Below are 72,089 nucleotides of genomic sequence, written 5' to 3'. Positions count from 1 at the left end.
ACCTGTTAGAGATAACCACTGAGGTGCTTTTGGGAGTCCTTTCCTAAAGCATTAAAAAGGTGTAACAAGTAGCCTGAGGGATTAACTATTTGTGTCAAAACAATCTGCTGTAAATCAAATAGCAATCAAACCAATTCATTTGTTCATCTGTTTTGGCTTTCAGCAGGTTTTCAGTTTGTTCTAGGCTACATGAACATTTCTTGTGGAGCTGACTGCAGAACCAGCACTGAGAGAAGCCCAATTCAAAGGCTTTCCTCCTGATGTGCACAGTGGATTTAGAAAGCTGGGAGCCCGGGGGTTTTATCCTGCTGGGAGGGAAAGCTTGGTGAGATTTATAGTGGGAGGGAATCTGAGACCAAGAGAGTTCAGCTAAAGGATCAAGCAAAGAGAACTCAGCAACCAAGTCCTTGTTCAGTAACACAACTGAATTGTGAACGATGGTGAGAAGACACTGCTTCAGCTCTTAGCTAAGAAGCTTCATCTCCAGAAACACAAGCCCTCTCTGGCCACAAAATCATTGGTAAGCTTTATCTTCGACCTGGTGAGGTGCAGCCCCTACTGACTGTAGCCTCTTTGCTATTGCAGAAGTCGTACAGAGATATTGACTGATAATTTATTTTTGTAGTCTCTCTTCTTTGGGCAACAGGATTAGGAATATAATGAATGAAAAACTGGAGAAAGGGGGCACTGAAGATGGCAGAGACTTTTGTATTCCAGCTTCTTACTCATTTTTTCATGACTTGCCCTTCTAAATTTGGCGATGGCTCCATTGCCAAGTGGAAACTGGTGTATGTGTGGGGGGCACTAGCAGAGACAATAAAGGGTAACCTTTGCAAGGAATTGTGCACCCTGTAGATGATAGCGAGATGTGGATTTTCAGCATACTGAAAATCATTTCCTAGGATGTCCCAAACAAACATGCACTCCCTTAAAGCTCAAGTTTGTGTTCCGGGAGAGGTCTAAAGTGCAGAACTGAAGCTGCAGATATTGATCTGATCTGATTATATTGCTCCTATGTCGTTTGGATGTTGTTATAAAACTGCTCAGTCATTATAGCTGTTTATCTGTAGTTATTACAGTGTATAAAAACACTAAAGATAAATGCGTTCCAATGATTTTTAATGTTTCTTCAATGTAAAAGATTCAAATTGTGAATAAAAGTCCACATCTATGACATCTTTTATATATTGGCTTAACTTTAAGAATCTACTTAAGTCTGAGTGATTTTTCTTGTTGATTTAATTTCTGCACTCCTGCCAGACTGTATTATATAATAGATCAGAATGATGCCTGAAATCATCTGCATAAAGCAGTGTTCCTCAGCTATGCCCAGTGCTGTGGGGGCTTGATTGTAAACCTCCTGGAGCTTCTAAGATTTACTTAGGCAACAAACAAGCTCTAAATCCTGCATTAGGTAGGTAAAGACTGGTAGGTATGATTTTAAAGTAGAAATAGATAAATTACCCTGTCAATTCAAATAAAATAGAATACTAGTGAATGTTGGCTGATATTTAATATAGATCCAACCCATCCCCTACCCCCAAAGCTGCAATTCTACCAGCTGTAGGCCATGAATAGAGCAATTAGTTAAAAAATAAAAACTGCTAAAAACTGGTGTCATCAGGTCATCAGGGATAGGATTTTATGAAATTCAGGTTTGAAGGAGGGAGTTTTATATATATATATATATATATGAAATTTTGACGACAGCATGGGTACCCTAAGGGTGGAAAATGCAATATGATGTTTTTCCCATGAACAAATATTAAGTGAAGTGTTTGGGAATCAATTGCACAACAACAGCAAACCCAGACTCTTGAGGTTGGTATTAGAAAACTGTTTGTTGTATAAGTCCTTGCCTTCCCCCCAGAAGAATCTGGAATGCTATTTTGGAAAGCTGTTGCTTTCAGTAAAAGGTACTTAGCCCACCCTGGATGGTTTCTAATGATCTCTCATAATGGTTATGCTTGTGCTGTTTTTGTTAATGATCCATCCATATCCCCATTCAAAAAGCTATAATAACCTAGCTACAATATACCATAGTAAGTTGAAACTGCTGCAAATGTCAACTTAAAACGCATCTCCAGTATGTAGAAGGAAACTTCTGCAAGAGTTATGAATGCGTACACAAGCTGAAGGGCAAACTTTTTTTTTCTTCTTTTTTTTTCTTTTTTTTTTTTTTTTTTTTTTTTTTTTTTTTCTGCATCTCAGGTCACTGGACTTTGACATGAATTACTCCCTTGAGTGAATATCAATACAGTTGACACTAACTTCCATGTGGCTGGTGCTGCACCAGACATAATTTATTGGACTTGTGCTATCATCTTCAATGCAAGGCAAACTCCTGGCATAAGGAATGGCTAATCCCTTCCTTTCCCAATTTGGGGGAGAGTACATGTTTGGCTCAAATATGTAGATTACAATTGATTTTGGAAAGAGTTATTTATGGTCTTGGTATTCTGAGGCTTCACAGTCTGTAGTGAGCTGTCAGACGATGCGAGAGGCTAGGCTTAGTTCAGGCAAACCTGAAATTGATAAACTCTAACCTCAAGAAGGATTATTTTACAGATTTATGTCGTTCCCTTGGCAGCCTTGATCGCTCAGATTGACTGACTGCCTGATCCACAACTGCAGTTTAAACACATCCAGCAGCAGACATAGAGGTTAACAGTCTCAGTGTGTTTTATCTGTTTTGAGGCGTGCTGGTGAGACAATTCAATCCCCCAAACCCCAGGTGTTGTATATACCATGTATTTTTAAAACTTTTTGCTTTGTTACTTTTTAAAGTGCTTTGAAGTTTAATCAATTCAGGAGGCACAACCAATTTCAGGCTGTCCTTCCTGTTCTCAAAGTCATGGCCATGTTCTTGTAAAAGGCACGGGTAAGACTAGTAGTGAGGGAAGTTCTCATCCACAAGTTCAATATAACAGTATAGATGTTCAATTCTCCCTGCACAGTTGAGACCAGTCTTTTATAGTTTACAAGTCTTTCAGCAGCACCTCCTCACAGGTGTAGCATCTTATGCCTATTACAGTAAGCAGCATCTTCTGGTCCAGCTGACCTTCACCTTCCAAACAAGGACTAACCCTGCTCTTGGGAGAGACCTTTGAAACTGAAGCACTTGGTCTCAGAGCTTGAACCCTCTGTGTTCATCATAGGTCTGTGGCAGTAGACGCACTGAGCCCCTGAGCTTTCTGCAAAGTGTTCAAAACCCAGCCTTCCCTGGTTTAGACAAAACCATAAAATGAAGTATTTTTCTTGCTCAAGTGCACTTATTATTCTGAAATGTTTTCGACTGCAAGTCACAGGCCTCCAAGTCATCAAAGATCACCTGCATGTCTGCATGTCAGTCTGCACGACTTCTCCGCAGACTCCAGGAGTCCCCTTCATTCTGTGGTCAGCTTCTTTTTCCTCAGCTGTTCCTACAGGAAAAAGAGCTTTTCCTTTCTCTAAATTCCTCTTTTGCTCTGGGAATTCATCTCAAGTGCCAATGGTTCTGTGCTTCTTAACAACTCTATCTATTGCAGGTGAGATGAGGGAGAGTTTACTCCCATAGAAGAGAAGTTAGAGAAAAGGGAATGAAACATGAGCTGCATGAAGTTTTTCTCCCAGGCAGGATTCATTTACCTACTAGCATTCCTTACAGGCAGACAGCTTCATGAGCTGTGTGTAAATTCCTGAGTCACACAGCAGTACATGCTAATCACAATGCGGGGATCCTGCAGTTTGGACTAGATTGTTCTGATATCTATTGCTGTAATTCGTCTTCTATATTTAATGTCAACACTTCAATTAAAAGTGAATTAGCATGTCTTTTACACAAGGTTGCTCATTTGAATAAGGGTTTGGCCTTTCTTTAAAGTATCCAGCAGTGGTTTTCCAAACCAGGGTATCTTGCAGTCTATTTCAAGTGAAACAAGAGACAGCTCTAAGGTTTTTGCCTTGTGTTGTGAAAAACTGGTGGAAGAGAAAATCTAGCAGAAGAGAGAGCTCCTGGTGTGCATTCTGCTGTAGTTCACCACAGTCTAATTTCCAGGGACAGAATTCACCTTCAGTTATTAGGACTGTTGGTTTGGTTTCTTCAGCTCAAAAATAACTGCTCTGGTGTTCTTAAAATTCAGGTTTTTAAATGATTAATGATAATATAGGTGTGGTAATTTTTATGTTCTTCCCTTATTCTCATTTTTTTTCCCTGTTTCTCTGGGACTGGATCAGCACAATGATCACCTTCCTTTGATTGTGGGTTGTTCCAGGTAAAGCAGTTGCTTTTTCTGAGGGGAGAGTGGAAGTGTTGAGAAGCCAAGGTTCAATTCCCATAGAGAAACAAAGTAATATATACTTTTTAAATTAAGCTATTTCTGTTCTCTCTTGAAATGACTGTTTAAAAGATGCCTGGAGAACATTTTGATTAGACGTTATTTTCCTTCAGTGTTTGGGGAAAAGAAACAAAAGTGAAAACATTTGAGATTCTACAATTCTGAAATACAACCAAGAACAGCAAAAATAGCACACAATCTTCTGGTCCAGAGAAGTCCAGAGATCATTTTTGTCTGGCTTTTCTCTGTTTGTGATGATCACTTTACTTATTTTTAGGTGTCTGGATACTCGTGAGTGGCTGTTTGAAAAAATAATGCATGAACAAATGAAGGCAAGGGAAATAAAATGCTTTGATTGATGTTGGGATGTCCTTTGTGTCTCAACTTCAGAATTTGTTAAATATTTGACACCATATCCTCTAAGACTTGCAGTATCTTAACTGTCATTCATGCCAGATCATTGTTCATTTCTTGTTTGAGTGTTTGTTTTTACAAAACTGAACCATGGCAGCTCTAAAATCTAAGTACAATTTAGAATGAAATTTAATGCTATGAAGAGTGGTGAAAAGTTGAAGGAGTGACTTATTTTTGATGCTGAATTTTGGTAGAAATTTTATTTAAAATAGGTAGAAAATTTTATTTAAAAGTATTTGGGCCTTTCCTGCTTCATTCATGCATCTTTCCTGTTTGTTCTTTACCTTTTTAATGGGCATTGTACTTATGATTTGCTTTATTATTACTATTATTTTTTAAAAACTAGAATTTTAGTTTTCCTGTTTCAAGCCAATGATATGAAAATGTACCTCTCCTGTGAACTAGCTAGTTCTGTTGGGTAAAACTTGGTAAGTGCTGACACTCTGGACAATGTTTCTGGTAAATGAAACATTATCAGAATGACAGGAAAGTAAGGAGGATGTGTATTTCTGGAGCTGCTGGATATGAAACAGCTGAGAATGATTTGGGTCAGCAGTAATTGAAAAATCACACCTAGTTTAGCAACATGGAAGGTAGGTGTCTAATCTTAGTGCAAGGTCCCATTATGGAAAGTGAGACGTAGAGAGAAAACACTGCCACAAAGGGTGCCTACACTTATTGCAGCTGGAAATGAATCATCAGCTTTCTTACATTGATTAGAGGAAGACTTGATAACTTACTAAGATTAGATAACTGCAGTTAAAGATGACAAATCCCAGCTTCTGTTTTTTGATACATATTTGACTCAGCCATCCCAGAATTTGTGAAAGGTGATAATACCTTACACTGCTCCCCCTTGGTGCCCAATGATGCAGTATTTAAAGCCAGAAGAGATCATTTGATCTTAAGTTTGCCATGGGCCATTAAATTTCAGTAGCGAATGCTATGCTGGACCCAACATGCTGGGCTCAGCTGAAATACAGCTTTTGTTTTGAGCTGGAGCGTATGTTTCAGGAAGACACATCACAACTTGCTAAAAGGATTAGAAGGAATGGAGACTGCTGAGCATTTGGAATAGACTTGAGCATTTACAATGAATTTACTCTTTTTGTTTTCCTTTCATATAAGTTTGTCTGGCTTTAGTTTCCTGTCATAGGTCCTATCACTGCTTGAAAAAGATGCATTCAACATATATTTCACACCCATAAGAATTCCTTGTATTTTTTTTTCTTTTTTGTTTTATAAATTTGAATAAACTCCATTTGCAATATGATTGTGAACACGTTGTGTGCCTGGCCTTTTCACATTAGTCATTGACACTCACTTATGTCAATTTATATTTCCAGTTTACTGCTGGAAATGCTGACTATAAATGCTTCTATTTAATGATTTTCCTGTTGACAACAGGTTTTTTTTGGGTCTCTTATAATAAGGCAGATTTTTTTACATATTGTGTCAACTAAGTCTTGATTTAGTTGCCTAAACACAGGGATCTAATACCCTTTCATGTATCTTTCTTGACACCCAACTGTGGCTCCAAGAAGGTGTGGGACATCCTTGGTCTTGCATCCTATCTTCCAGCCCTATGTGAATATCCTAAATGCTCTAAAATGTCTCGTACATGCTTAGAAGCCTATGTTTAGACATCTGGATTGATCCCTTGCTGCCATATAGCACTAGCTTTTTAATCCTTATATCTTACAGCCCTTAGGTAATCACATTTGCCAGCTCTGAGATGTTACTGTCTGCAGTCCTGTGAGGCAGGAAATGATTATGTGCAAAGAAAAGGAGATTAGCTTAAATCACCTCATTCTGGCCTGCTGTTAGGAAGTTATCTGCAGTCCTTAGAAACAAATGATTTTCTTTTAGTAACCAAGATCTCTGATGTAAAACAGGAAAATTCTCTATTACCGGAGCTGCAATCTTTGCTTGTATGAGGGCAACGTGCTGATGGAGCAACACTTGCTGCTCTCCAGCTGAATTCAGTGGGCAGTAACAGCACCCCACCAGAGCTGTCCTGGCTTCTCTCTCGCTGCCACATGGCCTAGTGGAAAAATGAAAATGAAAACAATTATGCAAATGTGGGCAGGAAGGACTTTTGGCCACCTGTGAAGCTGATGAGCACCTCTGGGAGAAGGGTGTCCTTCCCTGTGGCTGCTTCGGGACATCTGCTCTGTATACCTGCATGGGCTGCATCATAGTTTAGGAAGATAAGAGAGAGAAAAGGATCCAATTCCTGAACAGTTGGGGTTTGCCTCTTCAGAGGAGTTATGGCAGGGTACATCACTTCCTTGCAGCATTCCTGACACACAGCCTCAGGCACTCAGAACTGGGAAGGTTCAGTGTCTTCTCCGTTTGTATGCCCTGATATCCCTCATGAAGACCAGCCATGATCTATAGTTAAAACCCATTCCTTTTAAGAACATTATAACACAGAGTAAGCTTATTGTTTTAGCAGTGTGTCCCACATTAACTTGAGAAAGACATAAGTGACATGTACGTGGTCAACACACAGTTGGCTGCCTGCTTTGTGCTATCTGATGTGAAGGTCTCAGTCAAGAGGATTTTTATTTCTTTTTACTCTGGTTGTTTTGGTGCTTCTGGCCACTGAAGATGGCATAAAATTTCATTGGAGTGGATTGAAATTTCTCAGAAATGAGAGTGAGTGTGCAGCACATCTGAAGCAGAAAAGGGAATAGCCTGCTGAAATAATTGTCAGTGCCCAACTGGTATTCCAGAGTGCATTCTAATGATCACTCACAGAGAAATTGGTTTTATTATTCCTTTGGGGCCCATGGTTTACTCTGAGCATTTAATAAAAAGACTGCCAGAGAGGAAATCCTATTTTTACATTATGTGGTAGACCTAAAAAGGTTTCATATATTAACAGTTTGCTTCAGTCACCACACCAAAATAATAACAAGAAAACCTGCTATATGTATAAGATTGGTTTAAACATTTATGTCTAAATCTAAGAGCATGCGAAGTGATATTAATAAGCCCTGAATAAACTCCCTTGCCTTCAGGTCCTGGCCATATCTCAGCTTTACAAAATTCCCTGAGGAATATTTGAGGTGGACATTTACTAAGAGGTCATGCAATATTTCATGTTTGGCAATTCAGCTTTACACAAGTTCTATCAGATGGACCTACATGTGGAACGTGCCAGGGAAGAAATACATGTTGCATAAAGTACACAGGTGGAAGACAATTTTTTATTGGACTCCAGTCACATAGAATTTACAGATGTATGAAAGGGCTAAGCACAGAAAGCACATGCTGTATGAAGAATTTAAGTCTGATAAGTATGGTTGTCTTTTTGATACCTGTGCATGATATACTGTGGATAACACATATGGAAGGGAAAATTCCTATTGATTAATATTGGCTAAATTTCTCCAATTTTCAGATGCTTTAATGCATGACCTATTCATTGATACATGGTCACAAAAGTAGGAATGTATGGAGCTCTGTCTGACTGTTCATATATTGTAGCCTTAGCAACAGGTACCTTAGCATGTGTTGTAGCATTAGAAGTTATGGATCTGTTCAGTTTTCAGTTTTTTTTTGTTTGTTTCTGTTTTGTGTTGTTATAGCACATTCTACTTGGGCCTACTGACAGGAAAAAAAAAAAAAAAAAGTCCTTTTTGAAGATAAATGAGTATTCTGTGTAACATCTGGAATTCTAGAATTATTTCTGTTCTTCTAATACACACTAATCAGATACTAAAGTCTAGTAGACATGATTTTCCTGTTCTTAACTTTTTTAATATGTGCAAAATCAGAGCTTGGATGCTGATATTTTAATAAATGTCATATTCCAGAGATCTCACTTCTTCTGCGAATAAGATGAGAATCTTGGTCTTAGCTTTTTGTTTTGTTTTGTTTTAGTAATGCCCTTAGCATTGAGTATTTAGGGTCAAGATCACTTGAAATCAATGGAGAAATTGTGATCCATTTCAATGGTTTTTGAAACAGAGCCATGAAGACTAGCTGAAACAACTGCTAACATTTCAGGAAAACCACAGGCTATATAGCTGAACTTTGGCAGCACATAATTAATTACTGAAATGCAATATCATATTGCACAATACATGGCTCTTTACTTAAAAGCCATTTAAAAAAAAAAAAAGTTTCTATACACCATTGCAAGATACATTTTAAAAGTCACTGACATGAAGGAAAAGAATGTCTTTCATTATGTTCAGAATTGACTTTTTAAAAATTCTCATCAGAGGATAATGAAAACAGCTTGTGTTAAATTATTATAACTCTAAAACATTCCCTGGCATATTTATCTTTCAATATGCACACTGCTGTCTTGGGGAAATATTATACAGTGCAGAGAAAACCAAGAATAGTTGTGTAGCAATGCTCCTGAAGATTGAGATGGAAAATCCTTAACTGCCTCCAGTCACACAGTTCATCTCCAGACCAGTGTATGATACTCTATTTGATATGGTATTTAGAATGACCAAATCATGAAAATTTTCAAGAAAATACCCTCCTAACTGTTTTAATGAAAATTTAAACAGTATCTAAATAATCAATCAGAGGAGCTTACAGAAGCCACAGTGGCTTCAAGTCCTCGAGAAACTGTTATCTAGCAGAGTTAGCAATAGGAATAGTTGAATGCCAACACAAGAACAACAACAAATCTGGTTTATAGTTTTCAGTTGCTCCAAAACAGAAAGCCATAAAATACTTCGTGGAGATTGGCCTCCTGATCTGCTAAATCTTGGCTTAGTGACTCAGGCAGCAATCTGTTGAGGCTTATATAGTATATAACAATCAATCTCCAAAAGTTTTTTTCTTCCCTTTTACAATCATATATTTTTATTCTCACAGTTGTCTGAATTTCATAAAAAGAACATGACTTTATTGTTCACTGTCAAGAAGCTCATCTGCTGAAGACAGGATAATAAAAACATTTGTAATTTCTGTTGTAATGAGACTGGGAAGGAGGAAAAGTCAGAGGACTGTTGTGATTTTTCTCTTTCTCTAGACATCTACTTCTATCTTTTAGCTTTGTTCTTTAGGATAGACTCATAACAATGGTTTTTATCTAATCTGCAGTCAAGTATTGAATGAATCAGTTGCCCCTTATTGATCAATAGTTTAATCATATAAAATTAGTATTAGTTGTTCTTTCACAGAGTGAAATATTAATAAGTATTAGAGAAGAAAGCAGGAAATAGCTGGAAACTATAGCAGCATAGTGCCGATATGTGAACTTGCATGACTCGGTTCTGTCTCTTGAGATCCAAGCACTAACACTTACATTTTCATCTTCAGACTAGTTTGGTTTGCTTCAAACTGCAGTGACCTAACAGTCCTGAAATATCTCTAACTATGGCTGGGAGAGGAGATAGATATTCACCACACTTTGTGTCACTCACCACTTCTCAGGCATGCTCCAGGACAGAGCCGGTGGTGGGCAACACTGCCTCCTGCCCAGGCACACAGCCTGCTCCGGAGAGGTGGGCAAGATGCAACTGAGGCATAGCTTTGCTGATCACAAAGTTCTTAGGTAGTTCCTGAAAGGAAATTACCAACCTGAGGACACTTCAGAGTGGAAAAATTAAGTGATGATATAGAAAAGAGAATTGCATATACTACTTCGGAAATCAATACCTAAATGTACAGGCTAGCACTGAAGGACTTTTCATGGCAGAGTAGTAAAACTGGTACAGCAAGGACGTCGGAGAAACTGAAAAGAAACTATTAGATCATAGTTTACCGGATTGAAATTTTTGTGATCTGATCATGCATTCTTTTATCTGATTCATCCTTCAACCCATCACATTTCAGTGGAAGCTCCCAGTGGAAGGTTCTTCAACTAGTTGTTTATATATTTGCATTTTCTCACTAGCTCATGTGTATCAAGAGACTCTTTAGAGTCCTTACAGGGAAAAATGCTGAATCATGGAGCCAGCCCAGCCTTTGAAGGTCAGTTCCAGTCATAAATTGATGATTCTCCACAAGTGGTACTTTGCAAGTATAAAACAACTGGCTCATCTTTGTGTCTGTCTGCTTAGAGCACCCCAGTATGTCACTGGAGTCAAATAGAGGATTTGCCTGCAGGACTCCTTTGGACAAGTATTGAAATCTTTTAAAAATAGCCAGTAGGTCTGTTTTAACCAAGCCGTGAGATATCTCCATCTTGCTTTCCCTGGTGAATGGAATATATTAGAAAATCTACACAAAATCCTTATCTCAATTCTCAGTACTTAAACAACCTCTAAACTGAGATATTTTTTCGCTTGGTAAGGAAAACAAAGAAGTGAAAAACTCTTAGATTGTGTGATGAATTGTTGAGTAGGTGTTGGGGGGATGGAAAAAAAGGGATGGTTAAGGATTGAAAAGATTTACTAACTCTGATCTGTGATAATAAAAGCATGCTTTCAGCTTCTGAATGTACAGCAAGCAATGGCCCACTGGAATAACAGATAAGAAAGTGAAAAATGGATCAGATGAAAATAAGACAGATAAAGGGAACCATAATTCATTTAGATCTGAATTGTTGCCTGAAGTGTGCTCTTTGTTGGTAGATTAGCTTTGGGAATAGCAAGACCCTTAAAGGAAAGAAAGGCTTGAATTCTGATGTGTGGAGAATTGGGGAAGAATAATGGCTTTCCTGTATTGAAATGTGTGTTCTTGTGTGCAGGTTCTGGGACACTGGGAGGGGATTGATTAGCAGCACCTTGCTTTTGAGGGGTCTGAGGTAGCACTGCTTGTCTTGGTGATCACAGGACAGGTGGTGGGAATTAATGGAAAGACAGCATTTATAGGATGATGTCCTTACCACCAGGGAGGCCATTTGATGTGGGACATTAGGCTTTTGGTTCCTCTGGCTGAACCTGTAAGCCACAGAAGAGGCTGATTTCACACTCATTTCTAGGAGCTTTCTACAGCATTGGACCACTGGGGCCAAGGCTGGCATGGCAAGTGGATATCTTCCTTAGGGAATTTCTGTCAAAATACAGTGGCTTGACATTGTAAAGTAAGGAGTGAGTTATCTGGAGCTTGTCTATTCACCAGCTGGTTTTCTCCTGTAGTCAAGTGTTGGAAGTGACTGTCTTCATGATCTGTGTAGTTCTACCCTCCATGTCTATGCTGCAGGCTATCCCTTCTCCAGCATAATGCTTCACGTTTACCACTTTTATATCACATGCTATTTTTCTCAGATCACTTCTCCAGTCTGACAAGATCCTTTTGTATTCCAGCCTTACCCTTGAACATGCCTGAAGCCAACTCCGGATGGTTGTTGAATGCATTTTAATAGGCATCCTTTCTCATCTATTATCCAGGTCCACACTAGAAGTACTGGATGGGGCAAGATCCTTCTCCTCGAAATCTTACTATATAAGATGAGCATGTTTGACAGTGAGTATTGCTGGATGTGTCTGAGAAGGATTTTGCACTTTTGTCAATATGTTTTGCTCTAGAGAGAGCATGCTTTTTAGTTTGTTCATACAAGAGCAAGAAGTCCTACTGAAAGTTGGCATGTGTGATAGTTTTTGTTCCTGCCTATCTTTAAGGCTTGTCATACAGTCAGAGAAAGACATTAAATCGGTTTGCTGTGATTGTTAAGTAATTCTTTGACATGGTTTATCTCCTGGTTTAACTTTAGGTCTTCAAGAGCAGTAAACTTTCTGAAGCTATGCTGATGGGTATAATTCTTTTGCTCCTTTTTCCGTCCCCATGCATGGCTGTGGCCATTCTCTAATGTGATGAAACAAGTTTCTTGTTAGCATGTATTTGATAGAACACAGTGAACACAACAGTAATTAAAATCTCCTTGAACTTTGATCTCCTGTTCTTTCTCTCTCACCAGCAATGAATGTTTTAAAAGATGTTTTTTTACCAGTACTTTGCAATATAATTAATGTTTTCCTGACCTGCCTTTCACGTGTACCAGTGTCACCTCTCACCTTCAGTCCTGTGGAGAATTGCTGTCTGCTCTGAGAGTGCAGAAATCTAGAGTGGTTCATTGTGTACTGAATAAATCACAAAGGATTTCTACATGCTGGTCCTTGATGCAGTGCAATCTTTATTCTGTCTGACCTTTTCCCTATTATCTTATACCTTCCTCAACTTGTTTACCAACTTTTCAGCCTCCTCATTAAATTTGAGAAATTGTGCAACTCCCGAGAAAAGGCTATGAATATTGACAAACACTTGAAACAACAGATCTGTTTCAAAGAGAAACTGGAACTGGTTTACAGGCCCTGAGAACAGTGTGGGTTGGCAACATACATCCTATTCTCACTTTAGGCTATCATGTCAAATTCCCAGGTAGTGAAATCTCATCACAAGGTGGCGGCTTGGAAAACATCACACAGGCTTTTTTCTCATCAAAGAGCAGGTGTTTTCTGCTCTTGTTTGCTTCGTGTTCTTTCCCCTGAGAGATAAAAAGAATATGCTGTTAGACTATACATGAAATGTACATCTGGGAATCAGCTTAAAAGGAACCGTGGAAGGAAACAGAAATAATAAAACTTAGGAAAAGAACAGGCAAAAGTAGAGGAAAGTGAGTAAAACAAAAGCAGGAGGTATGTTCAAGAATCTTGCTTTCTACTCAGGTTCCTGTTAACATACTCCCTGGGCAATGATGATGAAATAACCGCAGGAGAAATACCTCTTTCCAAAGCCTCTACCTGCTTCTGTAAGGGCAGGGTGGCCAAGGCTGTGACATGGGGGTGTCAGGACACATTGCAGGTACCACAATGTACCAATGCACACAAAACTATTCAGTAATGAATAGCCAAAATTCACAAAGAACATAAGGTACATACTGGATGGAGAAATATAAACAGGAAAGCAGCACTCAGGGGAGAAAAAAAGGCTTAGGTGCTGGCTGGACTGGAAGCTGAGGATTCTGAATAAGGCACACAAATATTTAGAGCTATTGAGAAAGAAAAAAAAAATCAAATCAAGCCTCAGGAACATAAGCTCTGTAAGATGGATATAGCCTGTGGTGCCATTTCAAGCCACTTGAAATCACACTATTATTAAGAAATGCAATAGTACTACAAATATGTGTATTAATAAATACTTTACTAAATGCGTTTTAGAAAACTCTTTAGGTTTCAAGGAAAAACTTCCCCAGAAAAAGGACAGATAGCCCACAAAAGTACTACTTGACAGGAATGACATGGTGAACAGTTTAAAAGCCTCTGAATAGTTCTTTGAACCAGGAGACCTAGGCAACAAAGACATAGAAAGGCCATAAATATTTTATTCTGGGACACAATGTTCTACTATTGACAGTAATGAATATATGGAAAATAAACTTATTAAAGGTTAGGTGGAAAACTATTCTGACAAGGCGTTCTTTGCAAATGTCATCTGGCTTCATGGAGTTTCCAATTTGGGTATAATGTTTTTATGTCCTTTTGGCAAAAGCATAAAAATACAGATGATTCATGTATCAAGATTTATTAACAAGAAATGCAGATGACATTTTAGACTGAAAAAGTTATTTTGATTATTTGCAATTAAGGGGGAAATTAAGTTAAAAGTGGCCCCACTCTGAAATCAGCATCCAAATGAAAAGATTGGAATCTAGATTTAAGTTTTGTGCCTTTGCTTGGAAATAAGATCCCTTCTGATGAAAATATGAAAAAATCACAGACCTTGCCAAAATTAAGCTATGAAACAGTCAATTCATAGCAGTTGATGAGAATTATTACATTTTGTTGCTTGACTTTTCTCTCCCTCTTTTCATCTCTTGAATCGATTATCCCTTTGTTCCATTGGTTGCCAGTGGAAACAAGCACATTTTAAAACAGCCTCTGCTTACCCTTTGCAGTCTATCTGGCAAAGGCCAATAGGGCTGATATATATTCAAAAGCAAGATATACCCAGCTGTTAGAATTTTTCTGGTGAGCAGCTTCTCCACTGCATTTATTTCAGTCATCATCTTGGAAAACTCTGGTATATTCTAACCAGCTTTTAAATTACCTTGAGGATTTATGTTTTAATTGTCGCTCGGATCAGAAATCCAGGTGATGGGATGGACCCAGGTGTCTCTTTGCAAATGATTTATGGAATTGAACTGAAGCTGAAACAATGAAGGATAATTCACTTTTCATTTTTTTTTTTTTTTAACTTTGAAATCTTGTCATACCAGCCAAATATTGACAGAATAACTCTTCCCAAATTCAGTATATTATTTTTCTACTTTGTTATGAAATCTTCATATAACAGACTATTTGCTAATGAAAATGGGATTCTGCAGGAGACAGGCTTGATTTTGGCCAAGTTTCTAATTAACCCTGTGGTCAGCTATCAGAACAGAAAATGTACAAATTTGAGGATTGGAAGAGGCACACAAGGATGACCAGAAATCCAGTGCTTTGGTTTATCTCAGCAGACAGCTAAGCACCACACAGCTGCTCACTCATTCTCCCCACCCAAGAGGGATGGAGAAGAGAATTAAAAAATAAAGGCTAAACACTTGTGGGCTGAGAAAGAAAGCAGTCCAATAGGACAGAAAAGGAAGGGAAAATAATGACAATGATAATGAAAAAAGAATATACAAAGCAAGTGGTGCACAATGTAATTGCTCACCACCCACTGACTGATCCACAGACAGTCCCTGAGCAGTGGCCCCCAGCCCTGTCCCATATTTATTGTTCAGCACGATGCCTTAAGGTATGGGCTGTCCCTTTGGTCTTTCTGGGCCAGCGCCAGCTGTCCTGGCTGTGTCCCCTCCCAGCTCCTTGGGCACCCCCAGCCTCCTCACTGGCAGTGCAACATGAGGAGTTGGAAAGTGTTTCCCCTTATTTGACTAAGGTGAGAACAGGACAGAATCTACCAAAATGTACGCATAATTTTGGGTCCTAGGCTTTTCCTCTGCCGGGCGGCAGGACTATGGTATCAAGCTATCACTGGGCCAAATTTAATTTAAAGTGGAAGAGGCTTCTCTTGCAGCAGCTGGATATGGAGCAGGCCCTCAGGTCCTGGCCCAGGAGGTACCTGTACAGACAACATTCTCTTAATGTGTCTCTGAATCTATTTATTTAAGGGATTATATACCACAGGGTGGCTCTGCCGGCTGGAGGCAGTGCCTTAGGATTTCCCTTCAAGTCCTGTTTCCTAAATTCAAATTACCAGGGTGTAGTCTGATGGGATATCCTGACAGAACATTTCAGATTTGTGTGGCTTTCATCTCTCGTTCAGAACAGAAATTTTCACAGAGTACAGATACTATGTATTAAAATTAAGGTTTAGGCGAGAGCCCATATTTTTGGCATTGTCTGATGACAAATGCAAACAAGCTCTTTTTATTTATCTAGCAATCTCAGCCCCTGGCTAAGAACACTCGGTTCCTTGCTGTGTCACTGGCAGATGGGCTCGGATGCGAGTCTGGTTTCCATCTCCTTTGTAAAAGAAGAGTATCTGTCACAGATGAGAGGACAGCTGTTCTCTGCCACTCGCATCTACCCCTTCTCAATGAAGGCAGTGTCCTGCAGCGTCCCTACAGCTGCTGTAATCCCACAGGAGAGGTCTGGGCAGTGAGCAGCAGCCCCAGCAGTGTGAACCTATTTAATTTCAGGGCTCACCGTGCTCCTGAAATGAGAAGAGCGGTGTTTATGCAGGTTGTTATATGGCATTTCTCCTTCTCGCTTGGCACAGTGCCCTTTGAAGGCGTGTAGCCACCTGTTTGAGTGTAGTGCTGTGATGGGAGGACTCTGCTCACCGGCAGCCATCTGAGGGCACACGGCGTGCAGGCGCTAAACTGGAGCTGAAAAGGGAGGATCTCGCCCCTGCTCTGCTGACGTCCGTGAGCCTTTGTCAGGCTGCGTCAGGTGGTGGCTGGCCGAGCGCTTTGGTTGTAAACAGGATGGAGGAGGTGCTGCATGGAGGAGCAGAGTCATTATCTGAATGGTGCTTTGGCTCTGTAGGCATGACAACACCAGGGAAATTTGAAGTTAATGGAGGGACATGAACTCAGAGCACTAAAATCAGTGTGCTGACTCCTGTGGTAGCATGATTTACTCAGGTCCAGTAGATCTATCTATATGGATGGACACAGAGTATGCTTTGCGATTGATGGCTGACATTTTAAGAGTGGATGTTGCCAGGTGTAATCACGAGGGCAGTTTTTTACCTCAAAGTTTATGGCCACCAAAATACAAATTCTGGGCTGCAAGAGCTGCTTTCCTCCATCTACTCTTTCTTGATATTAGAAACATCCTTTATGAAATGTCGTTCATAATACTGAAGCAATGATGAGGAAGAATATGGAAAGACAAAAGTTTTCCACCCTTATCCTTTGTTCCCTGCAACTATTTCACAAAACACAGTTGGAAAACACTGTTAAAGAAGGATTTGAGCTTGATCAGGAGAATACACAGGCTACAAGCTGGGCTGCTTCACTGATGAAGAGATCCTAATCCTTCCTGCTGATGCTGTTTCAGCTCTGAACAGTAATCAGTGCCATGCAATGTAAGTCCTTCCAAGTTGGAATACCAAAAGTTGCAGTTAGATGACTCAGGCAGTTAAATCCGCTGTAGATTGAACCCTGTATGATCACAGGCACAAATTGCTGCTTGGAAGGGACAGGCTGGGTGATAGAAAAATATTTTAATGAGAAGAGGGCAGCACTGGGACTTGAGAATTTGTAAAATACTTCGAGGTTTTCAAGCCTTCTTTTAAAACAAAAAAAAAAAAACAACAAAAACCAAGTAAAACAACAACACTGCTGAATTTGAGTATTGTATATGTATTGTGAGTTTTCTTGGGATGTTGTTGGGAGGTGACCTTTAAAGGTCTTTTCCACGAACATTTCTTCGATGCTATGAACAACAGCCTGAAATGCAGGAAAGTTAGACAATTTGTGCCATTAATAGCTTTGGTCCTGAAAGGTTTAGCAGTGCTGGGGTGAGCTGCTGGTGTTGGGAAGAGCAGCAGAGTGGAAGGTGTTGGAATGTACTAGCAAAGGAAACTACCTGTAGTGGGGATGAGAAACAAGAGAGGGCGGGGTGCTTAAGTGTCTTTACCAAAAGGCTGAGGGACGTGTGAGTGTGGTCTCTGAGTAGAAAAGTCACTTCAAGGTTGAAGGATTTCTTGAGAGCAAGGGGAAGACAGAAGTTGCAAATGTGAGCTGAATTTAGGAAACAGATTCTTCGGGAGGGGAAAAAAAAAAAAAAAAAAAAGCTTAAAAACGTGTCTCTATTCTACAGTCTGAAAAAGTTTCACTAAAGAATTGCCCAAATATTTTGTTTTCATATAATTTTTCCCCGAAGAAGAAACTTTGACTTTCTATACTGAAGTAGTATATTTTGATGATTGAAGAAAAGGTGGAGTAGCCCCAAATAGGTAAAGCATTGCCCAGAATGAAATTTTTCCTTGTTTTGGTTTGGTTTGGCTTGCTTGTTTTACTCCAGTCAAACCTCTCTTTTCTTATGTTTATACTAAATTTTTAGAATCATTTCATAATTCTTCCCTCAACCTGAAAAATCCATTATTTATCCAGCAAGCCAGAATAGTCATCCTACCTGACAGCATATTAAGCTGAAATTCTGTTAACATGAGCTGCTTCTTTGCAGCTGGTAATTGGCAAAGCAGAAAAGTGAAGGGCTGTGCCTGTGGGATAGGAGGGGGTGGATTTGAACAAGCACTTGAGAGCACCAGCTTTATGGGCTCAAAGGGCTTTAGTGCTCTGGCACTGTTCTTTACACCTACCAAACGCATTGAAAATTGGTTGAAACTATGTCAGAAGCATCCCCCTGAGTGAGAAGCTAGTTACATTTCAGGCACAAGCTTATTTGTGCTTGACTCATGCCCAGTTTGCTTTGTTTCGAAGGATGGTGCCAAAAACTACACACCTAGAAAATCTTAGTCCTGAGAACATCACGTCAATCTCCCAAAAGCATGACTTGTGCAAGTGGTGTGTTGCGAATAGCTATCTGCATTCCCTGTGGTTGTGTATATAATATGCACAATATGAAGGCAGCGTACAGGGGAATGTGCTGCGCTGTGAGGGACTTCCTAAGAGCAGCACACAAACCAGCTCTGCAGAGATTCGATATGTTTGCAAACGAGGTGCGTGGCACCCTGTGTGTCACACCAAGCACTGCAGAATTCTCTTGTACCAACCGCTTAAGACAAAGAAAAGACACAACCAGCACAACAAGATGGGGACATAAAAAGTGGAGCAGCTTAAAGGGTGGTAGCTGAGCACTTTGAGGCAAAGGGCAGTAATTTTGGTGCCTGTATGCAAAAAACGGACCCCTTTAGAATCTGATGCTGGGATTTAAGAAAGTGTGTGAGAGCCTGATATTAAAAGAGTCCAATCTTGTAATAATAATAAAAAGTTACACATATTATTTAAGGAGATTTTTGCTTGTTATGGGTCAACGTAAGGACTTCAAACAGTTCCATGTTCTCTGACATGGCATACAATAAATAAATCCAACAGATGATAGGAAAAAAAAATATTTATTTATTTATTTATTTATTTATTTATTTTACAACTGTTGCTAAAAGAGAATGAAACAAAAAACTAAACCAAACTGCAAAGAGTTCACATTTATTTCAGGTATTTTGCACAATTATCAGAAAAAATCAACAGAACTATGGGCCAGACACACAGTCTGCTATAATTTGTATGAACTTTTACCTGTGGATGTGGGAGCAGGCTCATGTAGAAGTAGAGTTCTTGCCTTTCCTCACCTTAAAATAAAACTGCTCAGTCCCTCTGCTGTGTGCTAATCTCTGTGCTGAGAAGATGTACAAATGGAGAAGTGGAGGTACGCAGAGAAGAGACAGAGTGTGATGAGGGAAATGTGCCTTAATTCTGTGCATTGATGCCTCGTTAAAATAGCACGAGGAGTGAAGCACGCTTTGAGCTGGTACAATGAACACACCATATTCTTGAATTGCTTCTGCTTAGCTTTTGAATGTGTCAATACTTGTCCCAGTACTGGTCTTTTGTTTAGGAAACTCTCGGCTGCTGTCCCTGTAATTTAATTTCACTTCTGAGCCTTCCTCATCACAGAGCAATAAAAACTCACAGCCATTTATTGTTCCAGACTCAATCTGAAATTGTGCTTGTGACCCAGGGATGTAGTCTGTGGTTCATGAACATCCTTGACGATAACTTTAAATAGAATTCAAAATCCTTAACAAGGTGCCCAATCAAGATCCCAGGCAAAGAACAGGGGATGTACAACACACACGGGTGTGGGGTGTAACTCTTAATGCATAGATCTGTATATACTGCTCTTACTTCCTGAGGAATATATTGTCTCCTGGAGCAAGGGGAGTTTTCTTTGTCTAATTGAATGTCATATACAGCACAGGCAAACTCAATCATTCATTCAAGCATGTAAATCTTATGTAGGCAGCAGAATAGCATTTAGAAAGATAATCAACCTTTAAATCTTAAAATCTTTAGAAAGATTTCAAGCAACAGAGAATCTGTATTCTCAGAAAATGTCCAATTAACTTTGTAGCTAATGTTTTGTGCCTTATTTTTAGCATGAATTTATCCATCTGTGTTTGGCCTCCAGCTCTTGTTGTGCCCTTGGCAGATTAATAATCCTTGCATTATTAGATGTCCTCTTCATGTCTGTATGGATTGGAACTGCTTCACCTTTTAACCTCCTCTCAGATGAATTTATATTGAGCTCCTCTGGGTCTTTCATGAGAACAGTGCAGTCTAGGAAAAACAGCCCGAGTATTTGTTTTTCTAGCACTGCCCTTTCACAAGGGTACTGAGAAATGGAGACAGAGCAAATAGCAAAGTAAACACAAAGCATCCAGCCATGGCACTATAACTGGCAGCAGTGAAGTGGGCACAGCCAAAATCCATGTGCAAACAGATTTTGCTGGTTCTGTCCTTTGAGGGAAATGGGTCTCTGGGAGGGGTAGGCTTCCTAGGGAGCTAGCTACTTGCTTCAATAAATGGGGCATTTTGTATGTGAGCAGAGGGGCCATGCAGAAAGTCATGGCAGGGATGGAAATGTGTCAGGGCTGATCTTTAGTAAGGGCCATGAAAGCAGTCCCTGGTCTGGGCTTCAGCTCTGTTTCTAACCAGCTGGATCATTTGCCATCAAACATTTCTCTTCCTCTGGGTGACATTCCTCTGCTTTTACATCCAGGGCTCTAGTTTGCACTCTAGCCGCTCAAAGCTACAATCACCTTCTTTAGCTGCTGTGTACTAACTACACGTGAATACAGCCTTACTTAAAATGTGAGCGTGAGACAACACTCTCTTTCTTCACTGTAAGGTCAGTTTCCTCCAACCACTACTTGTCACAGGAAGAAGCTGGTGCACAAGGTGCATTTGATGAAGGATAATATGGGATCTCTGACCCCTACACTCTTAGCCAAGGCTGTAGAAATGCAGGCATGTGTGCAGGGATCTCTCTTTTTCTGTCCCTCTGTGATACATGATGTTGTTTCACTCTCTGATTGCATCTCTGTTGCTGCTCTTTTAGTGCTAACCAGTCCCTTGTGACATCTGCAAATTTTATAAAAACAACCAAACAAGTCTCTCCCCTTAGATGGTGTGATAATCTGTTACTTTCTCAGATATGTGCCATCTATCGCTGAGCTTGCCTTCTACAATACATTGGTTTTGTGTATATTGTGTTTTTTAATCCACATGCCATGTGCCAGTAGATTAAATGTTTCACAAAAGCTTAAAGATATTAACACATATTCTTTCATGAGCCAAATTTGTAACTAATGAAAAATATAAAATGTATTTGTGTGTTAATGTTCACAACTACAAATATTTCTTTTAAGACAAATGCATGGGGTTGACTCAAAAAGCCTGTATCAAAGGTTGCTGGTAGGGGGAAGATAAGATGCGTTAGAAACAGAGTAAAAGTGATTTCTTAGAAAATACTCCCAGGACTCGTGATTGCAAATCTAGATTTGCATAACAATCACCTAGTCTAACTACTTTCCAATAATTTGTGTAGATGAAAGCATAATTTTCCTTTCAGTGTTCTCCATTTTCCTTACTTTGTATAGAAGTCAATAGAATTCTATTTTAAAAAAATGCAAATGCTTTTTATTGTAGGTCACTCTCTTTATTTCTACATTTATTTATATGAATTTTACTTAAGAACACTTTAAATACTTAGTCATCCTTTCGTAAAAATGAATATCCTTTTACTACCTAATTATACCTATTATACCTAATTGTTATACAGAGCAAACAAGGTTTAAAAGAAAAAGTGATGACTGTCTAATGGGGAAAGTATCAAAGAAAATCTTCCAGTTTAATCAGTGAATCTTCAGATCCAACTCTTCAAAGGATTCCTATTGATTGTCCAGAGCACTACACTGTTAAGTCAGATTCCCAGCTTGCCAGGCAGGGCTTTTTCCATGGCACACTGCTACGTGGCCCTTGACATCTGCTCTGTGTTGAGTCTCTACAAGCTGTGGATCTGCAGAGCTTAATAGGACATGGCATGAATGAAGGTGGGTGCAGAGTCCTGTTGGTGCTGAGCGCAGCACAATACCAGGGGGAGGAAAGTAATTCTGCATGGCTAGATACTCACAGTGTGATTACAGACAGCATTTGTGTCCTGCACAGCCCTCCTCTAGCTAATACTTTGAATATCTTTCACTGGAAGAAACAGAAAGGTTTGCTGTCTGATGAAAGGGTCTGAAAACCTTGTTAAAGGGTACACTTATTTCTGGGTACAGATAACCTGGAAGAGAGTCAGAGGAAGGAGCAGTAGAAATGATCACGTCACACACAAAAACAAAAAGAGGATTTTCTGTTTCTTAGTTACCTATAGTCAGAACTTTTTGGTTCACTTTTAGGCATGGCAATTCTGTACTGCCTGTATTTTGCTGATTGGTTCCTTTAGGAATATTTTAAGACCATGTTTTATGCCTATACAGCAAACAGGTGTGTGGAGCCAGATTTCAGGGTAATGAATGTTAAAATGGAAATTTTGGAGGATGTGTCCAGCCTGCTGATTCTTGACACAGACCTCATCTTCCTTGCTGCACCCATGTGTGGGGTGGAAAGGTTGTTATGAGATGGTGAGTAAACGGGCTGGAATTTTGTACGAATTGCTGTTTTGTGGGGAAAAAAAAAAAATAAAAAAAATGTAATTAGATAATTTCTGAGGATGACTCAGATCTAGCTGCCTCTCACTGAAAAATAGGCGTGCATGTGAGAAGTGGCAAAAATTACCTGGATCTATGGGTAGCAACAGCATATTTATGCAGGAAATGTTAAGGATACGTGGATGGCTCTCTCTAGCGACACCGATAAGGACATCTCGGGGTGACCTGGGCACATGATCTGGTCAAATAAGTTTTTCCTAGGAATCACTGGTGTTAATGTAATCTTCTGGCTTTTGGTCCAGAGGGAATCTTTATTAGAATTGTGGGCACCACCCTTGCACTGCTTTGCAAGTGCCTGCAAGTTTTATGCCATTATCAGGCACAAGAGCTGTGTCAGCACGATGGTCTGTCCCCATATGGCCCATGGGACTACTGAGTCACAGACCCTGTGTTTTGGAAACAGCCTGTGAACCAGCCATGGCTATTAATCATTGTGCTTTTTGCTGGGTTATTTTTAAGCCAGATCAGTTCTCCCGTCCAGCTTGCAGGCAGCTGCCCAAAGGCTTTCAGCAGCAGAGCTGAGGGGCAGAGCAAGTCCTCAGTAGGAGGCAGAGAGAGGAACTGGGAACTACATCAGCTGGCTCTGCTGTTTAAAGGAGTTCTGCATTTCAAAGCAAAGCAAATAAACTCATCAAACGGTAACAGCAGCCTTGACACTGTCACTTCTAGGCTAGTTAGCTGAACACAGGCATGTAGAAATTTGAACCTGGGCATGACCAGAAGAAGAAAGGCTGCTTCAGGTTCTGCGGGGTGCAGTATGTGCCCAGAGCTGGCAGGCGTTGAAGGAAGGAATCCATGTGCTTGTCAGGCAGCCACCAACGCTCCTTGGCTGTCCTTGCCGTGAACCAAAAGGGGACTGACACTGAACAGGAAGCTGATATTTGGAAGATCCAGAACTTGAGAGCTTAGTCAGCTGAATTCCTTTCCAAGGACAGTGATGGAAGGATGGGAATATGTGACCTTTGTCAAGGTCACATATTTTTCAAAAGGCTTCTACCATTTTGGAAGGTTTAGACCTAGAATGTCAATTTTGCAAGCAAAATCTTCACTCTTGATCATCTTCAGAATAAAATAATAGTAAATCCTTGTCCTTATAATACTTAAAAATCATATATGCTGTGATTAATAATTTCTGGGGTAAGTGTTTCTAAGCACTCTGCTTAAAATACCCTTTACACTCTTGAGGCTCAGGCAAAATCTCCCTAACATAAATGTAGAGGAATATCCCTCCATCTTTGTTTGTGAATGCCACTACGATGTTTTAAAACAGCTATATTCAGGCTTTTAGAGTGTGATTATCATTCTGGAAGCAGTTTAAGTTGGGAAATTCATTGTTGCAATATTGACTTTCCAGTCATCCAATAAATAGGAAAATGCAAGAGCTTTTATGAATAGCTTTAAATTACAAAGGAGTTCAAATTCCAATAAATTGCTTAACCTGAAATCAGTGACTCTGCTGGGAAATGCATGAATATCATTCAAACAGAACTTGAATTAATAGGTCAATGAAGTGGTTTCTTATTTGGAGAAGAGAGAATTATTAAAAAAAATACTTTGTATTTCTTTCTAGTAGTTTTTATAGCTATTAGCAATAACTATGCGAACCAAATCAATATTGATTACAGATAAAGTATGCAGAATTTTTAAAACTATTCAATTTATTTTCATCTGAGATTAAACTGCTGATCTTGCTAAGATGACTAATATATACAAGATATTCTTAGCTATTAAATTATGAATTAATTAAATTACTGAAGGAGAAATGAGAAGTGATTGTTGTATGAAGAAGTGAACACTTGTTGATTTTGAATGAAGCTTGTGGTAAATTATTGCAGTGCTAACACTGGCATATAACTTTGTCCAGCTCATCATGGTTTCGTGGCTGCCTTATACCAGGTTTTGCTGAGGGGTTGAAATTAGAAGCCAAAATTGCTGATCTTATTCACATCTTTGGTTTTCTTACCAAAGATGCTTAATCATTTTGATAAGCTCTGACTAGCTGGTTAATGTGTTTATTTCATGGCATCCAGCTCCTGTAGAGATCTCTCTACAGTAATATGAGATTGGAGATGTTTACAAGAAATTCACCTGAAAGGACCCCAAAAACAGCATTTGAGACTCTCCTGTGGGAATTTATAAGAAGTGTTTTCAAAGAGAAAAAAGGAAATATTTGTAGGTTAAAATAAGCGAACAAACGATCAAAGCTTCTGAGGGTCTCAAATTACTGATTTTCTGGTTGTTTCTCAAGCATCACAAGCTTACTGCTCCAGGCAGAAATAATTAACTAATGACGACAGGAAAGAATTGCAGAGGCAGGGATGGAAGACAAAACTTATTAAATTTTAACAATAACATATCTCTGTTTCATGTAATATCTGCTATGTTGATCACTTTTAGTATTAAACAGTATTTTTTTTTTCTAATTATGCAGAAGTAGTAGTATCCTGTAGTATATAGTTTCTTGAACTTCAATCTGTGTTTTTTTAGCAGTACTAAATATTTTTTTTTCTTGTTCTATAAATTAAATATGTCAGGCAGTCAGACAGATTTTTTGCCAAAAAAAAAGTGCCATATTTTAATTTTGTAGCTTTGGGTTTTAAACCTATTGCCTGATTGACAACTTTATGGAATTGTAGGAAGCAAGCTATGTGGTAGAGCTTGAGGAAGCAGAAACTAGGAAGCAACTCATAAAGTTGTCAGGAAATAGGCTTAAAAAACAGAGCTATATAATTAAAATGTGGCACATTATTTTGGCAGAGATTATTTTGGATATGTAGTGAATGGAGATCAGAAAACAATTAATTAGAATAATTTGTGGAAGAAAAGACTATGGGACATGTTTATGTGGATTTAACTGCTGGCTTAAATAAACCTAAAATGTTAACTGATGGAAAGCCATTGTAGGGAAGAATATATACTGATTCTCCTCCCCTTTTCCTTCTTCCAAGTGATACTAACAATGATAGGTGACTGGGTTATATAGTTTGACCCAGTGCTGACATTCTTCTATTATGCAATTTCAATTCATTTTATCATGGACTTAGCTTGTGACTCAAAAAGTCACAAAAAGTACTCAAGGTCAAGGAGCAGAAAGGTTTTGTTAGTGTTGAACTCGTAGTTACTTTTCCACAGCTCATTTTGTAGCCATAATTTACCCCTTTCACCTCATGTTAAGGGAATATTTCTCTTGTCCTTCCATACTAATACCTTTTGGATTATTTTATTACTATTTTATTATCTTATTTACATCCCTAGATCATATTTCTAGTGAGGCTTGAGCTCAAACTCTATGGAAGTATCAAAGACATGTATTATTCATATATAGTAGCATAAATTCCATTAACTGCATGATCCTTTGTGTTCCTTCTGAAAGACCTTTATAAGATCCTTTTTTCACATATCATTGTGCCTCATTGCCACCCTTTACCTAACTTTTCTGAAAACTTGTATTTTTATTTTCAAGATACATATATATTTTATAGATAACTGTGTATGTAGATAACTTCTGCACAAAATAATTATGCTTCACAATGCTAGGCAGAAAGGCTAAGCTTTCAACACCAAACCTTTATTGAGTTGTAAAATTTATTTGCTGTGATAGCACAGTACATGTGTGTGTTGAGGGTTCCTGAAAGATTATATTATTTTTGGATTAGAAAACCTGAGAAACATCTGGCTAACAAATGAGTCCGGCAATAGATTTAGTTCGTCACCTTCTTTTTATCCTTAGGACTAGCTTCATGGCTAGATATTCCCAGTGCTAGTCACTCCTCACCAGATGGTGACTATAATGGGGAGCCGAGAACAATGTGTGAGCAGGTCATAAAGAGCATGAGTGTGGGACAGCTACAGTGGTATGGGAAATGTAAGATATATATCTATATGGATCCAGGCTTTTGTTGTTCTGCATTTTATGGAACAACCTGTGATAATGAGGACCCCAAGTTGTTTGTGTGGTCATCAGTGAACGAAAGTCTGATGGCTTATTAGGATTCCAAATGCCTTGTTATGTGCAGGGACAATGCAGACAACTCATTTTCTCCACCCAATGTTAATAATACCTTGCCAAGCAGCGTGAGTCTCCCCACACAAGTCTTACAGCAAGATGATTCCTTTGGCTGCTGGAGTTTTCATCCCGTCCTTCCAGCTTAGCAATTTTAGACTCTCCAATTCACTGCTTAACACAAAGACCCTGGGAGCCACAGAACTATACTCATTTTTGTAGCTGGTGTAAGCCATTTCCAGCTATCTTCTTAAGGCTGAAGGTGGCTATGTAGCAGCAAAGCCATGCCCATAATACATGGCTTGGAAGGTGCTCTCAGGTTGATGTAGTGAATTGTAGGGAAACCTGTGTGGCTTCTTTTGCCCTCCACATTGCACCAAATGTATACTTCCAGCTGAGCTTTCCAGATGTCTTTCTTAAGTTTATGGATGTGTCTGATCTTGGATAAGCTGATGCATACAAATTGCTCCAACAGCTTGGATGTGCCTTTTTCCATGATAAAGATGTGCAGATATCCAATTCTTTGCATTTCAGGCTCTCAGAGATCTTTGTCTGTTTCACCTTCAACCAAAGAGCAAATTTTCGCAATTGTCTCCTCTATGACCTTTGAACATGAAACATGTTTTTCAGCCAGTCACAACTTCTGTCATCTCTTTGCTATCTTGTTTCTTCCTCACTGCTTCTGCAGCATTTCTGTAGCCTTCGAGCAGTGTGTAATTTTAGTCATGTGAAATAGGGCTGTATATAGCAACCGATCAGCTAGACTGGATGTAGGCAACTTGTGCTTTACAAGGCAGAAAATAGAGTAACTCCAAGTGCAATAAGCATTTCAAGTGGCTTAAAAAATTCTTGATTATGAATTATAAACTATATATTCTGTCCTGATAATGTGAAATGTCATCCACTGTGATTCATTGCAGTTAAGCAGCATTAATTTCAGAGAGAATTGTGACAAAAGGGAAACTGCTTCCTTGGTAATGGGGTATTTTATGTGGGCAAGCACTGTAGCTACACTAAATTATTTTACTCTGTTCATTCAGATCAATTCTTCTAGGTCCTTTTGACACTGAAGTTCTGTACTATACAGCAGAAAGTAAGTTAAAGAGTGTCTGAGTAATACCTCTTAAACAGTTTAAGATTAACAGAATAGAAAAAAAAATACACCCAAACAAATAAACAATAAAATAAAAAAGATACCAAAAAACAGACATAACAGAAAAATCTCATATTTTCACACACGGGGATTAAGATTTCCTAGAGTGTGAAACTACATATAAGATCCTTGGGTGTCATTTGTATAAAGGACTGGTAAATCTAAGTACCGTAACCTCATACAAATTAAATGGGTTTTCAGAAAATGCTGAGCTCTAACCACTGCTGACTTAGTTTGGATTGCCAGGTTAGGACACTTCCAAGCTGCTAGCTATTCACTGGAAGCTCCTCTACCTTATCTGGGTACTGACTGTGTTTCCTAGTGTTAAAAAACACCAAGCACAATGTTTCCCAGTGAAGGAAAATGGGAATGATAGCTTGATCAGTATGAGTGCTCTGAAAACCCCTGAATTGTTGTGTGTGCCTTTTAATCTTATTTTTCAGGATACCAGAAATGTCTATCGGTACAGAAGTTTTGAAGACTTCATCCTTATGTTGCATTACAGGAGGATATTCTTATAGCACTGAGGTTTGGGTGAGAAGAAAAGGGCAGGGTTGATGTCCAAGAGGCTAATCCCTCCTGCCTCCTCACTAAGGAATGGGGATGGGAAGGAGAAAGAGGCAGGGTGAAGAAAAGCAAGGTTTCTGCTGTCAGTGATACAGAAGATGAGCTTAGCTCTTTTTTAACTCACCTCTTAGTCTCGTGTTCCACTGACCTCACAGGAAACCCAAGGAGTTATATCTCACTAGGCTAAATTTAGTCCTTGTGAATACCTACCTCTGCCACAGACTATCATACTGTATTAATTGAGAATCTATTTTAGCAGGAAATTATCTCATTATGAAACATGAATGTTGAGAGGGCATTACAGATTACTATTTTGTCTTGGACGTGTGTGTTCAAATTCAATCAGATCAGTATGGCACATAGTGGCATTTAATTTAAATAGAATTAATCACTAGAGTACATTAGACACATCATTTTAACACTGTCTTGGTAAAACTCTTGCCCTGTAGAAATCAAGGACAAAACTCCAGGACATGGTGTTGAGATGACACCATGACATTAGCTCTTCTGCAAAATTAATGCAGCAAAATAAATTGCTTCTTTCCTCCCATGTCATTCTTCAAATTTTGAACCACTGCCATTTGGACATGCATCCTCCAACTTCTGTTTTCATTTACCCAACAAAACTACTGCAGAGGTTACTAATGTCACAAGAGTTTAAGATCTCTCTGTCTCTTTTGCTGTTGAGCAAGTAGCTTAGCTACCTCTTATTTTTGTTCCTCTTTTGCAAATTAAGGGGCAGCATTTTCCTCCTCAAAGTGTGCTCTGAGGATAAAAAATTCCAAATTTGAGGAACTCAATTTCTCCATGGACCATGTCCAAGTCTGGGGAAAAATATTAAATTCTTGTGTATTTTAATCAGATTAATTTCATTTTTTGACCTCTCCTTTTTTTGCATACCTTCTTTCTTTATGTATATATATATATATTATTTTTCTTTTCTGATTATTTGAACAAAATAACATGGCTAGCTGTCATCATAGCATCTTGGAAATTGGTCCAGAAGACCAATTTCCCCGCTGTAGCTGAGGACACACTAACGAGGCATACCACCTGGCAGTGACACAGGTAGGTCCCTCCTTGGCACCAAACCCAGAGGACCAGATGTTTCTCTCAGCAGAGCACAAGTCCCTCACCATGTAGGGTGTGTTAAGTGGGATGCTGAGTGACCAGTCCCTGTCCTGAACTAGACTGTGAGAAAGTACTGCACTTTCCATGGAAAGATGCTGAACAAAATAGAGCAAAGAGCTGATAGAAGTTACAGAAAGTGCTGGGCGGAATGGCCAGTTCACAGGTGGTGAAGGGGAAGTTGGATGAAGGAACGACAGCCTGACTCTGGTGGGAAGAAAAAACTACCCAGAGTCCCTAAGCCCACTGGTTTTATTTCCCCTGAACTGAAGCCTATAGGAAATGCTGAGATCTGCTAGTGGTTTGCAGTGCCAATCTCTCTAGCTCTAGAATATCACGATTTTCCTTAGCAAGCTTATTTTCTTTCAGGGGATTTTTTTTTTCCTTTTTTTTTTTTTTTTTTTTTTTTCTTTTTCATTGATTTGGATTAAAGTTGCAATCATCACTTTAAAGCTTTATTTCCAGGGACATGCATTTTCATGTGAAAGTTAGAGGATGATTAGTAATAATGATGGCTTATGAGGACAGACTTGGGTTCAGGGAGGGCAATTCTAGCCTTGTTGGAGCTGAAGCTTACCATTTATTGGTAAATAGATGGGCAGAACTGTGTCTAATGACTTGAACAAGTATATTAAGAGAATTGGACTGTCACAAAGGATCTTAGGGAAACTGAATTCAGCTTTGCTTATCCATATGAGTTAATTTCAATTATGGAGAGAGGTCTGTATTGAAGGATTTAGACATCCCATGGTCTTTTATTTATGAGATCTGTAGGGTCTATTATATTATCTTATAATTTCCATTCTGCCTCAGGTCAAATGCAGATTTCTATAGTACTCAGAGAACTAATAGTGGGAAAGGTTTATTTCAGATTAATCAGAGGTGGTCCCACACTAGAGACTGTTTATTTTATATATGTGAAACTAAGTCTGTAGAACTTTTCTGTTTTCATTTTCCCTTTTCAATGTGCTTTCATTATTTATGATTTTGTGCCCTAAATTTTGTTATGCACTTGTAAATCTCGGAAGAAATATTTTAGGAATTATTTTTCCTGTTGGGTAAAAACACTCATAACTGTCATGTTTACTCAACTTGTTTATATCTGGGCTTTAATAAGCCTTTTGTACATTTTTGATGTTATTATGGCAATGTGTGCTTCATAGTCTGGCAGTATAGATACATAGGGCTATAGCTGGGCATTATGTAAGTACTATGTTTATTTTAATGGGAACATATATACCTTTTTAATATGTTTTCAGAGATAAAAAGAAAATTTTCTGAATGTAAATTTGGCTCCACTGAATAGTCGTTTAAAAAGAGTGACTGGAAAGTGACATGTGTACCCTTTTTAGCTTGTATAACATTGAGAGCCTTAGAAATTTTAGCATCATTCATGTTAACACATCAAAGTATGCTGGTTGAACTCAAATCTCTCTGAAATGCTAATCTGCACCCTTAACTGTAGTGGAATGAACATACAGATGGTTCTTCTAATTACTTGGAAAAAGAAAGGGGGATGATTTCCTTTAATGATTTCCCCTTCTTTCCAGACTGAAAGCAGTTCCAGCTCTTCCCTCCAGCTAATTTGACAATTAAAAGATGCTTTTGTCTGGCTTTCAGCTATTGAGGTTTTATTGCAATTTGTTAAAATTTCCCGTCCTGAAGTGAGGTGTGAACCCAGGACTGTGTCGGTTTGGTTCAAATGTTATGTGAAGGGGAATTATAATCTTGAGTATTTGTAGCCAGAATGAGGGGATATTTTCATCCTCCCATGTTATTGCACTGAAGGCAAAGGCTTTATTTATTATTTTTATATTTATTTTTTAGCGTTAAAGTAGGAACTCAAGTCTTAAATGCAAAAGTCCATTGACCAAGGAATAGACCCCAGGTGTCGAGGCTTCAGACTCATTGTAGCTCTTTTTTTTCCTGAGTATACAAGCGGAGATATTCGAAGCACATTTCTAAAGCCATTGACTTCACTGATACTTAGTGGCATAACACTTACCTCAGAGGAACTAGAGGAAAATGGAATAATTTCAACGCTTGTAGTTTTCACTATAGACAAGATCAAAGGTTGAGACTTTACAAACTCTAACCTGAAAAATGAGAACTGCACACTGTAGAAATCACTGGTCTGTTGGCCCACCACTTCACTCTGCTTCTGGACTGCAGTGGTGCAGAAGCCTTGGAACCTCTTTTTATTGTAGGACTTAATTCAGGGATGACCTCCTTCCAGGTGGGCCCATGCCAGCTTTTGAAAAATGTGAAAGGCAAACCTCCTTTTGTTCATAAGGTGATACCTGAGGAGACAGAATGTCTTTGCCTTGCTTGGGAGCATGTCTGAGCTGACAGGGATGAGTGAAAGGGGGGCTGCAGCTGTGGGGACCCACATCACACTGTTTATGGCCTCTGCCTGCCTTCTGTCTGCGTGATGTGGTTACATGTCTGCTGCCTTCTTTCAGCAGAGATCCCTGTCTGTTGTGGCTAGTTGATGCAAACCAGAACAACAATGGCGAGCTAGAAGGAAGTGACTTGATTTCTTCTGTCTCATGATCTGGATACAGAGGAGTCTTTTATCTGTTTTTTTTTTTTTTTTTTTTTTTTTTTTTCTAAAGGTTGTGACTCCCCATAGCCTCGCGTCAAAAACTGTATTCATTTCTTTCAGCATGGCATCAAGATTCTCCTTTTATTTCGGGATTTAATAGCATTTTCTAAAATACCATCAGAATGTCCTAGAAGTTCTCATAAGCATTTTTAAATTAAAATATGTAGAGGGAAAAAAAAAAAAAAAAAAGAATAGCTTAAATTAATGTATCTACTCCATTTCCTCTGAATTTCTACATATACATAACACTTAATCACTCAATATCAACAATGTTTCCTGTTCAATTTTTGAGGAGCTCCAGTTCTTTCTCGGCTACTGAAGAGAAGGGGATTTGGCTTCATGACTATTTTAGTGCTTAGAGAGTCTTATTGTGCAGTGAGAATTCAGTGCTTTTTCCTCTTCATTTTATATTAACAAAAATGTTGTATAATGTTTTTGCTAAGTAAAATCCTAACCAAGCTTAAAAGCTTCTTTTGCTTATTAAAAATAAAAATAGGAACCATTACTGATGTAGGATACAGTTTTGGATTTTTTGAAAAAGCAGTCATGTGGGCATCTGTAGAAAAAGCTTTGGAGTATTTTGTTGCCTAGGGCTGTGTATGTTGATTTTGTCTGCTTGAATCTAAGCTTTTGCAATGATGGAAAAAATAGGGGAACGGGAGAAGGGTTAATTAGAAATTCTTGTCTTACCTTCTTGTTCCTCTGAGTGATGACACCTAATATAATAATAGGGAAAAGTGGTTTGCCTAGGTAGGATATCAACAGATCTATATTCCCTTGTCAGTTCTGCCATCAATAATCTGTGCTGCTACAGGGTAAAAATTATCCAGCCTCAGCTTCACCCTCTCTAGTGTGGGAGATGACAGTGATCTTCACTCGCTGTCAGAAAGACATTCATTATTGTGTATGAAATACTGTGCGAATCTTGGCTTGTTAAGTTTGCAGTGATTAAGTTGTCTTCTGTTTGGAAAGATCTTATCTTATTCAATAAGTAATCCTCACTGCAAGTATCTCTGAACCCCTGGAGTCCTACTAGATCAATGATGTTACACGAGTCCAACATAGCTTGTATCAGTTTACTCCTGTTGAGCTTTGTCATTCTACTCTAGTGAGGATATTGATCTTATGATTCACAACTGCTACGAATGAAACTTGATCCATTAGTTATTTTGAAGTGACAGTGATCTATTGCAAGTGTTTACCAAAGTCTACAGAACATAAAATTCAAAAATAAAGTGGCCACATGCTTTTGTTAATGAATATGGAATCAACACTCATAAAGTAGTGGTGTTCAACCACATAATGAAACAGAGACTGAGCCCAAAGTAAAATATCACAGAGCAGAGCCGTTACAACAAAGGAGAAGCCATGGAAACCTCATTTGCTATCATTTGCCAATGTCAGATGGTGGTCACAACCAAACTTGAAATCACTGAGCATGGACATCAGACACTTAGAAATACTTGCTAAGTAAAATAGATTTATTCTGTAGAAAAAAAATGCCTGTGGAAGAATGGATAAATTCTGGGGTAGATATTTATTGCAGACATTGCATATTCAAGTGTTCTAATTAATGTTAATTCATTCAATGGATTCAGTTGAAAACAAGTGTTGATAAAATTAGAGCTAAATTGTGACTTTTTCTTCTGTTTGTGTACTTGACAAAGCCCATAAAAACAAATCTTCTGACACAAATGCAGTCATAAAATGAGCAAAACAATTTTTGAAGTGGAATATTAGAGGGAAGATACTTGGAGACAAAACTGTTAATCTGATGGCAGTAAGGTAATGGGTGTGATAGTATCCATGAGCAATAATAGGGCTGACTATCATGAACTGTGGAACTCTACACATGAGGCTAGATTTCTGTTTGGTAAGTTTCACTAAATAGTGGAAGAGTATCTAAAGTCAAAGATGAAAGAAATGGGCTGAAAGGACTTGCAGTAAAGGAAATCTGACAGACTGATTTCCAACTTGTATTTGACAAAAAGATGAGAAAAGGGTAACAGCTAGAGAGAAATATTCTAAAGCAAACATGTTAAAGAAAAGAGCAGGAGAAAATCCAGGCGATATTGAGATCTGCAGCAAAATTCACATTGATTTTCATGAGGAGAGTATCTCAAGTCAGAAGTATAGCCATTTATAACCATTGCTACATGTGTCAGAATAGGATGAAAGAATAAGCAATAGAAGTGATGTGTATAGGTAAGTCATGGCAACAGGAGCCACCTTGAAATGAATATTCACCTTCTATATTCCTCTAATTTCCTCCATATTGATTCCTTCCTTTTGCTTCATGTTTTACTTCAGCTAACAATGGATGTCTTCAATGATTGCTGAGTGCAACAGAGAAAATAAGCAGATGTTGAGTCATATTTAAAATGGATACGATGCACAAACACACCGTGAAGGAATAATTCTGGTAGCAAACATAGATCTGCGCATTTGGAGAGGAGTTTACCATAAACCAGCCAGACTGTCAGTATCCTGGAAAATGTTCTATTTTCCTTTTAATTTATTTTGAAATATTGCCTCTTCACTGTAAATGGGACTGTGCTGGAAACATACAGAAGACTTCATTAGAAGAGTCCTTATTTATTTATTACTCCTGACTATGTAGTTTATTAAAGTCCAATCTCTCTTTTCCCCCTTTTCTTCATACTTGAGTTTGCATGAATGAGCACAACAATGCATTTCCAAATACTGTTCTTATCTCTGTAAAGTGTTATTATGTAAACTATAATCAAACTAGATGACAGTCCTCCAGACACACCTCAAGTCTTAAGAGCTTTCGAAGCTCCAGGGCAGATTGTTGCTAGTGGGACAGTTAATTAAATGGAAGTTGGATTTTATTACTTTATACAGACAACTGAAAACAGGTGGAATGATGTTAGTCCTCTGGGTTTTATTCCATTTCTGTTTGACGAATATTAATTGTACTCACTACCCCATGAAAACAGCAAGTTTACTTACAGTAAAGTGGTTACTACAGAACATTTGATAACATTTTATGCCTTCTGTTTCTGCTTATTACTCATAACCAGGGTAGATGGGCACTTTGGGATATCTCAAGAAGTAGGCAATGTTTTTTCCATCTTTGGCTTTTTTTTTTTTTGGGATGCATCTTTTATTTTATATATATATATATATTTATTCATGATAAGGCAAGGCATAATGGATTTAAACTAAAGGAAGGTAAGAAGGTGTATATCAGATGTTAGACAGAGATTCTTGACTATGAGGGTGGTAAGACACTGGCACAGGCTGCCCAGAGAATCTGTGGCTGCCCCATCCCTGGAGGTGTTCAAGGCCAGGCTGTTTGGAGCTTTGAGCAACCTGGTGTGGTGAGAGGTGTCCCTGCAGAGGGGTTAGATTATCTTTAAAGTCCCTTCCAACCCAAACCAGTCTATGTTTCCATAAATTTTGGCCTGTCCATTTTTCACAGCTTTCATGGAGAGTTTTTGTTGGCAAAGTAAATTTCACAAGTAGCAAGAGGAATCCCAGGTGCAGGGGGATTTTCTGAGTCCTTTCAGCTGCTCTGTGGGCAGATTTGCTTTGTCACATGGTGGGGACAGAGTACTCTGAAGCAGTGTGGTGTGGTGAGGTGTGGTGTGGGTTCTGTCCATGGTCCTACTGAGCACCAGGCCTGAGCTGTTGGCTTTTCTTGGCAGCCCTCTGCTCTGCCAGGCCCCAGCTGCACGCTTGTGCCTTGAAGCATTTAGTAACCCTGGCTTCTGGCTGTTTACGTCTGCAGGGAACATTTCTACCACTAAGTTTCCCCAGGGCTCAGCGTTCAGTCTGCAGATGTTTCTGGGAGCTGATTCCCACAGTCTGTTTTAGCCTGGGGTATGTACTGATATTGCACTCTACATCCTTCCAGGGCTTGTGAGAAGAGGAGGAATGCTTGTTTGCCTGGGGATCTGATGTTGGATCCTTTGTTGGTTCCAATGCATATGCAAATCTACCTCCATACATTTTCAGTTTAATCCTGCCTTGTAAGTGAGATCTTTAAGCCTTTAGATCTAAGGCATTCACATGTCTTTACCCAGGTTAGTCTTGATTTAGTCTTGATAAAGTTTATGCACGCTCTATCATGATATGTCAGCACTATTGCCTAAAATCATAGTTATAAATGGATAAAAAAATCTCTAGCTCTGATATTTCTAAAAAAAATGTGCCAGTTCTTTTTTAGTGTTGTATATCCTGTCTATGGGAACTCTGAAGACAGAGACTGTCTCTTACTGTAGTAAGGATGCTAACAGGATAAAGCTTTATTTCAGTAGGGTTTTTACAAGACAAGAGCAGAGAAAGAAGAGTCAGCAATTGTACTGACTGAAATACCTTGAGGCTGAAATGTTTCTATAGAGTTACTCTGCTGACCCTGCCCTTCTCCTTACTTTGTAGATCGGCTGCTCTGAACAGGTGCCAAGATCAGTAACAGTGAAAGTTCATCTGGCAAATGTTCAAGTGCTGTTCTAGTTGAGCTGCATAGGCACTAGTGCGCAAATCTTCTCATCAAACAACCACAAAAAACAAAACAAAACAAAACAAAACACTAGAAATATTTTAGGATTTAGTCTTTGTTGTGCCCATATGTGTGGGTGTGCTTGTGTATAAATTTTAATTTTATCTTTTTGAGATTATGAATGGAAATACTGTTAGTGGTGTTATTTTCAAGTAGGAGTGAGTGAAGTCCAAAGTCTAAAACTGTATTGATGTGTGCTGGAAAGGAATCTCCTGAAACCCAATCCCTGTGCAAACAATTATATGCATGCATGTGATTAATGGATCAAGCTTTTTGTTAAAAGCAGGTGTTTTATTCCCCATAGTACACAAATTGTTCCCAAAGCCAGAGGTTCCAAAGGGCAATTTGTTGCCCTCCCACTTAGAAGTGTTCTACTTTCCATCCTAAATTTGTTCATGGTGAATTTATTCTTACAACCATATTGTTCCTTAAAACCCTCTTTACCAGCCCTGGAGTTTACCATTCTCCTTGGTGTTTTTAAATAATGCAACATAATTCTGCTCTGGTGAATAGAGGAAGGAGCAGGAAAATTGCCCAGAGATTGCTGCAAACTAGAGGCAAATTCACCTTGAAGTCTGTCACAAAGTTACAAGCTTTTTTTTTTTTTTTTTTTTTTTTCCTTGCACTTTCAAATTGATTGCCGGCTCCTTTGTATAGGCCTGCAGCAGAATTTACTCCATTCTAAACCATGGTGACAATGCTTATTATGAGATGACCCTGATTCTTACTTTTATGATAAGTTTTTCCTCTGTAATGCTATCAAACTTTCTTCCTTCCATTGACCTGTCAGTTTTCATAGTTTCTCTGTGTAATATTACAGTCATCCTCCCCATCACCTTTGGTTCCAAACCTGGTGATGCTAGCCTGCCTTTTGTGCTAACATAATCAAATGAACAGAACTCCCAGGGCTGCCAACACCAAGCAAAGTTCTTGAGGAGCATGAATGGTTGCAGACTTCTGGCACAATTCCTTCATCAATGTTGCAACCATTTGCCTACCTCACAGTTCTTAGGAGACTTTTCATTTCTTCTGGTATAGCTGACAGTTCCTCATATGCCACCACATCATATGAGTTGTGCAAGCTGAAATGCAGAACTGCTACAGATCCTAAGTCAAATAAATAAATAAATAAATAAATAAATAAATATCAGTGTAGTAGCTCATAGATGGAAGGCTAACATGGCAAGGGCTTCCTTTAGTACCCTATTCTGTATCCTTTCTTCTTAGATCAAGAGCGGAAGCCCTTTTCTTTACTTAATGTGCGCCTTCAAGCACATTTTGACTTTAATTCAGGTCCTCATTTCATTCAAGTTGTTTAGCTCTTCAATTTAACTGATTTGTTTTAGCTGTTGCCTGACTTTATCAAAGTTTGGCATCCTGAATTTGAGAAAAACAACCCCAAACCTCCAAGCCACTCAAACAAAACCCTTAACCCTTACCTGCAGGGATGGTTAGGCATGCATGTACATAACAGCATTAGTGCTTTAAGAGGTTTACCACTTTACGAAAGTCACAGAGCAGCTAACAATGTTTCTGCTCACAATGCCTGTGCAGAGCAGGACAGGTTAGCATAAGAGATTAGGAAAGCTCAGCTGTGAAAAGGTTCTGTAAAGTGTTGGTCTGGCTCTAAATATCACATTTTACATTGACGCAAGGAAGATGGGGCTTTCAATTAGACGCTAGCCAGCATTCCTATGTGTGACACATTTATACACTTGGAATGTCAAAACAGTTCTAATAAGACACTAATGCAGTTTCTGTGACCTTTTCTCTTTAAATAAGAAGATTCTATGCATGAAATAGACTTATGCTCAGTTCACGAAGGACTTTGTCATCTAATCTTGGAAATTTCAGACAAGATTAATATTTGCAATTTTAAAAGGAAAAAAGAGGATTTATTTGGGCTAAAATGCTGAAATACTTTTTCTATTCAAGACCCAAGTAAATATTCTCTTTCCATGTCTTGGCTTTAGAATACAGATGAACTGAAGAAATTTTCTGCCTGGAGCAAAATCAAGTAGAAAATCACTAACAGAAACAGGGTGGAAACCTTCAGACAGAAGGTGTACCAGTTACTGGCTTCAGAAGTGAAGAAAATACTTGTAAAGATTAGAGAAAATGCAGGAAAACTGCTTGATGCAGCTTGAAATAAAGGAACTTCTAAGCTTGTGTACAAATTTCTGTGGCTTCAATATTAAGGTGACCTTGGGAGCTACTTTAGATGATACTTTGTTTGATTTTTATTCTCATATAGCAAAGCATAAACCTTTTTCACATAGGAATATAATAAGGATATTCATTGGATCTACTCTACAGCTTTTCAGAACGAAACAGGAAGATTACTTAGTTTAAAATGTGATTTTCAAATATTATGTGGGCACTGACATTATTGCAAGACTTCTTTCCTAGCATAAGCATTAACATTCCAGTAGGATGTGGGCAGTATACAGGCTATTTACAAATGCTCTCTGTTCATTTTTCCTCTTCGGCTTATACAAGAGACCAGGTCCAAAGCCCACTGAAATCAGATAAAAGGTTCATCTTGACCTCAGTAGGATTTACATCAGTTTTCTCCCACAGTAAGTAAACCAAATGTACTTATGAGTGTTAAATTCTTTTGTGGCATTCTGCTTACAAGCAAATATAATGGTTGCATGGGATGTTGAAAACAGTGGGAATCTCCTTTTTCATCACCTCTTTGCAATCACTACCCTCAGGTCTCTCTGCTGTTCTGGGTTAGGGTATATAGAGACAAATGGGCGCTATATTCCTCTGGGTCCCCTCCAGCTCAGATATGTGAGATTGGACTCTGAAGAGGCATATAACATCCTATTTTTTGTATGGGTCATGGGTAGGTTACTATGTCCATAAAGTGAAGGATGGCACTTCTGAGCACCTCAGTTACACTCTTGCTCTTCCCTTGGGCTAGAAGTATGGCCATATTCCAGTCCGCAGCATAATATAACCATAAATGCAGTGGCACAAAATCAGCACTTACTAGGTTTGAAATGCATCCATCATGTGCATTTGTGTGAGAACATCTTGGGTCTGAACAAAGGCTACAGAAGATTAACTCCTGATTTAAGATGAGGGAAAGAATTATGAATTATTTATTTATTTATTTATTTATTTATTTATTTATTTATTTATTTTTGTCAGTCACAGTTCCCATCAAATCAAGAGATGGGTAGCCTTATAGGAAAGGACAAGTCAATATTTTCTTAGAGTAGTCTAGGAGATTAGGACATAAACTGCCCATTGAAGTTGTGTCTAAATCCCCTGAGTGCCTTGCAATGTTCTCTGCTTTGAAGAAAGAAGCTGTTAGGCTGTTCCTTTTCTTTCTCTCTCTTTTTTTTTTTTTTTTTTTTTTTTTTTTTTAAATTTCTCTAGCTGGTGTAAATAGATGCCATGGAGTCTTTCTGACTTTTTTTTTTTTTATTATTATTTTTTTTTTCATCATCAGAGGTCCAAAGTGGTTCAAATGGTGGGAAGTTAAAGGAGAACTAAGGCAACAAGTAAAAGTCTGATGTTGATGTCTGATATTGATGTCTGCTTAAATGTTGGTTCTCTGTGTGCCTATCCTCATTTTTTGCTTTCTAATGCCTCAACCACAGAAATTAAATATTCACTGTTTTACGGAATGGTTAGCACTTGTCTGGTATGGAGGTTTTATTGACTACAAATATACTGCAGGAGTAAAGAAACACCCCAAATATATTTGAGCAGCTGCAGTGTTAGTAACCATTTTCTGTAATTCAGTTGAGCCTTTACAGATAAGCCATTTGGATGTTAATATTTCCCTTGAGATCTTTGTATGTTTTTACTGTTAAGGATATGTAAACTCCACTGAAAATACTCACAATGGGTGAGCAAACATTTTACCAGCATCAGGAAAGAAGATCCTTTGTGCTACGTGCACCTTTCTGACCATAACTTCATTCACCAGGTACGTAGCTGAGTCCCTCTAGTGGTATAAACATTTATTTGGCTTCAGCATCTTATTAAAATTCCATTTTACGGTCACATTATAGCAGCAAATTCACAGGTAGCTGTTTGGACACTGTGAGGATCGTGGCAAAGTGGATCTAGGATTAGACACTATGCAGGTTTGTATTAATGAATGTAAATTGATTTTCAGCTGAGAGGGGCAATTACAAATGCATTGGGAAAGGAAGGAAATTCTTGAAAGGATATTCAAGAACTAATTACTATCAGTAAGAGACACGCAAAGAGCAACGTAATACCCAGGGCAGCCAATAGGGATAAAAGCTTATACACAAATCTGTCATGACCTAGTAGTGAAGACTGTTTAAAAACACTGATCTCCACTTAGCTTGTAAATGCGCATCACCCTCTTTCTCACTCATATATTCTCTCTCTCTCTCTCTCTCTGACACACACACACGCTCCTGGATTTGCAGAAGCCAGACATCTAGGGCACTTCTTGGCATCCACAGGAAAATCATATGGGATTAAAAAAACACAGCAGTAAGTACTCCCTGCATTAAATGTTTATTAAGTGGCATGCTGTCAAGACCTAGATTTAATGGTAAATACAGGAGGACTTTAATGGAAATTGGCTGTATTTGATTTTTCTTAGGAATTGCTGAAAGCTGCCTCTCGAGGATTACAACTTCACCTTTTGCTTTTACAGATGCTTGTTTACTACCCATGTGGCAACCTCTGGACAGCCAGTAATCCATTCATTATCCAGACTGATTGAGTGTGAGAGTAGTGCAGTGGTAACTACTTCACTCAGCTGACGGCAGACGACAAAAGGAGGGAAATGATGAATTCGGACAATTTAACCTCCCGAAGCTTCCTCTCTGCAATTCATAGCAATGCCAGCAATTTATTCTCAGGGCTCCAGTTTGTTCAGTCCTTCAAGCCACTCATCATCCCCTGCTACTCCCTAGTGGTATTTATCGGTGTCATTGGGAATTACCTTCTCATTTATGTCATCTGCAAAACCAAAAAAATGCACAATGTGACCAACTTTCTGGTGGGCAACCTGGCTTTCTCCGACATGCTCATGTGTGCAACCTGCGTGCCCCTGACACTCGCATATGCCTTTGAGCCCAGAGGATGGGTGTACGGGCGTTTCATGTGCTACTTCGTTTTCCTGATGCAGCCTGTCACCGTGTTCGTGTCTGTCTTTACCTTGACTGTCATAGCTGTGGATAGGTACTACGCCATGGTACACCCCTTCCGGAGGAGGCTCACCATCCCTATCTGTGCGTACATCCTGGCTGCTATTTGGCTGCTGAGCTGCACCTTGGCTGCCCCAGCCCTGGTCCACACTTACCACGCAGAATTCCCAGAGCTGGATTTCTCCATCTGCGAGGAGTTTTGGTTCCACATGAAAAGAGACCGCTTGGCTTATGCCTACAGCACTCTCATCATCACCTATGTGTTGCCCTTGGCTGTCATCTCCCTGTCCTACCTGAGGATCTCAGTCAAGCTGAAGAACCGTGTGGTCCCAGGCAATGTCACCCAGGGCCAGGCTGAGTGGGACCGAGCAAGGAGGAGAAAGACTTTTCGCTTGCTTGTCTTAGTGGTGGCAGCTTTTGGAGTCTGCTGGCTGCCTCTGCACATCTTCAACATGATCAAGGACATAGACATCAGCTTAATTGACAAGCAGTACTTCAATTTCATCCAGCTGCTCTGCCACTGGTTTGCGATGATGTCTGCTTGTACCAATGCCTTCCTCTATGCCTGGCTCCATGACAGCTTCAGGGGGGAGCTGAAGAAAATGTTTGCCTGGAGAAAGAAGAAAATTGGACCCACTACAAACTGCATTATGGCCAGCGTGGTGCTGTAAACACGAGAGCTGGTGGGTGTGCGCTTCCTTCGTGCAGTAACACTGTAAGTTTTTTCCACTTTTAATCAGTCCTGGTTCCTGATGTTTGTCCTCAAGGCTCAGTCATAGCAGGAGTTCCCCAGGTGGCTTCCCCACCAACTAAATCCCCACTGGAGAAGGAGAGGCAGAGGTCAAGTCCCCAAAATATCTTATCTCTGTGACAGGAGTTAAAGGCCAAGGAATTCTTAGCACAGACAGACCTCCTTATGTAAACTACAAGGATCCTTCCTATCTGTTTTAGATATTGCTGGCAGTGTAGATTTGGGGACACAGAGAAGCAAGGATGAATAAAATAACTGGATACCTCAGGGAGGAAGTGCTTTGGGCTGAGTAAAAATTAAATCTGTGCATCTACCTGGAGTCCAGTCCCTAGCATACAATGCAGGGTAGAGGACTAGCAATATTCTTGTAACCCCCCTTGGTTAGGGCCATGATGAAGAACAGCCTCAGGCTGTATGAAGTGCCCTTCCCATGGAGCTGGCTCAGCTGCAGCCAGGAAGTGAGGCTGCTGGGGGCTGCTTCGAGCTTTGCCCTCCCTGTGCAGGGCTTTCCCCTTCCCGATGGTGTCAGTGATGTGCGGGGCGATGGCATCAGCTCACTCGCACTCTCTCAAATACCTCTGCACAAGGTTTGTGAGCTTGGTGAGCCACGCGTGGATGAGGGCTCTGCAGACATCGGAGGGGTGTGCTGTGTCTGCATGGCACCATTCCCTTCCTCACTGCCGTTTTCTCCTCACTGCTGGCCGAGCAGAGGGAATAGCAGCCTTGGCAGCCTGGCTGCTCTTCTGCTCTCTATGGGCAGCTGCACTGGGCAGAAATTATCACTTTATGCTTTTTGAACCCAACATCGTGGTGTGATCCCAAAGTTAGTGTGTCTTGGAGCCTGCAGCACAGTCTGTAGCGATGTGAGCTGGAAACGCAGTGTGTGGTGGAAACTCCTCCAAGCAGAACATTAAGACCTGCCACCACTTCTCAGAGGGCCAACAACAGGGACATTGGAAGGTGCTCTTGCCATTGTCTCTCCTAACCCCAGCTCGCTGACCCTCCAGCCAGGTGACCATGATTCCAGCTAACAGAGTGGAGTTCATCGTAGTCATGTCAGTGCCAAAAACCTTTCTGCTTATTCCTTCAGGAGCTGATTTTGATGTGTGGTAATGCTGCCATCAGCTTTGATCTCCAGAGACAGCCAGAGACTTTGATACTGCCTTCAGGAGCACTTCTGGGTGTGCCAGTAGACAGCGGGTGGTCGGGGCTGCTGCTGTGGAGCTGTGTGTGAGCACTGCCTGACCAGTAAAAGAAAGGCTGTCATTTGGGGTGGCAAGTGCTCTCTTTTGGAGTTTTGGGGAAGAAACACTTTCCTTTGGCATTCACCTTTCGATAGAATGAGGGAGATAAAAGCTATAATCAACCTAATGACTTCCAGTCTCTTCCGCCTCTGTCTGATCTGAAAATAGGTAATAGATAAATGTAGGGGAAGATGTTCTGACAGCAGACATTTGTGCTGAAGAGGTTTCTTCCAGCCAGAACACTTGACGACATGAGAAGCTCTTTGATATTCATCCCAGATCAGCCAGAGAAGCAGCAGTTTCTTTCTGGGGGCAGTTTCAGCCCTGTTCATCCTACTGCACCTGGCCAGGCCAGAGATGTACATGCTGCAAGGCAGTGCAGATGGGCCAGGGGGAGAAGGAAGAAAGAGCTTATGGCCTCTCTAGTTTCTGAATGTACTCCTGCTGTGAAACAGTGAGTATCATTTTGCTCATCAGCATTCAGTAAGCTAATCTGGTTAAAAAAATACACAGATGCTTTATACACACACTGGGAAAGGCATTGCAAACACATTTGAAATCCCTCTTTACAAATCTCGCAGTTTTCCTTAGAATTTCAAGCTGTTCTGTTGTAATAAGGAGTTGAATTAGAAGCTCATTACGGAGACATTAAGCCAAGGAAATTTTTTTAAAGTGGACATTGCTTGCTTTCGCTCTGTGATTAAGCACAACTGCCTTGCTTATCTTGATTTTAATTTGAATGGCTTTTTGAAAGATGCTTTCGCTAAATTTTAGGAAATCGTTTTCCATCAAGCTCAATATATGAAATAACCTGGAGATTTTGAAAAGGCAAAAAACCTTCCAAACAAACCAACCAGATTTTATAATCTTTTCAGCTTCTGTTTCAGGGCTCTTTAGAACAGAGCAGAAAGCAGAGCATCAAGAACGAGCACTGAAACAACACTGATGAAAGTAACTGGAACTAGCAACATAATCCTGAGTTTTAGAGATTTTTCTTCTAGGGAATTGTGCTACTTCAAGCTCTTAATTTGTCAATTTGTAAAGGCTAATTAGCACTGAGATGGCCCATAATGTTTACAACCCCATGCACTAAATACAGACGGCACTTTAATACGGAGTGATCCAAAGCCCAGTGGAGTAACTAGAAAGACTCTTGTTAACCACAGCAGGCCTGGCATCATTTCCTTCCTACACACCATGTTTTTACCCTCATTTGCAAGCACTGCAGTTTGGTTATTAATGTTCTCTTGTGTGGCAGTGCCTGCAGATGGCAGCTGCAAAGAGCTGTATGAAGCAAACAAGCTTGGATTTCTCTGCCTTTTTTTTTTTTTTTCCTTCTTTTTTCTCTTTCCCTTAAGACAGAAATGAGCTATTGTTTGGTGCATATCTTGTTCCCACAGTGATGGAAGTGCTAGGGGCATCTCTCTACCACCACTCTCTGGAGCTGTGGTCACAGCAGCACCAAGTGCAGCATCTCAAGGCGGGACTTGGGAGTGCCCAGCACCATGGGCACCCTCTTGTTAGCACAGCAGTAACGTGCCCATGACTTCCATGTGCCAGGGCTTGCATCTGCACTTGGGGCTTTGCTGCTAACACTGCATTTAGACTGTCACCTGCAGGAGTAGGTGATGCAAATACACCCCAAAATTGTCTTGGTATTGGTATTGAGACTCCTTCTCTCTCCTCAGAAGTCCTGTGGCCACCACAGTGATGGTTCCCTCAGTCCTGGGGTACCAGAAAGCCATTTTGCAGGCTTTCCTCACGTGGCCCAGGGCAAGTCTGGTTGGGACCATGAGGCTGGGCATCCCATCCTGTCCCATCCCATCCCGTCCCATCCCGTCCCATCCCAGCAGGGGACTGAGGCACTGCTGCTCTTGCGCAGCTCTTCTTCTGAACCTAGCCCCAGCAATCTCTGCTAAATGTAATTACTCTTTTCTCTGATATCCAGAGTAATAAACAATAATAAGATTTAGAGGCACATTGGTGCACTTCTTTAATCCAGTTATGCAAATAATTATATTAAAAGCCTTCATGTGAAATGTGTTTTCTAATCTCCACCCCTCTCTGGGGAAATGCTGTGCTTCTCTGAGGGACCAGGGCTCATCTCTACAGTATTTTTGGTGCTATAATTTTTAATTACAATTTAAAAATCATTACATGCTTTGATTTTATAAAGTAGTGCAGTTCTAAACTTGGTGAGCCTATTAACTTGCCCTGCAAGGGTTTTAGTTGTTTCTTGTTTACATTCAAATCCAAGGACTCTCACACTGCAGAGATGGAGTAAGGTTTGCATCTGAGCTGAGGTGCTACCAAAACCTTGTCACATAAACCCACTACAATGCTCCGTGAGGCGAGCAGGATGCTCTATGTGCCCTGTCTGCTGGCATTTTATTAAAGCTGTTTCCATGTATAAGAGGGCTTGAGCAGGTGATGTTTTCAGGTAGCTCTCAAATGCATCGGCCAGCAGGTGGGTTATCAGAGCATGGTGAGTTTTGGGCTTTGGAAATGGGGTCCCATTTAAGACCACCCTTACTCAATTATTAAAATCAACAGGGAGATTTCATCGGGGCCAGGCCTCTCAGAAGGCTCTGCATATCTTAAATGTGGAGATGATGGCGATACAAAAGGACATGATGCAGAGAAGCGGGAGAGGGTGAGATGTCTCAATTTAGAGTGGGGAGCACAGATTAAGCTAGCAGGAATGACAACTTCACTATTTGAGGCTATTCTGTATAGGTGTTGGAGGGACTTAGAGGGCATCATTCTAGCAAATGTATTTCCAGTGACTGCTGACACAGAAATGCTTGATCAGACACAAGTTTGGCCCTATGGCCAAACATAAGGTTGGTATTAAAAGGCACCTAGGAACAACACAAAAATGGAAATCAACATTTGAGCAGAAATTAACAAACAAACAAACAAGCAAACAAACAAAAACAACAAAAAACAGGTTGTTAGAACTAAGGACATTAAATGTGAAACCAAACAATAAAGGCACAGGAACAGTTAATCAAACCTCAGTTAGGGTCAGCTGGAGCTGGTCTTTCCCAGACCTCCAGAGCAGGCACCACAGAGTAAATCGTTTGTGTGATGCATTGATTTAAGTAAGTTCATTCCTTGTAGCTGGGTGAAGAAAAGGGAGAGATCTATAATTGTATCAAAGAAGGCATTATATTTGGGCAATGGCAGATTACCTGAGATGGGCAGAGGCAGATCCTGCTGTAAGGCTGTTCCTCAGAGGAGCACGATGACTGCCTCTCACCTAGAGACTGAGGAAGGGTGGTATTTTTATACCAGCTGAACACCAGGTGCTCTGTGCAGTTTTAATTGAGTGAATCTTGCTTGTTGAGGTGGAAATGGTGAGCTATAATTAGCAGTCTAAGACTATACACGGTGCAGATAAAAGCTGAAAACTGTTCGCCTGCAGCTGGGATAAAATGCCAAATCGGACAGGACTGTGCAGAGCATCCATCAATCTGCCCACCAGGCAAGAAGGGGGAAGAGAGGGAAACTATGTGCAGGAAATGAAGCCTGTGAGATTGATGTCTTGGACACTTCTGCATGAAGGAATAAGAATTTTTACCTCCAGCCCACCATATTTTTTTCTTTTTCCTTTTTCCTCAAAAAGAGCACTGAAGAATTATCCAAAAAGTGAGGGGTTGAGGGCATAAAGCTCAAACATATCTCCCTGGGAGTTGTGCCTCTTCGGGATCTCTTCACCAAGGAGCTGATGGAGCTGACTTTCCATTGTTGTTTACTTTCACTTTCTCCACCCTGGTTTGTCAAACAAAGTTAATTAAGCTAGTAATTGATATAAGTAATAAAACATGCACTTAGTAGCTCTCTGCTTTGTGTCTGGAGCCCACTGGAAACTAATTTGGGATCACAGCTATCTGCAGCTGACCGGGCTTTGCAGTCTTTTCATTTTATTTATATTAATTAACACCATTAAATAGTATTTTTTTTCCTTCTTCTCTGCAGGAAACATACAAAAGAGTGGGAGGAGATGGCTTTAATTCCTACATCTATATTTCCTACAACTTCTACATTTCCATTAGCTGCTGGAGATGCTGTTTCAGCAGCTGGCAGTGCTGCAGAGAGCAGCTTGGTGCCTTCCAAAGGAGCAATGAGATTTCCCTCCATGCTGACTTCAGTTGTTGGTTTCCAGATAGCTTGCTAGAAAGGCAGCCTGTGGCTCACAGCAGCAGGAGGGGTTTAGCTCTGGGACCTGTGAGATCCAAGTGATGTGTGTGATGCTAAGGACTGGTTCTGCATAGGGTGGGACCCCTTATTAGCCACAGGGATCTGGCTCGCCACCCCATCACACCCACCCTGAGGCAGGTGAACTCTAGAGGACAGCTGTGGTGCACTGTCACGGGTTTGTAATGCTCCTTGCAAGTTGAGTTCATGTAGCCAGCTGCATTTGGGAGTGTGATGCACTGCACTCTACAACAAACCTTTCTTGGGCTTGCAGATTCAGGGTAAGAAAAAAAAAAAAAAGAGCATTTTTGCACTTGAACAGTAGCCATCCAAAGGCTGAATCTGTGGCCACTCGGAGGCTGTATTTCTGCATAAATGGAGGAGGAACCACTCAAGACTTCTTGCAAGTGTGGTCCTTCACCTTCCCCTCACATCCCTCAGTGATACAGCAAGCTTGAACAGAGACACATCAAGTACATGCGCAACACCAGAACCGGGTCCTGATAGAGCTGAGCTGTGTGGTCAGGACACACCAGAGGAAGAGCCTTTTATGAAACCAGCTGGGGCTGAAGTTCTGAGGCTGAGGTTCAACCAACACACTCCTCAGCAATGGCACCTCTGGGAACTGCATTCAACTCTGGCAGAACCAAGATGAACAATAAAAATACGATGTGCAAGAGCTATTCATGAGCTACATCACCAATCAGGAATTGTTTCCTGAGTCACTGTGTACAAATTGTTTCAAATCATTCAGAAGAAAAGCCTTCAGTGCTTGACTTTGTAATGATTTCTCCTCAATTATTGGATCCTTTTAGAATTCAACATCTGTTGTTAATATGCATAACGTAAAAAAAAATTAAAAATAAATGTGAAACCATCTGAAGCACTAGACACAGCATATGGCAGACCTGTTCAATCTTAGCAAAGTCAATACTATTGTCAGTGTGAATCACTTCTCCATTAAAACATGTATTCACAGCTGTTATATAAAATAATGTTTATTTGTAAAAGCTTTTTGTACAACCCTTGCAATTGTTGTCAGTCACAGCTAATTGTAAATCATTTTGATAGTGCCTCCTCTTGGAAGACTGCCACAAACTGAGGGCAGATGAAATGCAAAGCATCGGCAGCCAAACCAGGTTCTAGCAACAAACAAAGTCTTCTGAAGAGCCCTGTTTTGCTGTAGTTCACAAAAAGTGGATTTATTTGTTTTAAGGCATTGTGGAAAGCACTGTTCCAAACCCTTTTTACCAAAAAAAAGTTGCATAATGTCTGACAAGATCTGCATATTCTCATAGTTAGTAAAATTGTTCCCTAATTGCTAAATCAAGAAACATGTTTTCCCATGAAGCAGTTTAAAATGTTTTAATGTTGCTGATTAGGGATAAGGTGAGAACATAAAAGGCAGCTCAAACTTCAGAAGTGGGATTAAAAGCCAGACCGCCCACATCCAGAAGACATTAAATTACTGGATAAATGTGGTTATGTATTCAAATGGTGTCTTTCAGTAGCTTACTGAGACAATTTACGTTCTCCCCCTGCATCTTTTGAGAAAAGGTGCTTGAGTTCCAGGCTATTCATTCTCATGCAGAGGCAGTATGCAGCCCAGTATGAAGCACCTACTCATAGATGCAAGATTTAAAGTCACGTCTTCACTACTCTGCATCCTCGGTGGCAGCTGTCAGCTAGTTCAGCCCAAAGAGCAACTTATTCTACACATTAGCATTCAACATTTTGGGTGAAGTCTTCTCCAGGGCAGTGCACGAACAGCCTGCCTGAGATGCTGTGGATGCTCCTATGTATTGACTCCAAAAGTCTTAAGAAGTTTAAATCAGATTTGTGTATTTAGCCCAGATCTGCTTTGCAAGAATTCAAACAGAAATGATAAAGTAACAAGCAGCCCTAGGTTGAATAGCTTTCCTATACAGGTGAAATTTATTATCAAGTAAAACAAAACCTAACCTGTTAAAAGAACTGATCAACATTAGTGGATCAACATATTTCTTGTTGATTGAACATATTAAGTGCCTTAATTCCTGGGATTAGGACACTTCTAAGAGAGGTGGAAGATGTTTTAATGTTTGCCCAATGCTGAAGAAGGTATATGCAAGTGAAATATTTGGTAGCTTTCTAGAACGTTATGGCTTTGCTGAGTGATCAGAAAAGGACAGAAGATTTGAGGGCAAGAAGAAAAAGCGTTAGCTTTTTAGTGGTAAAATGAATTAGCTGGACCAGCTGAATCTGCAATATCATGTTCAACAAGCACAGTCTAATTTGCAGTGCTAGCTGTACTGGAACTAGGGATAATTAGGCAAGCATTTTTGCTCCCAGTGAAGTGTTTGAAATCAGGGGTGGAAGGTGGGAAGGCCAAGCTGGTACAAGAATAACCTTAACATTTTTGACAGCAGTGAATAGAGACTAAAGAGAAAGTGTCAGTACAGCTTTCTAAATCTGAAGCTATTCACATTCAAATATTGAGACTGGAGGAGATGGGTAGAAGAGGTCTAGAGCTACATTAAGCCTTGCAAGTCATGTATTTAAAAACCTACCAAGCCCTCCAAATTGCCCTAAATTGCAGATGTTTGACACATAGATCTGCAGTTTGATTTCTTCTTTTATTGCAGAAAGTTCTTCGGGAAATAAAGGTTTGAGCAGGGACTACTGTGTCTACATTGCCTCTTATTTGTTGCAGCCCAGAGCCTCAGCCAAACCTCTGTGTTTTTCTGCTGCAGATAATAGTTTCAAAATGAGCTTTGAGGTGCCTATCCACAAGATTTTAATTTAACATTCACAGCATAACCAAAGGATAGAAAACAGCAAGTCATGTAAATAGAAGCTCTCGCTAATGCCCTATTTACAACAACTAAACCTTTTTAAAACCAAAAGAAATGGCTGAGGAGTGTTGGAAGCTTTGAAGTAGTCTGTTTAATCTTTACATAGCTAGAGGTGTTTTCTGTGAAACTGTAACTCTTGTGACCTGGAATTTCTGTCTCCTGCATTTGGTTTTGGCAGCTCAAGAGCAGTGATGTTTCCAGGGAGAGCAATACTCTTTCAGAAAATATTCTTTCCTTCTGAGCTAGATACTGCCGCTTTTAATCACCGAACTAACATGCTAGCAACTGCTGAAACACAGGAAGGAAGACATTACTCACAATGACATAGGGTCTGGCTATCAGAAATATGCTGATTTCTAATGGAGAAGTATCCAACAGATACCTATTATTCACTGAATCTCAACCCCACGTGTATTTGCCACTAAGTGCTAATTAGCCATATGAGGATCCACCACAGAGTAACAGTTTCATTTAGTTCAAAATAAGCAACAGGGTTGGATAAGCTGTCACTGAAAGCTGTATTGTGTTTGAAAAGCAGAGAGAAGCCTGATAGGAACATACAACATCTATGTCATTCACAGCATTTAAGCACTGCGATGTGGCAGGTTTTGAATTTGAAGGATATTTGGATAGACCATAAGAAAATACAGGTTGTGCCTCTATGATTGCACAGGGAACCAAGGCCTTTGGTCATGCTGTGGGCTGCTCCCAGGTACCCCAGAAACATGGCCCCAGCTCCACTGAAGTCAGCAGCAGTCTTAATTTCAGATTCGAGTCAATAAGTATTTTCAAGGGGTTCTTAATTTTCCCTTTTCCTGCTCTACACCCTTAGAAGTGGTATACAAGTGAGACTCCACCGTATTAGTTCCCTGTTAGTTCCCTGTTCAATAATATTCCTGAACTTATTTATTTATTTATTTATTTATTTTTGCTACAGAAGATGAGAATCCCACAGGATACAGCAACACAATGCCCCCCTCCATGCACATCTTTCACTTCCTAATGACTGGAAGAGACGAAGGTCAGTGATATCTCCTCCTATGATAGATGTAGGACCGTCAAGTATCCATGAGGCATGAGCCATGAAGCAGAAATTTTGTATAGATAATTGTCACATTAATCCAGAGCTGAAACAAGTGCTCTAAATCAGAACTATCTGGTAGATCAAGCTCCAGCTGTCCAAGGAACTAACACCAGCTTCCCTTCAAAATTTCAATATTCAGCATTTTTACGTTGAATAAAATAGCTAGATCTTTATTCACTGAGGTGCCATAAGTTACTCTTTGTCTCCCTGGAACCTGCTAGTCAGCTGTTTTCTCCTTAATTCTTTCTAAATTAGAGAAACAAATGCTGCTTTCCCTACCCTTGGCAACCTAACACCCTCTTACCTCGGAGAATTCCTCCTCCTGAAGAACACAGCGTCCTCCCACCACTATCAGCTGGCCCTCCAGCACCTGTCCCACCCAGAAGCCTTTGAGGAGGCACCCAGAGACCCCCCACAAAATGCTGGCAGTGTTGCCAGAGGCTGGGTTGCACAGGAGTGTTTTGTAGAGCTCTAGCTACCAAACAACAAGTTTTACAGGATTGCATTATTAGCAGATGCTATTATAGGAATTCAAGTAGAATCCACATATGCAAAAGGGTGATTAGAATAACCCTCTAATACTCGTGGAGAAGCCTATTGAAATAGAAAGAACCCTCCTAATCTGTTAAGGAAATAGATATTGAAAAGAGAGAGCAAAAAATTATGAAAAAATTGAGGCAGAGAAGAGGCAGCAATGAAGGAACTGAGTTCCACTTCATTTTAGGCCTCCTGGTTCTGCTGGGGTAGTAAAACATTGTCCCTAAGCTGTTATATTCTTTCTAAGAAACCCAATTTTCTAATTATAACCGCTGTCTCTTTGTACAGGAGGTACTGACAGCCAATTTTTTACGTGTCTGCTGATCCTGGGGCTGTCTGGAGGAAGGAGCATGATGGATCGGTGCAATCAGTACAAAGCCAGACTTGTTCCCACTTAACACTGGCTTTTGCTCTGGGGTTCATGCCAGTGATCAGTAGGAGCTTGATTCAACCCTAGCCCTCTTCTTCATGCTTCCTCCAGTGAAAAGTCAGAGCTGCTGGGCTTTGGGTCTTCCTGGGTACAACCTGCTCCATGGCAATCTCATACACTCGCTGGTGGTGGCATCGGGCTTTTGTGTGCTGCCAGCAGGCTCTGGCACGTGTCTGCTCATATGGCTCCTGGCACAGTTTGGAGAGCTACAGACCTAGCTGGCTCAATTAAACATCAGTTACCGTGGTGTGATGGTCACTCAAATCTGGTCTGAAGTGCAATCCTCAGTGCTACCTCACTGCCCAAAGCTGCCTGAGTTGCTTCACCTGCCCTCATTTCCAGACTGCAAGGGCTGAGCCTCTGTTGCAGGAGCCCAGCCACCAGCCTGCCTGCCACACGGTCACGCTCCTGGCACCAGGGGAGGCAGGTTACCCCAGAACGTGGGGTTTTGTGGACATCAGCATGGCATTAGAGAAGGGCTCCAGGAAGGAGAAATGATGTTCTCAGCCAGGGTTGCTGAGACAACATTTACCTAAATACAAAACTGCCTTTCAGTCTGGTTTCCTTTACCTTGGCAGAAGGATGGGTGTAGCTGTGACAATGTGTTCCCTGTTCAGCCAGATTTAGTGGTGGTCTTTCTTTCAGGTTATCCCCACACACCAGGGCTGTACAGTGATAACTTTCAGGTTTTAGCCTCGCACCATGTGAATTCATAGTGTTGTCTTATTCGTGGGTACTGGTCTGGGGTCTGAATCTTTTCGTGGCTTCAGATTTGATCCTCACTGTTTTATTAACCCCCTCTCCTCATCTATTTCCTTTCTCCAGCCACTTAAAATAGGTGATTTGAAGATCACCTGAACTTCAGACTATGTTGTATGTCTTCTGTTTGCAAATCTTTCCAACCCATGTAGAAAGCTGCAGGATAACAAGCTCTGGATGCTGTACAAGCTGGCAAACGGCCTTCTATCCATATGCCTGTGAGTTGTCTGAGCAAGAAGACAAATCAATACTAATTAATGGTCCCCCAGAAAGTAAATGATTTGATCACAGTGTGCAGTGTAGCAAGGAACGCTGTAGGCTATTTCTGCCTTTGATTTATCACACCATAAAAACAAGTGTTTATATGTGTAGGCTGGAACCTAGAATCTGTTCTTTGTAAAGGTCAGAGCTGCTGTTAAGGTAAAAGGAGAAAGAGCTGGAGCTTTTACTTCCATGGCTACAGCAAGGAGTGACCATGTCAGCTGTCTGGCTGCTAGTTCACAGGAGCTCCTGAGGATTGGAACAGAAAGGAAAATATTCAAGAGCTCAAGTGTTTAGCATCGTACCTAGATCGACCTCCCATTTCCTGCAGGATGTATACTTTTCTGATATATTTGTCCTTCCTGTCTAGCAAACAGGGCAAGAACAAGACAGCAGGAATAAGAGAAAACTGTTAAAAGTCAGAAATATTGCCTACTGAAGGCTGCTCGCAATCTATGGCAGAAGGTTCTGCTTTCGTATGCATGTGCTACAAAAGTGCCAAATCAATAGCTATTGCATTAGCTTCATGTGCAACTCAGTGGGAAGGTTCAGCAGTGGTCAGTTGAAGGAAATTTTTTTTTTTTTTTTTTTTAAGTGTGTCAAGCCTTTTAATCACAGATGGTCATTTAGCAATTTCAGCCTTTGGGAAACAAGTTAGTGCCATTAGGGGAGGTAGGTTCTTCCTTTAGTGCAGTCCCTTCTAGCAAGGTTCGTTCTCACAGAACATGAGCAATTTTGCTTAATTGCTCTGTGAAAGTACATGATGTGAGGAAATGGATCATTGTACAATGGCTCAAATGCATGTTTGAGTGTTGTGCTGTGTGAATGTCACTTCATTATATGCAAACATCATGAATTTTGTTCAGAGAACAGTATCCTGGGCTGCAGCGATGATTACCTTCATTTTGCAACGCCATGGGAAAGCATTGGCTCATGTTCTGTGCATGATTTCCTACAATCTTGGATTCCTGGAGGTTCTGTTTGTTCTGCAACTCTTATTTTTGCAGTTTATCTCTCCCACCTACTGCACATATTTTACTTGGTTCTATAAGGCTTCATCCAGTGTTTGTCTTCATATAACTTAGAGTTTGTCTAGCTCATTTAAGTATCTAGGCTTGTTCTTAACATACTTACATCTCCTCGTAGCTTCTTTTCTTTTCTTTTCTTTTCTTTTCTTTTCTTTTCTTTTCTTTTCTTTTCTTTTCTTTTCTTTTCTTTTCTTTTCTTTTCTTTTCTTTTCTTTTCTTTTCTTTTCTTTTCTTTTCTTTTCTTTTCTTTTCCTTTTCTTTTCTTTTCTTTTCTTTTCTTTTCTTTTCTTTTCTTTTCTTTTCTTTTCTTTTCTTTTCTTTTCTTTTCTTTTCTTTTCTTTTCTTTTCTTTTCTTTTCTTTTCTTTTCTTTTCTTTTCTTTTCTTTTTTCTTTTCTTTATTTATTCTCCTAGAGCTGGAGCAGTATAGCTCCCTATTGTACCTACCAGGTCATTAATAAAAACATTTTGAATCCAGACAACTCCATGATAGTTGTCAGAGGAGCCTATTAATTACATTCTTTAATTTTGACCATGAGCCACTGATGCCAGCTACCTTTTGCTTAGCTCAGCATGTTCACTCAGTGTGTTTGACCTGTGCTATATCAGCATTTCATGTAGAGTGCATTTTCCTACCTTTTGAATTAGAAGGTCTTTAGTGAAGGTATCAAAGTCCATTCTGTGATTTTAGATGACATTTATTGTTTTCTCTCTATCCAGACCTTCAATCCATTCAGAAAAAGAAATGACTTTGCTCTGAGAGGATTTTCAGTTGACAAATCCATTTTGACTCTTACTCATTTCCTTGTTTTCTTTCATGTGCTCACAAAGATTTTATTCATTCCAGGGTTTTTCTGGCATTTGAAGGTAAGCTGACTGATATACAAATCCCTGATTAGTCTTTTCCTTCCTTTCTTAGAAACTGAATACATTTGCCCTTTCCCAGTCTTCTGATGCTTATTTACACTCCCTGACTTCCCTCAGATAACCACAAGTGGTTCTGACATTACTTCTGTCATCTTCTTGTTCAGGTTCCTGGAATAAATCCATCAGTCTCAGGCAGCATGAAACCCTTGGAGTTCCTTAAGTGCACTGATGGCTTCTTGTGCACTTCTGTGGGGAAATCCTACTGCTCTGCTGCTGCTGCTGCTGCTGCTGCTTACTTCAGCCATTGTTTGCACTTGATCTTTTCACTTAGAAATGCAAAATAAAACAGCAGAGTATTCTGGTCTTCTTGGCTTTTTGTGCTGATGATTTCCCTTTTTCATTTGCTACTGAATAAACACGTTGCTTGGTCTCTTTCTCTCTCTCTCCATGTGTATTTATAGTTGTTTCTTCCTCGTCCCAATATTACTTGTTATCTTTCATGCTGTTTCTTTGTTGTTTTAACATTTTCTCTCTGCATGCTTATGCTATTCTTTCATACTTGCCTCGGCAGCCTGATCTAACCTCTCCTTTCTGTAGGTACTTCTGTGTTTAAGGTGAATGAAAAACTCAGGACTTTTCCCCACATTTCCAAACCTTCTTCCACATCTCTGGCTGGCTCACAGGATTGTCCTTTTAATTCTGATGTGCTGAGAAGAGAAGGTGTTAATGTCACTGCTCTGCCCACAATAAGGAATAAAGCCTGATTCAGAGTTCTGTCATGTTTCACCTGTTTGTTGTTGTTGTTGTTGTTGTTGTTGATTCATCCATCAAAAATCTTTTCCTGAAAGAAAAATCTTTATTTTTCTTTGCTGATTTTTTTTTTTAAATAAAAAATTAAAAAGGCTAAGACACTTGAATCAAAGGTGTTTTTAAGATTTTCTACATAATTACTCTCTGTTTTCTTCCAGTTGAAGGGATATTTTTAGGAAGAAACCTCTGTTTGAACACAGTATAGAAGAGGAAAAGTAAAGCCAAGTATCCTTCAAAAATATGAAAGAGGGAGGATTTCTACTGTCTCTTTGCTGTGTTGTCTGATCCTGCCCTCTTTAGTAGAGAATAAGACAAGTATTCAGCAAGGGACAGGACAGAGCATTGCATTTCTTTTGCTGGCACTGGCTTTTACTTGCAGCCTTGATGCAGGAGCTGCATAGCCAGAGCATGTGGTCTGATCCTGCACCCTGTGATCTGGCATCTGATCTGGCACACTGTGATCCGGCATCTGATCTGGCACCCCATGATCTGGCAAGCACGTACAAACACCCGCTGCCTCTCCTGCTGCTGGCGGCTGCCTTTTTGCCCTCGGGCTCGCAGCAGCCTTGTGGCAGAAGCTGTCTTGACGAAGTCCAGCTCTTCCGAAATAGAAGGTGAGATGAGAAAGAGGTAAGATGCATGGATGGAAAGGACTTTTAGGAAAAGAAAGAAGAGGATCCCACTCCTCACACCTACTGCTTGTGCTCAGGGTGTCGGGGAAGGACTCAACTGCCTTGACGCAGCCTCCCAAAGGACCGCTAGTAGGTCAGACCCACCCGAGCTGTAGTAGGTGTGAGACTCTGCCCACTGTATCTTTTTTCTTCAGATTATCCTTAACCTATCAATTTACATCTGTTTCTTTATCCTGTTGTTGTTTTATTACCCCACAGCTTTAAAGCACACCCTCCCATCTCACTGAGAAGTGCCAGCAGACCTCTGCATGGCCTAATTCAGACTTTTTATCCCTTTTCTTGAACCTTGCATTCACCATATCTGTGAGCAAATCTGAACCCTTGCCCCATCCTTTGAGCCCCCAGATGTGGGGACAGACCTGGGGCTCCCCAGGGGCAGGCAGACATCCGTGCCATGCCCGCAGATTGTCCCTCCTGGCAGCCACACCATGGAGCTCCCCTGGCAGCAGGGGTCTCCCAGCACCTCTTCAGGGTGGGCCAGACCAGCCACTGGTTTCAAGAAGCTTGGAGAGCCCTGGGTTGTCCAGGGAGCCGAGTGAAGTTTCACTTCAGAAAAGAAATAAGGCAGAAAAGAAAATAATTAAGGTTGCCATCTCATCCCTGTCAGTTTTTCCACTGGATTTTTCTCTTTTGCAGAATGTTTTGCAGAGATCACTTTGCCTTCTGTTTGCAGACAAATCCCCTTCCCACAAAAACACTTCTTTTGAGCAAGATCTTTTACAAGCTTTATTTCTTTAAACTCCAAAATACAAAACAGATGAGTGAGCAAGGTGGCAGTTCCATTTTAAGGGATTAAAACCAGACTTGAGCAGATGCCTCGACCTGCAGCAGCTTGCGGGATGCTACTGTTATTCCTGGTAGAATATTTTAAATTAATGTTAAAATAGCATTTTCTTTCCCTGTGGAAGGTTTGTTTAAATTTTCGTTGCAATAAAGGCAAAGAGAAGGGGGCACAGGCTCATTAATCATAACTCATAAACATAAAACATGATGCTGGGTAAACTCTGAGACCTTTGCTTACTGTGAAGATCCTTTATGTTTTCAGGCTGCCAAAGTGGGCCTGATACTCAGATTTTCAAATTTAATTACTTGTTTGAGTAATTAAGATGATTAAAGCTGTCTTGAAATTAAGTCTTTTGCAACAACACTTTGAGAAGAGTTTTTCTTCTCTTAGTCTTACATTGAACACGTGTTCCCTTACACATTTGCATTTTAGTAAATATAGGGCCATGCCTTTTGGCACTTCGAGTATCATAGACAGAAGATACCTCTTAAAATACCCTAAATTGCAGCTGTCTGCTGTTCTGGTGTGTAGTGTTCCTTATTTCTGCCCGGGATGTTAAATGGCACCTGAGCTCGCAGACCAGGCTTGCCAAGCATTGGGTGCTCTTCCACTGCCACCTTCTGGTCTTAACTAGAGGGACTTTGCCTAACCTCTTCCCGTTGAGCTTAAATCTGACATTAGCAGGATGGTAATGAAAGTATCAAACAACCATGAAAATCTAATAAGTAAAACAAAAATAGCTTTTTTTTTTTTTTTTTTTTTTTTTTTTTGACACCTAATCTTCACTTTTACTCATTTTAGACAATACTAGTGTTAAGGTAAAAAGTGTATGGACCTCTCGTGTTTTTAGAAATTTGAGGTGTTAGTTGAAATCTAGTGTTATAAGCTAGACACAGTGAGCTAACTGTGGGAAAGGCATTTTTAGTTTTGCACAGATAAGTCTGTCTGAGTTGTAACAAATGTATTAACTTTATATACCTATAAAAAAAGTATAAGTTGAAACTCAAGGAGAGGCTTAGGTCCACCAGTGCCTCACTCTGTAGCAGAGCAAGACGGTGTTACACCAACATAAATGCTGGGTGGGTCTGAAGTGACAACAAATGTGTGCACCTTCCCCAGCACCAGCTGACAGCTAGGATGCAAAAAGGACCAAGAGCTGGGCCTCTTGACTTAGCTGGCATCTCCACACCTCTGTGGGGTTGCTGTATGCAAGACAGTATGCCAGCACCTATTCTTCCTTTTGCTTTCTAGGGACAGAGATGGGACAGTCCTTCCTCTTTTCCAAACTTCCCTCTACTTGGACCAGAACCAAGCTCTGAAGGCCACCTATCTATTTCACAAATACTCTTTTTTCTTGGGCTGGGGAAACAGCGTGTATACATGACTCCAATTTGTGTCTGTTTTTCAGACAAAGCTGGGTTTATTTCATAACCTCAGAAAGGAAAGCAGATGAGCCTTGTTGATTCTGTCCAGATTTTACTGCTACAGGCACACAGTGTGCTTCATTAATTAAATGGGAGAGGACTGTATTTTATGCCCAAATCTCTCTACTGCACTGCATTTAAACTGATCGACCAAGAAATGTCTAGCATTTAAATTCTGTCTCCAGCAGATGTCAGTGGAAGCTTCAGAATGGAGCAACTCCACAAAAACCAGGCTTTATTCACCTCTCACTTTCATGTCTTTGCTCCCTGGTCAGGAGAGTGAGTGAGAGAGAGTGAGAGAGAGTGAATGCTCCATTCTACAAAGAAATGTTATTTTAAGCTGGTTACTTCACTTCATTATTTTTTTTTTTCCCTTCCTTGAAGTAGAGCTCAAAAATTTGTAGGTGGAACGTTGTGACTGCCAGAAGTGGACAATGATTAACCAGGTGTTAAATCATTTATTGAAGGGACATTAGACGAATATGAAAAGTTTGAATTAGTGACCCAATTAACTCATATTTCTGCAGGGAGCCATGTCTTTGGCTTTTACAGAGTAGTACTTTACCCTGTGCAGCACAAACACACAAAAGGGTAGAGATAAGGTTCTCCCAGTAGCTTAAATCCTGACATTTCCTAACATTTGAGTGCTTTCAGTGTAGCTGATGGAAATTCTAGCAACTGGCCACTATGATATCTACCTATCTAATGCCCTACATCTCAAAGGCAGGGGATTATTACTCCCCCCAGACTCTCTCTGCAGTGCTGGAGCATTTCCCACAAACATTTGGCTGTTTGCTCAGCCCTTCCCTACCCATGAGCGCTAGTGCCACTTGCTGCCTGCCCCATCCCACCTTCCTCCCTGGGGGCCCCTTGATTCCTGGTGGCTGCCCTCGGTGTTGGGTGGTCCCACAGGCCCCTTCCCCAAGCCAGCAAGGAGCTGGCGCCAAGGTACATACAGCCCTGGCTTGTGCTCTGCTCTGTTAGCCAATGGCTTTAACTGGCTGGTCCCCAAAATTGGCTGGGATACAAGGGTCTGCATGTGGCTGCTCCCTCTCAAGCTCCTGGGAATGCAACTGCAGGAATACATGCTTTAAAATAGGAGTTGGATGAAGATGGATGAAGGCCAGAGTGGTCTTCCCTGCTTTGGCTCTCACCAGAGCAATGATGAGGCTCTCAATCGGAATTACCAAAATAGTGATGCTGCCATAGCCAGAGCTGAACTCCAGGGGCCAAAACAGCCCCACACAATGGCAGGCAGCCTGGTGCTGGGTAACAATCAAATTAGAGCAGCTTTAACCTTAAAAATCATGGTCTGTTCTCATCAAAATGTTACAGACCTTTCTAAAACCTTCCTTTGCTGTTTGATTCTACTTGTGACATAGAGCGGCAGCATAACATGACAGAGATTTAAGAAAACAATACTGTACAAAACCAGCATAACATTGTCATTGTCAAGAGAATATCCACCAGGCGAGAATACTTAGTTGTCGTGCATGTGAAAACAGGAAAAAAAAGATCACTGCATCATTAAAGACACTGCAGTTTTGTGGTCTTGGCCTCTTTTTCTGCTTACGTGGAGCTGCCACATGTACCCTGCACGCTTGCAAAAGCCCTACTGAGGGCTTCACAAGCACATGTGCATAAGAACTCTGAAATGGCTTTAAACTTTAGTGAAAAACAATATTTAGGACATTTCGTTGCAACATGTAAACACATTTGCTGGCTGTTCCCAGGCTCTCAGAGACAGGCATATGACAACGTGGGATGGTTTTGAAGAACCGTGTGTAGGAGAAACTTTGTAAAGTTATTTTCAAGGTAATGGCCAATTTTTCTAATTCTGAGCATATAACAAATAAAAAGTCTCATCTTAGTATTATGGTGGTGATGAATAACTTAGGCTGCCCTTATTCTTTGGGATGTTCTCTGGACCCCTTGTTGGACATGCACACACAAATACACACCTGCTTCACAATTTTCTGTTGCAATCCCAGTCAAATAAAAGGAATTACAACCTCCACGGACTGGAAGTGATGGTGAGGAACAAGGGCTGAGCAGACCTCTAGCACACAGCCACAGAGCACAGGGTTGGGGCTTCGGGAGCTTTGGTGTGGCTGGAGGCAGAACTTATAAAGCTTCATCGCACAGCTTCTTGGAGTTACTGAATACCCAGCTCCTAAGCACCAGGCTGAAGTAGTTCTGAATACTTTTTGAAGATTTGTGCCAGAATCCTATAATACATACTGGCTGCATTTACTGCTTCACGGTTTTGGTACAAGGGCTTGCTGCATCCAACAGGTGGAAATTGCTAGAAAGCATTAGCTGATGATTTAAACAAGTGATGATTTAAAATCACTGATGTGTTATATTTCTCCAGCGGATTTTGCTAAAGGAAGTTCTTAGCCCAAATCACTTGAAGATTGTGATGATTCACTGCCACTTCAGAACATTTTTACATTGTTAAATACTAACAAGGGGTGAGCCCACCTATCTTCCGTGAATAAAGTATTTTGTGTGATGTTTTATTAAAAACTTCATCAACACATATTTGCAAAGCTTTCCATGATCCTCTATCAATTAATCCATTTACCTACTCGGAAAAGCAAATTTATTAAAATGTATCCATTACTGAATAATAACTCTATAAGTCTTTAAAGACAGTACATAAAGACGGTTTATAGTGACACAAAGTTTTGGGAAAAAAAAAAAAAAAAAAGCCATAATATCCATTACCTGAATTTACAATTGTCTAGGAAGAAAATCCCATCTTCATTTATTCCTAGATCTCTAATTAAAGGCTCTGCCATAAATCCCCAGCATCTGCATTTCTATTCTATTGTATTTATTGTGTTGCATCAAGATTCACTCTAAGAAGTTATAGAGGACTCTTGACGCATTACATAAACTTTTCTCTTGAAGTAGATTTAGTGAGGGTTACAAAATCTATCTTTAAGGAAGATTCAATAAAGTATATGAGGAAATAATTTGGAGTTGACTGTAAATAAGAAACATTCTCAGCCTCACACAGGAAATTACTGAAATCTATTTGGCGTCACCAGTTTACATCAAACAGAGAAGCTGGGCTGTTGGTGGTTTGCATTTAGTGTTGGCTCTGGCACCCAGTGCCAGCCTTCACTTTTAGAACAAGAAGATTTCTAGTTTTTGTTAAAAATATGTGTGCCCCTTCCCAGGCATTAGGGATTTCTCATAGGCTCCCTGCCAGTGATGGTAGGGATGGGGCTTGCTACCTAGGTGAGCTACAAGCGGTAGCAGTGCCCCACAAGAATTCCTTGGGGCTTGAGGAACAGCATGGGGCCAAAGGCTTATAGGGACAGATGCGATCCTATCAGTTATAGATGGGGAATTTCCTTCGGGTGACAGGCACAGGGAGCACAGCCGTGACTTGGCAGCCCCCAGCTGCCTGTTTCTTTCTTCCTGCAGGAGGGTTTCCCATGGAGGGCCTCGCACCTGCAAACTCTGGCTGGTGTTGCCAGGGCTGCTGGGCCCGAGCAAAGGCATTTGGATGCCTCTGTGGTGTCAACGCTACTGGGAGCCTTAGAAGCTGAAATGCTTGTCAGCACTTGGTATACCGGAGCTTTGCAGACAACCCCAGGTGGGGTGGCAGTTCTGTAAGCAGTTGTGTGAACCACTCATTAAAGGCAACAGCATGTTTGAGAGAAGCTTTCGCCAGCTCTGTATTTACAAAGGCCTCTCAGTCTCTATGGGTTGGGGAAGAACATGACTCACCCGGGGAGGAACTTTCCAATTGTGTTGTGCATTCAGCTCGGCTAAGAACCATAACAGAGCTGCCAACACCAAGCAATTATGTTATACAAGATACCAGAGGTAGCTACCTGCCTGGGGCTGCTTACCAAAGCTTGTGCATGGCCAAGAGCCACAAAGCACGAGCTTTAGGGAGAGAAGCAATGGGAAACCCTGGAGGACACTTTGGATGGGAGGGGAGAGTTGTACCCCCAAGCTCCCAGTGCTGTGGGGAGGGCTGAGACTGGTTTGGGGGCAGCTGAACCTCAGATGTGTGATGGGAACAGCCCCAGGAAGGCATTAGGATTAGTTTGTGGCCACGGTTTTGGCGACCTGGCCCCAGAACCCACACCAGAACTGCTCATGATCAAAAGGCACAGGGTGACATCCCAGCAGCGAACACAGAAAATAGGCACAGGAAAAATCCCAGCTACCGGTGACAGTTTATTATGAAGTTGTACCACTCTGGGTAATGAATGTCACATCACAAAGGGATCTACCGCTCTAATTTTTCCAGCATTCAGTTGTGCTTTCCCCTACCTTGGTGAGGTAATCAAGCCACGTAGTGAGAATAAAATCTAGGCACTGTGTGTATCCACATGTTTAGAGAAAACTATTTTTGCTTTCTTTTTTTTCACATTTTTTTTAAATATGTGACTGATTATCTGCAGATACTTGATGTACTTGTGATTTCAATCAGCATTTTGTTCATTCATTGCCTCTCAGTTTATTGATTTATAAGCCCTCTAGAATGGTATGATTAGCGCTAGCATTTTATTCTCAGTGGGGGTAAAATGGTATTTCATTATTAGTGTGTTAGAAGCTATTTCAAACTGACAGTTTGTTTTGAACCTGGGTAAGAGAAGTGACATTTATATTTGGAAGCAGAAGATTGACACAGAAATTATTCTGAAACATAATTACAGTCAAGGCAAATGCAGAGGATTGAAATTCCAGCTAGAGTTTCTCTAACTAACTCTTGCTCTTTTCTCAGCTCAGCCTGGTGAGACATAGCATGCTCCCCGCAGGCATTTACAGTAGATGTAGGGTAAAGATTTTTACCCATTAAGGCAACTCAGCACAGAGCTGTGAGTCAGGATATAGGGATATAGGAGAGGATAACTATCCTATATAACTATATAACTATAGGATATAGGATAACTGTCCAAGCCTTAACGGACAGTTGCAGTACTATGGCAAGACCATGTTATGGCAAGACCCTAAAAAACAGACCCACAGATAGGGTAAGTGTCAGTGAAGCTGCTGATATCCTGGGCATGTACAGTGAGAGGCACCCTTGTTCTGGGGTTCACCAGCGTACCAGGGTGCCTGAGTGCTCCAGCAGCACTGGGGGATGCAGGACTCACTGCTGCAGGCCTGGCCCCCCACTGCCACTCTGATTTTTGTGTGTCCTCCATTACTGAGCTCAGGATTTTCCAGCAGCCAGGCTGACTTAGTGTGTGCTCTGGGGCTGTTCGTACAAACTCTTCCCATTTTCCCTCAGCTTAACATTTACGTTTATATTGAAAAGGTGTTTTTTACTGCTAGGGTCAATTCTCCAGTACTCTCAGAAAGTATGTTAAAGACTGAGTTGCTGGACTTTAAAAATTGATTCTACTAGTTATTTTTGTTCATTTATTTATTTTTTTTTCCCAAAGGATTTTGATTTTTGTGCCCGATCCTCCATTACTGAGCTCTAAAGGAAATTTTCCATCAAACCAAATAGGACTAGAGTCTAGGGCTTTGGTGAAATGCCAAGAGTTTCCATCGCAGCACTAGAGCTCAAGAACACTTTGCAGCTTTCATGTAGGAGTCACATACAAACGATTAGGTGCAGTATATGAAATAAATAGAACCAGAGAGCAGAAATGAGTCAACATATTACATGAAAGCTGTTGCTAAACATGACCTTATTTCTTGCTGTCCTCTCTGGAGTAGAACAAAAAAGAATACCAATTTGCCACTATTGCAATTTTTTCTGTATTGGGTGATTTTCACAGTTATTTCTCAGCAGTACATAGAATCTATTACGGTGTAGTATTTAATATTTAATATGTTGTAAGTAGATTAAATAAATAAAATGTAGGTACTCAAAATTTTTTTTTCACTTAAATGCAGAGGCTTTTGTTTGTGTAAGACTGTGAGCCTTATACTATGCCAGCGAGCATGCATTTCTGCTTGAACCTCCTTTGAATTGCAGTATTATTAAATTCTTAGGATGAAATCCTAGACTCACTGAAGTCAGTAGGAGTGCTGCTGCTCACTCCAATGGGACAAGGATTGCAGACTTCTGCAGGGTGCACAATTACTTCATCTCTTCTGAGCTGCTGTATTCTGGTGGCCAGTCTCTGTTATAGCGATTCATAGACTTGGCAGCGATAGGTTAACAGTTGGACTCGATGATCTTAGAGCTCTTTTCCAACCTAAAGGATGCTATGATTCTATATTCATTTCTAGTGAATGCATTAAATTGTGTATCCATGATCCCTTCGTAATACAGGAGAGCAGCAAAACCCAATCATTATAAATGGTACGTCCAGTTTTATTTGAATAACACAGAGAAGGCAGCTCAGTGACTAGGCTTATGGAAAAATATGAATATATTTGAGACTAGAATTATTCAACTCCAGACAGAGAAGAGCTGAAGGAAGCAGTATGCAATTAGATACAATTATGAAAGATACATAGGAAATTAGAGTTGTTCATGGATATTTTTCCAATTAACATTTGTCTTTCACTGGAGGAAAACATTTAACTGGAAATATCCACCCAATTTTTGCATTGACAAGCAAAATGCTGATTTCTTTATTGGAAAGGGTGGGGGGTGTGAGGAGAAAACACTCCCTGAAGTGTTTTTGGAGGGTGGAAGATTCAAAGACAGAAAAAAAAAATGTTAGTCTTTTCAATGAGAAAAATCAAAATTTCCATGAATAAGTTCCTGGATGAAATAGTAGAACTTGTCTTTATCCTAACAATGACATCTGTTTGCAATAACACTCTATGCCAGTAAACGATGTTATTTTAACTAATCTATTGGCGTGGCGATGAAAGTGACAGTAAAATGTTGATATGGAAGCTAATTTCTGTGTTTGGCCTTGAGATCCATCTTCACAGACACAGAGTGAGTGCAGAAACTATTTTTGGCAACATCACAGCAATCCAGATTTAATTCTGACACTTCTTTGCCTTCCTGAAATCCAAGTAAGACATCTGGCTGCATTTTCTGTGTATGTTTGTGAAGTGCTATTGAAATCATTTGTATCAGTGGTGAATTTGGATATAGAAATGTGACTGGAAGGTGCATATGAGGAGGAGGGGACCAAAAGCCCGAGTTATGAGTAAAAAATGAATGGCAACTCTTCACTGTATAATGCGCTTACTGAAAGCTGAGAATAAGATGTCATTCTGAATATGCTTCTGTGAACTTTTAACTTTCTGTAGTGCTTCTATGTTGCTCAGACCCATGATTTATATGGAATTATACATATGTATGACATGCGAGGAACGGGAGAGGATGGTTATGCCTGATTTGTGGGGGAGTCCCTGCTGAAGGCAGGGACTTGCTAAGTCCTTGCTAAGGGTGTGCTCCCAGCAGCCCCTTAGAAGAAGAGCTGACTTATGAGTTCGTGAGTTATCGGTTAATTTAATACAATTTAGGGTGGCCACAGCCTCCTCATCATTTTCTGGAATCTAGAAATGTTTACTTAACCAAAAATAGCTCCGCAGATTTCGTTTGCAGTCACTTAGCTTAGCACACCACCATCTTATTGTCTTCTGCCAGAAGCTCTCCAGTTACTCGCAGCGCACCGAGGCTGCAGGCTTCCTCCAAAAAAAAAAAAAAAAAAAAAAAAAAAAGCTATAATAAATAAATAAATAAAGCAGAACTCAAGGAAAAAGAAACGGCGCTCCTCATCTGGACTGGATGCAGACGTGCTGTTCGCTGAAGACGGCCCAAAAGGGCCAGGCCGTGCCGGGTGCGGGTGGCGAGCCTGCGAGGCACGGCGCGGCCGCGCTGGAGCACACGCTGCAGAGCAGGCGGCCCCTGCGTGTTGAGGCACACATGGAGCGCGAGCCGGCTGCCAGACGCGCTCGCAGAGCCTGTCTGCAGGCTGCCCACAAGGCAGCCATGTGGGTGGAAGGCAGGCGAGCGGCGGAGCAAACTGGCTGATGGCTGTTTCGTTTTGGAGACCACTTTTTCCAAGCGTCCTAAACACGGGCCTTAATCATCAGCACTTCTGAAGCACTCATCGTTCTTGTATCCAGGCAAGGAGCCTTGTTATTACCCTCTGAGAGATACCACATTCCCTCATTTCCGATGGAAGGGGGCCTGCCAGCAGTATCAATACCGGCACCACTCGGTTTGTTTCAGATTAAAAATGTCCCCAGGGAAGATCTGCACTCGTCTTCGGTGGGATCCCAGTGCAGTCATGGGAATCAACTGCTGCACTGGACCAGTGGTGGCTACCTTCAGGGAATGCACCACTCTGCCTTTACTAACAGGAGAAAATACTCCCTGCTCAAATTCAGAAACCCTCCCCTTTGGGCTCTTTGTTGTTTAAAATGTTGCCAGAAGAGGTTGCCCTCACGCAGCCTGCAGTTTGGGGACTCATGTATGGATGCTGTTATGAACGCCACAGACATAGGCCTAGGTGGCCATCCCAGCCACCACTAGGCTGAAGACAGGACTTGACGGCTGCCCTCAAACCTTCCTGTGTTCAGGGCACATTGCAGCAACTCCATCCCTTGATGTGGTGTTTGGCCCTATGTGGTACGAGTCTGACAGGCTCAGCTCCAGGATCCTGCTGGAAGGGGTGCTTAGAACAAAGGGAAAAGCAAAATACTGTCTACAAGGCCTTTGGTGCATCACTGCACACATTGCCACCTACTCCAATCTACACCTCCTGGAGCAAAGAGAGTGCAAGAAGAGCTGAAAAGAAAAGCTGTGTTTTCAGCAAAATTTAAGTTTTCTTCATGTATTTCAGAGAGTTATGCAAGACACCTACTGTAACTGTGTATGCTTCATGGAAAGGTCCATAAAGAGTGCACACCGTGGCTGTCTGCACAGGGAAACTAAAGGATGTTACAGTCCAGCTCATGTACGAAAAGGCCAGTCATTGAGAGTGAAGAAATACTGTAGATATGTGATATCACAAGTTATATAATATCATGGCCAAATCTCTGCAGCTGGATATCATCAAATCAAAATTAGAAACTCATTGGAAGCAAAGGACAGTCTTTGCACAGATTGCCTATAAATCTGCAATAACTAGTTCTCCCTGGGCGTAACATCAAAAACATTTTTTAGTGTCTCATTAGTAAGAAAATTTATTGCTCAACTATTGAACTATGTCGATTTTTGAAAACATTGTGTGAATAATTCCAGAAAGCATGTGTTTGATTTGTATTCGTTTTGTGCCGCTGGATAGAAAAAGTGGCTTTTCCCCTATGATGAAATGACACTAATCATGAAATTAAAAGGTGAAGCATGTCTATAGTTTCAGAACAAGGTAAATTTTTATAAATATGCTAATGCCCTCCCTTTCCCATAAGTCAAACGAACATTAAGGAGTTCATATCCCAGCTGAGCTTAAAAAAAAATAAATACAAGGCCCAATTACAGTTCTGTAGAAGGGAAAAAAACCTCCTCCCAACCCTATTATTTTTTCTTTGTGCTGCAGTGTGTTTTCCAGCTGTGTCTGTTGGCCATTTTTGTGGCTCAAATAGCCTGAAAAAAAGATTGAGAAACAGGGGAAAAGTTTAAATCAAACTCCATGTTGTTCTCATAGGATGCATGGGAAGAGTTTACAAGTACCTGCTATGCAATAGCAATTTATTGACAGTAATGCATGTATATGAGGCAGGTTTATACCGCTAACTGCAGGCAGGGTGCTATTGCTTCTCACATTTTAGCAACAGGAAGATGGAATAAAGGGCTCCAGTAGGGTTCACTGGTATGGTCCCAAGTGTGTAAATCTCCTTTAGACCCATGAGGATTTGTAGGCACAGGCTGGGGGACTGGGCAGAAGCACTGGGCCTGCCAGAGGCCCATCTCAGCTTGGGCTGGTCCTTTGTTTTGGCAAGTGCAGCTGTGAACTGGCCAGAGGCTCAGCTTGCATTCACTCTTGGGTTTAGAGGGTGAGCAAAATCCATTGCCTTTGGAAATGTAGCTGGTAGATTGGTTTTATCCTACTGTTAGCAGGGTTTCTCTCCTAATGTTGTTCCAGCCCTGATCTCTTCCTCCTTGTTCTCTATATGCAAGCTAACCAGCTAGAAGACAGATTTATAGAGTTTTTTTTTGTTTTTTTTTTTTTTTCATAGAGGGATTTATAGTATGGGAAAGGAACAAGAAGAAACTGAGGCAGAACAGCCAAGTGATCTGGTCTAGGTTGCTCACACCTCAGAGGCTGAATCAAACTAGGGCTGGGGAACCCTACCAGACCATGTAAAATTCAGCTAAATTTCTCGCTGCCTTTGTGAAGGGACTTTTTTTTTTTTTTTTTTCCCCAGAAGCAAAATAGAAAATAAAAGAAATAACTGCATCCACGAAATATTGGTAGATTATAGAATAGTTTCAGTCAGGGAATGGTGAAAGCCACAGTAAAATGTGAAGTCCCACTCCACTCTTGCAGCTGCCTCCCATCTCTGCCCCATCGATGCAGGGATCAGTGCCACCATCCCCAACACAAATGAAGCAGTCGGCCATCGGGAAAGGCAGCAGGGTGGGTGACAGCAAGGAGCAGGGCCCTGAACACCATGGAGGTTTCTCCACAGCAGCTTTCTGCCCTGCTTGCTCGAAGGCACGGGGTCTGCCCTTGATGGGGCCTGGAGGTGCGGCCTGGCTCCAGCCCAGCCCAGAGCACCTCAAGGAGGCCCCAAGCCTGCCGGAGATGACACCAGCAGCACTCCCCCGCTCTCCTCCAGCTGCGTGGGGAGAGCTCGTTCCCAAACACGCACGAGAAATGAGAAAATACAGGCACAGCCCTGGCCTTCGCTGAAAGGGGCAGGCGGCAGCGTGAGCCCCCCCGCTGTCCCGCTTTCCACGCCAGGCCTCTTGAGCCCAGCTTTACGGGGCGAGAAGGATCAAAGGGCCCCAACTGCTCCCATATGGTTAATGGCCCTATATGTTGTGTATAATTACACCCAAGCATCTCTGCATCCATGTTTTGCGTGTATTAAAGAGCGCTGGGTGAGAGCCAGCACAGTGTGCACAAGGACTACATGGCCCTCCTGGGCCCAGCTCCACCATGGCACCGAGTGGAGACTTCTCCTCTGGCTGGGCTGGGAGAGGGGTTTCTGAGCCATGGGGTGGCATCTGACAGGGGCAGAAAGTTAATGCTGCTTCAGTGACTTCCAAGTTGGCATTTTTGAAAATTATCTTTACTTCCTTAGTATTACCACCCAAAGGGGATGTTTGCTTTTTATTAAGGGTGGTCAGAAGCAGGAAGAAAATTGGCCCTTCACTCACTTATTTTAGCCTCTGCAGTTTTTGTTTAAAGTAAATAGCTGTGGAATGGATGCATGGGGCTGTACCCATCTCTGCATGACTGCCCAGGGCCCTGGCCTCTTCCTGTGCTGGTAAAACACTGGTCCCAACAGAGACATAATCCGGAGCAGGATGCTGCAGGGATAGGACTGTCAGACCATAAGAAACTGCAGATTCACTCTGCTTTTGCAGACTGAGACTGAATTTGCTCTCAGGAATGCAACTCTGCTTTGCCAGCCTGGAAACTGTCTTATATCATGTCGTCAGAAACAGTGCTTTCCACCCCCCTATTCCCCTCTGCTAGGAAAAAGACAGCAAAACCCACTCAGATGGGCAACTGGTGATGGGAAGACCTCTCTCAGTGTGATGCAGTTGTGTCAGGACAGGGAGCCAGGCAGTGCAGGATGATGTGGAGCAGGCAAGGCACGGAGCAGGCCTGATTAGAGCCTGTTTGGAATGCAGTTACAAATGAGGGAGCTGTGTTCTGGCACCGAAGTGGAGAGAAAGTGAGGGAGAAATGGATGAAGGAGATCTAAGGCTGAAGCACATACATTTTTGTTTCCTTTAGTTCAAACAGCATAACTTGAAACAAGTTGGAGATTCAAAGCAAAGCATTCCATGGTGACATAAGTGATGCTGGACTAAGCTGGTGGGGGTAGGAAGTCCTGGTTCCAATTTTCAACCTTATGGCAAGGCTGTATGTTGGCCCCCATGGTTCAGCCTGGCCACCCACCAGCCCTGGAGTGCTTCCCACAATTTTCCAGGCCAGCACTTGCCAAACATAGGAATGAAGCTTGTTTTAGTGAAGCTAACTTATCCTGGAAGCTCTCTGCTGCCCCAGAAGGACGCTGTCTGCAGGTGCTGCAAACCACAATGGCCAAGTGTTAATCCCTGGTCATCTTTGTGTGCTGGAAATGCAAAAGCTCCAGCACTAAAGGTGTAAGCACTCATCTCAGCCTGACTTTATTTCAGGCAAGGCTTTGTGTCTGAGCATCACTGGACATGCTTCTTGTTAATGTGCACCATTGCAAAAGTGGCACTGAAGAGTCACGAGGTGAACTGGCTTCTGAGATTAAACTCAGAGGCTGACACAGTGATTCACATGAATGCCTGGGCTGATATGACAGACTCATTTTCATAAACACAAGCATTGTGAAACTTGGGTGTTTCTTTTA

At 40.8% G+C, this 72,089-nt stretch overlaps 1 protein-coding gene across 1 annotated transcript; it reads left to right on the top strand.

Annotated features, from left to right (window-relative positions):
* Positions 1-41,590: 41,590 nt before the first annotated feature.
* Positions 41,591-42,640, top strand: PRLHR (prolactin releasing hormone receptor; the record flags this gene model as incomplete). The annotated part of the gene is made up of 1 exon (XM_084289733.1): positions 41,591-42,640. Exon 1 carries the CDS (start codon positions 41,606-41,608, stop codon positions 42,638-42,640), a length of 1,035 nt encoding a protein of 344 aa, XP_084145859.1. The 5' UTR covers positions 41,591-41,605.
* Between the last annotated feature and the right edge of the window lie 29,449 nt (positions 42,641-72,089).

Source organism: Netta rufina (assembly GCF_964035555.1).
Source record: "Netta rufina genome assembly, chromosome: 7".
Taxonomy (NCBI): Eukaryota; Metazoa; Chordata; class Aves; order Anseriformes; family Anatidae; genus Netta; species Netta rufina.
The sequence above is the reverse complement of the archived record's forward strand: the minus strand, read 5'-3'. Positions and strand labels throughout refer to the sequence as shown.